The following is a 72,089-nucleotide window of genomic DNA, read 5'->3' as shown; positions in this document are numbered from 1 at the left end:
GTCCTGGCGACGGGGGTAGCATTCCACCCCTCTAGAGGGGACGACATGTTACTTTTGCTAAAACGTGGTTGATTTTTAAAAGAGCCTCAGATCCACAAAATGGATGCTTCTGCCACAGACACATGTCTGACCTCCTGCTGCTGACCGAAACTCAGCAGAGGAGGCCTGGACAAAGGCTTTCCTGTCACAGGGAGGTGTCACACCACCCCAGACAGGAGATAGTGGATTGTAGCAGGGAGGTTTGAAAGAAACCAGACAGTGCCTGGGGAGCACAAGGCTTCCCCTTGCATAATCCGGTCAAACCGGTTCTGGGGCATCCCAGCCCCAGCTCCAGTGTGACCTGGACAAAGGAAAGGGGGTGTAACCGCCCCCCTTCCTGGTCCCACCCATAGGGAGGGACCAAGCAGGAGATCCACCCCTCAGAATGGAATAAGAGTGGGAGCAGTGCCAATGCAACTCAGATCATCCTGAAGAAACATAGGAAACGAATTCTGGACCCTTCGACATTCTACTCAACATAGAAGACTGAAGAATCTCCCTTGTGGTCAAGGAGCGACCACCCTGTGCATACAGGCACCATCCAGCCCTCGACCCTTGCTTTGTTGCAGTTCCCGCCGGAACTCGAGCGACAGAGATTGACGAGATCAAGCTTGCCTGCCTTCTCCCAGCCCGATCCACAGTCCCTGCAGAGCTGAGACCCGTGGAGGCGACCGGAAGCGTGGGGCACGCCATCTTGAAAAGGCCACGAGACGCTGACCGTGCAGCCCACGAGTGACCTTCGAAGCTGTACACCGGGGTTTGAGAAGCCCCCACCCCGAGCTACACTTGCACCAAAGCTACTCCCTCCACACTCGACGAGTGCTGCGTGGGGCCCTTCTGCTTGTGTTGGCTCGACGCGTTGGCCCGGTCACTTGCCAGCTGGCTTGTGGCCCTTGTGCCGACGAAAACTTGAATACGACTTGCTTTTCTGGTTGCTCCAGATCTGCACCAGCTCCTGTAAAAAGGAGCCCCCACTCTGACCCTCCTGGTTTGAGTGAGAAGCAATCTCCTGGTTCCGCGTGGATTGCTTTTGCCAAGTGCTGTTTGCTGCAATCTTGAAGCCGACGGTGCTGACGGCGAGAGCCTGCGTGGGACAGATCGTGACCTGCTCCTGGACGTCGCAGATGCCCCGGAGCCCACGTGACAGTGGAGAGTATCCTCTCGACAACCATCTGATTGCGCCCGACATTGCCTGGTTCCGTCCTGGTTCCATCCTGGTCACTGCTGAGTGACCCAGACTCTGTCCCCTCTACTTTCAGATACATCTCGACTTCGATCCACCCTTGGATCACACCGGACACTTCTGCTTCCCTTCGCCTGCAGCTTCTTCAGCTCCAAGCACCAAGAGCCTGCGTGTCAAAACCCGACGCCACTTCGACCCTGTGCACCCACTTCCTGTGGGTGAGGTAACATTGCAACGCCGGTGTTCCTACACTGGTCCACACCTCTAGGGTCTGTGTCTTAAGTTTTGTTCCTCTAGGTTCAGCGGAAGTATCTTTAAACTCACTTTGTGTAACTTTTACGCACCATTGACATTGCAATGGTGCAAGCCGCACTTTCCGTGCTGCACCCGAATTCCGTGGGCTACTCCCGACTTCAGCATTGCTAGTCCTGACTGCTCCCAGCGATTCTCTAGGCCCTAGGCCTAACCACTGTTCGATTGGTATCTCTTATACCACTTTCTTAGTATATGGTTTGAGTGGCCACCCGCCCTCATCCATAATTGTGCAACTTTGTATGTTATACTGTGCTTTTGATTTAACGCTTGTGCCCCTTTCCTCATAAAGAGTACTGGGGATTAATTTAGAAATAAACACATATATTTTTATAATATATACTTGTGTGGTGTCCTTTCATTTGATTACAGGATTGTATGTGGTAAAACAGCTCGCTTAACACGACCTCTTAAGTTAAGCCTTTAAGTCTGCTTAGTCCATGCTACCACTAGGATAGCTTGTCTAACAAGGTTGACTTACAACCAGACATCTTTGGGGTTTGTTTGGACTGATACCAAGTGATTCCAGAATTGGAAACACTACATATCAGGCCAACTTCTCACATTGGTGTGCAGCGGTGCGGATTTGAGCTTGCTGTTTGTTTTACCATTGCAATCTTTATATCAAATTGAAAGATCACATCAAGTACCTTAGGTACATATAAATCAAAAGCTTAGCATATTAAGTTCTACTGAACTTAGTAGTTGTAGATTAAAGGGATTAGCACACCCTGACTACAACTCACTAGCAAGGTACAGTAGGAAAACACTTAGGGGGTCATTAGGATGGCGGACGGAAGTGCCTCCGCATACCCTGAGTATGCGGAACAGGCCTATTTTCCGTGCGCCCGTCGCGGACACTCCGTCCGCCAAATCAGGATACGAAATACGTGGCAAATTCCGTCCGCGGCGGTAGAACACGGTCCGCCGCACCACCACACCCAACCACGCAGCGGACGTAACCTTTCCAGAGACTCCGCCGTACGGACTGACGACTAGGACCGTCCTCCAAATCAAGATGGCGGAAAACACACATAAAAGCGCGGCGGATAAACAACCTGCCTGAACACGGCGGATGCTCCACAGCGACCATACCCACCACGAGCCGCACGCCGACATGGACCCTGCACTACAGGCTTACCCGATACTCTACGCGATCCAGTACGTCCTCGTCTTGGCCCACCATCGACGACGACGCAGGTAGGCACCTAAGCATTCGCTGTCTGGAGAGGAGTACCGGCCAGGGCGGTGACGTAGGGAGGGGGGAGTGACATGTCCCAAAATGCACAAATGCCTGTGTACGGCAACGCCTCCAAGGGCCGTGACCCAGGTAGGGGAGAGTGACACGTAGCACAACCAGGGCTCAAGTCGGGGTACCACGCGGGTGGACGGCGTCCCCCCACTAATTCAACAGGGAGCATGATAACTATAAACTGCAACTGAGTGGAGGCCGCCCCATGTGTCGTCACTTCCTGTCGTGATTTCAGCGTCACCCCACTTCTTGTTGCAGGACTTGGGTCCTGAGCAGAACCCACCGCCCCCAAGAAAATATCAATCCACACCAGCATCACACACGCAAGAATGACAAAGCACGACACATGAATCGCTATTTTATTTACGCAGATTCGGAGCAAAGTCACAGTCTAGAATGGAGCATGCCCATAGTGGACACCAGAGCAGGTACATCAGATGCAGTACATCAGTATGAGGATAGCAACAGGGCAGTGTGGACACCAGAGCAGGTACATCAGAGGCAGTACATCAGTATGAGGATAGCAACAGGGCAGCAACAGGGCAGTGTGGACACCAGAGCAGGTACATCAGAGGCAGTACATGAGAGGGGCCAAGTGCTCCAACAGTCCATTGCACTGAAAACGTCCATCAGAGGCAGTACATGAGAGGGCACAATGCAGTATCAGAACAGCAACAGGGCAGTGTGGACACCAGAGCAGGTACATCAGAGGCAGTACATCAGTATGAGGATAGCAACAGGGCAGCAACAGGGCAGTGTGGACACCAGAGCAGGTACATCAGAGGCAGTACATCAGTATGAGGATAGCAACAGGGCAGCAACAGGGCAGTGTGGACACCAGAGCAGGTACATCAGAGGCAGTACATGAGAGGGGCCAAGTGCTCCAACAGTCCATTGCACTGAAAACGTCCATCAGAGGCAGTACATGAGAGGGCACAATGCAGTATCAGAACAGCAACAGGGCAGTGTGGACACCAGAGCAGGTACATCAGAGGCAGTACATCAGTATGAGGATAGCAACAGGGCAGCAACAGGGCAGTGTGGACACCAGAGCAGGTACATCAGAGGCAGTACATCAGTATGAGGATAGCAACAGGGCAGCAACAGGGCAGTGTGGACACCAGAGCAGGTACATCAGAGGCAGTACATGAGAGGGGCCAAGTGCTCCAACAGTCCATTGCACTGAAAACGTCCATCAGAGGCAGTACATGAGAGGGCACAATGCAGTATCAGAACAGCAACAGGGCAGTGTGGACACCAGAGCAGGTACATCAGAGGCAGTACATCAGTATGAGGATAGCAACAGGGCAGCAACAGGGCAGTGTGGACACCAGAGCAGGTACATCAGAGGCAGTACATCAGTATGAGGATAGCAACAGGGCAGCAACAGGGCAGTGTGGACACCAGAGCAGGTACATCAGAGGCAGTACATGAGAGGGGCCAAGTGCTCCAACAGTCCATTGCACTGAAAACGTCCATCAGAGGCAGTACATGAGAGGGCACAATGCAGTATCAGAACAGCAACAGGGCAGTGTGGACACCAGAGCAGGTACATCAGAGGCAGTACATCAGTATGAGGATAGCAACAGGGCAGCAACAGGGCAGTGTGGACACCAGAGCAGGTACATCAGAGGCAGTACATCAGTATGAGGATAGCAACAGGGCAGCAACAGGGCAGTGTGGACACCAGAGCAGGTACATCAGAGGCAGTACATGAGAGGGGCCAAGTGCTCCAACAGTCCATTGCACTGAAAACGTCCATCAGAGGCAGTACATGAGAGGGCACAATGCAGTATCAGAACAGCAACAGGGCAGTGTGGACACCAGAGCAGGTACATCAGAGGCAGTACATCAGTATGAGGATAGCAACAGGGCAGCAACAGGGCAGTGTGGACACCAGAGCAGGTACATCAGAGGCAGTACATCAGTATGAGGATAGCAACAGGGCAGCAACAGGGCAGTGTGGACACCAGAGCAGGTACATCAGAGGCAGTACATGAGAGGGGCCAAGTGCTCCAACAGTCCATTGCACTGAAAACGTCCATCAGAGGCAGTACATGAGAGGGCACAATGCAGTATCAGAACAGCAACAGGGCAGTGTGGACACCAGAGCAGGTACATCAGAGGCAGTACATCAGTATGAGGATAGCAACAGGGCAGCAACAGGGCAGTGTGGACACCAGAGCAGGTACATCAGAGGCAGTACATCAGTATGAGGATAGCAACAGGGCAGCAACAGGGCAGTGTGGACACCAGAGCAGGTACATCAGAGGCAGTACATGAGAGGGGCCAAGTGCTCCAACAGTCCATTGCACTGAAAACGTCCATCAGAGGCAGTACATGAGAGGGCACAATGCAGTATCAGAACAGCAACAGGGCAGTGTGGACACCAGAGCAGGTACATCAGAGGCAGTACATCAGTATGAGGATAGCAACAGGGCAGCAACAGGGCAGTGTGGACACCAGAGCAGGTACATCAGAGGCAGTACATCAGTATGAGGATAGCAACAGGGCAGCAACAGGGCAGTGTGGACACCAGAGCAGGTACATCAGAGGCAGTACATGAGAGGGGCCAAGTGCTCCAACAGTCCATTGCACTGAAAACGTCCATCAGAGGCAGTACATGAGAGGGCACAATGCAGTATCAGAACAGCAACAGGGCAGTGTGGACACCAGAGCAGGTACATCAGAGGCAGTACATCAGTATGAGGATAGCAACAGGGCAGCAACAGGGCAGTGTGGACACCAGAGCAGGTACATCAGAGGCAGTACATCAGTATGAGGATAGCAACAGGGCAGCAACAGGGCAGTGTGGACACCAGAGCAGGTACATCAGAGGCAGTACATCAGTATGAGGATAGCAACAGGGCAGCAACAGGGCAGTGTGGACACCAGAGCAGGTACATCAGAGGCAGTACATGAGAGGGGCCAAGTGCTCCAACAGTCCATTGCACTGAAAACGTCCATCAGAGGCAGTACATGAGAGGGCACAATGCAGTATCAGAACAGCAACAGGGCAGTGTGGACACCAGAGCAGCTACATCACAGGGCACAGTACAGCAACTTACAGCACACTATCAGGTGGATTGCGTGAAGTACCCGCATCGGACACACTGGCAGCACCAGAAACCGGAGTGTGACACACAGCCACAGATGTAGTGACTGACACGTGAGCCACAGACCCAGATACACTGCCAGCACCTGATACAGGAGTGTGACACACCGACACAGCCCGAGTTACTGACACATGGCCTATAGACCCAGATACACTGCCAGCACCTGATACAGGAGTGTGACACACCGACACAGCCCGAGTTACTGACACATGGCCTATAGACCCAGATACACTGCCAGCACCTGATACAGGAGTGTGACACACCGACACAGCCCGAGTTACTGACACATGGCCTATAGACCCAGATACACTGCCAGCACCTGATACAGGAGTGTGACACACCGACACAGCCCGAGTTACTGACACATGGCCTATAGACCCAGATACACTGCCAGCACCTGATACAGGATTTGTCTCGACGGATACCCTGCCACTAACAGACACATGCGAGTCAACTGCACCAGCGCCACTGTGACCACTGAAATGATGAGCCACAGGACTGTATGGTCCAGGAGGCAGGGTGGCTCTGGGAGCGGGGGATAGTTGCAATTGGCCGATATCGGATTGGGCATGTGTCAATGCTGTGTGTCTACGCTTCTTTTGGACATGTGCCTGCACCATGGACAGGACAGGAACCACAAATCGACCGGACTGAGAAGCAATTTCACCCACCATGGGAGGTGCATGTGCTGGGGGGGGAATGGTCTCTGGGGACGTGCTGGAGCCTGCTTGTCGTTTGCTGTGTGGCTGCCTTGTGGCCTCTGCAACATGTGTCATGGGGGATGCCACGACAGGGTCCACCTGCATCCGTCCCTGACGGGCCATGATGGGAGTGGATGTAAGGGGTGACTCCACTGCTGAGTCTTCTGTATTCCGTTTGCCAGAAAACAGCTGTCTCAGAGCAACTATGGGTGATGTATGCCTGTCCCTGACAGCGCCACTATTCATGGGCGAGTCCTTGGGCCTTGGATGTTCCATTTCCGTAGGAGTACTGTACTCTGTGGACTTGCCCTGTTCCCTGGATGGTGCCCTCTTGCAGGCAGCAGACTTGTCGTCTGTGGTGTGCATATCAGCTGGACACCCCTTCTGCCCGTGTGTGTCCCTGCCCCTGGGACTGTCCGTGCTCCTCTTAGGTGCGTTTGTCTTGTGACTATTCTTGTCCCTGCCCTTGGGAGTGGCTCCTTCCTTCGTAGTCTCCCTGGCCTTGGGAGTGCCTACATCCTTCCTGCTTTCCCTGCCCTTGGGAGTGCCTACATCCTTCCTGCTTTCCCTGCCCTTGGGAGTGCCTACATCCTTCCTGCTTTCCCTGGCCTTGGGAGTGGCACCTTCCTTCGTAGTCTCCCTGCCCTTGGGAGTGCCTACATCCTTCCTGCTTTCCCTGGCCTTGGGAGTGCCTACATCCTTCCTGCTTTCCCTGGCCTTGGGAGTGGCACCTTCCTTCGTAGTCTCCCTGCCCTTGGGAGTGCCTACATCCTTCCTGCTTTCCCTGGCCTTGGGAGTGGCACCTTCCTTCGTAGTCTCCCTGCCCTTGGGAGTGCCTACATCCTTCCTGCTTTCCCTGCCCTTGGGAGTGGCACCTTCCTTCCTAGTGTCCCTGGTACTGGGAGTATGCGAGCCCTCAAGAGATGTATTCGTCTTCTCACTGTCCTCGTACAGGGTAGTGTTAATGGAAGCGGGAGTGAGTCTTGGCCTGGTAGTACCTTGTGTGTGGGATGGCTGTGCAGCATGTGTAGCCATTACACCCAACCCCTCTTTTGCCTCACGTGTGTGTACTCCACTATATCTGACGTTGCCCTTGTGAACAGAGTTACCTGACCTAGGGGATGGGGTCTGAGGCCTCCGTGCCTTGACGTGCTGGCTGACGCTGCTTCTAGTGCAATAACCTGTATTGGAGTCCTGGTCAGAAAATTCACTCCCCCCTGACACATCCAGAGTTGTAGATGGCGGAACAGAAGTACCACCCAGTCCGTGCGACTGTGCAATGGCAGACGACACACTGTTAGACAATGACTGCAGTGTCCTGTGTACACCAGCCAGATCACCATGCATACCTTCCATGAATGCCACCACCTGCCCCAACTTCCTATCGTGGTCTTGGAATGCATTAATCATATTTGTCTGGCCCACACACAGCTGTCGCAGCAGATCAACAGCCTCTGCACAAAGAGAATTTTGGGTCACCGAGGCTGGGGCAGCGGTGCCGACACCGAACGCCACTCTGCTCCCCCTACTCCTGCGTGCACGTACAGTACATGGTGCAGTTGCCGGCAGGGTGGGCCCTGTGTGCTGTGTCCCGACCGAAGGTGTTGGTTGCCCACTCCCAGTCTGTGACAACAGTGCTGACTCACCAACACTGTCGGAAGATGATGACGATGTTGTCTCCACATGCGAGTCCTCCGGGACGGTCCTGTCCCCCTCTCCGCCGCTGGCCCCTTCGGTGTCAGTCTGCGTGTGCGCGACGTCTGATCCGGATGCATTGCCTTCTGTAATCTCCGCCGTATGTGGCTGAGTGCCCTCTGCCAATGCTGAAAAGCACAGGAAATGGGTGTAAGTAATGGGCACACACACGTACAGTACTGCTGCGGAATCCCTAAAGCCACTGATGACACTGTCCATCGATCCCCCAACCTGCACACAGCCCACCCCAAGCAGTCATCCTCACAGGAATTGTGTGGCGTTGGCCGTAATACATGTACAGCATGCACACTGGGCATGAGGAACTACATCAGCACACAAGTGTTGGCAAGGGGTGACGGAGCACTACAGCATGTGCATGACAACTGAACAGCTTAGCAGGTGGCGGCTCAACATTCCGCATGTGCAAGTGCAAAGTTAACTGTGGCAATGTCACCAACATGCCATTGGAAATAGACTCACGATAGACGGAAGACCCTAATGTGTGTGCGCAACCATACATGCATTGCACTCACAAGCAACATACACTGACAGTAAGCTTACCGCCACATTGATGTTCATCCACACGCAACCGCTCGGACAGGTCAGGATGCGTCACAGCTATGATACGGTGCATGAGAGGGGTCATTGAGCGTCGGGCCAGACGTGCCGTCCGTGGAATCAGCCCTAGTGTCACTTCCGCTACATTCTTGCTCAGTCTGGAAATGTCGTCCCAGCGTTTGTGGCAGTGTGTATGTCGTCTATTGCACACCCCCGCTGCTCGTACTTCACGTGCAATGCTCCTCCACACGTCCTTGCGAAGGTGCAGCTTTACCTACCATGATGGGAGACAAAAGGGTGGAAGTCAGTGGACAGTTGGCCAGTCACACAGATAGGAGCAACACATTACTCTCAGCAGCCATGCACATATCGATTCTTTAGTTGGTCACACATCACACCGCCAAGTTTCCAGAGCCCAGGTGCCATTTGACACCTCATGCACTAGAACTTATCCCCCACTGCACTTACCGCCTGTCCGGGTGCGCCATACAGGCGTCCGTAGTTGCGGAGCACAGCGTCCACGAGGACATCCAGCTCCGCGGCGGTGAAGGGACGAGACCGGACCTCTTTGACTCTCGACATGGCAAGGTCACGGAGTATGGCACTAGAGCGGCAGTCGGTGGTCAGCTCCGCAGCAGCAGGTGGAGGTGATGGTCACAGGCAGCAGTCGGTGGTCAGCTCCGCAGCAGCAGGTGGAGGTGATGGTCACAGGCAGCAGTCGGTGGTCATCGTAGAAAGTTTGCTTTTGCACATCACACATATATAGGGCCCAGTGGCCATGTCAGTGGCATACGGCGCCAGCCATTGGTCCGCCGTGAGAGCGTGTTTGGAATTTGGCCAATGATTGGCCCTGGTGTTGCGGTGAACACCATACGGTACTTGCAATTGGCCAACCGTGGCCCATGTCCACACCTCCCATTGGCTGCACTTGCACAGACCGTCACGCTCACACACCGGCAACTGCACGTGCTAGAGACCGGGACGGATGCATCATTTGCAACAAAGTTGTAAGAGTGGCGCCACCATGGCGGGGCACGTATTCGGCGGGGGAGGTGGAGGCCAATACAGCCATAAGCTGATGTGCATGCACATGCCAGTTCATGACCCCCTTACAGTGACATTGCATCTGGCAGCCTACACCGGCCGGCCCAGCTCTACCCACTACCGCCGTGCCAGGCCTAGCCCTTGACCGCCGTTGCGGCCGGGCCAACTACCGCCGCTTCAGGCCCCCTCCACTACCGCCGTGCCAGACCTAGCCCTTGACCGCCGTGGCAGGGCCGCCAGGGCACGGCGGTAGTGGAGGGGGCCTGAAGCGGCGGTAGTTGGCCCGGCCGCAACGGCGGTCAAGGGCTAGGCCGTGCACGGCGGTAGTGGAGGGGGCCTGAAGCGGCGGGCGTTGGCGTGCAGACACCACATAGGGTGGTGTGTGCCTAGTGCAGCAGGCCTGTGGCAGGTGGGTCCGGATACTTTCCAGGTTTCTGAGGTACTCCAAAGAGTCACTGTCGGCTCCTCTTGGAGCGTGTGTCATGTGCTCCAACACTGCTCTCGGCCACTTCCTGCCTCGGACGGCCCCTCCGTCTTTGTGCCGGCACGGGGTCAGCTAGGGGCGCAGGCTGATTCGGTAACACATCCGCCGCCAGGGGCGCAGTCGGCGGTGGCGGTGTTGTGGCCGGTGCCGGTGTTTGAGGGGGGGGGGGGGGTGGTGTTGGCGGATGCCCTGGCGCTGAAAATGTCGACCAGTTGGCCAAGCCGCCTCTCGATGGCCCCCAACATGGCGGTGTTGTCCACAAAGTCCTGGTGGGCCCGGTCTGCATGTTCCTGGCTACGTGCATAGCCCGCCTCCACCCGGACTAGTGCTTCATGGCACTGTTGCACTGCAATCAGTGTTGTGTCCTCAGCCCTTCTTTCCGCCCTGCTCCTGCCTGCAGGATCTGCCCTTGCAGTGGTGGGTTGCCTGACTGTCTCCCTGCGTGGCTGGGATGGCGCTGGCCCAGCGTTGGCGGCGGGGTTGGGCAGGGCGGCAGGGGCAGAAGTGGTGGTAGTAGTGGTGGTGGTGGAGGTGGTGCTGGAGGCAGCTGTGCAGGTCCGAGTCGCCGGTGTTGTTGTGATGCCAGTGCCCGTAGTCGTTGTAGTTGCAGGTGTGACCTGCGTGCCAGAGGTCCCTGGCTGGCTGCTCGATCCGGCACCATCCTCTGCCCCGGAGTTGGCTGCACAATCGTCCCATGAGTGCTCGGAGTTTGGGGATGCTGGAGGCCTGGTGTCAATGGCGGCACTCAGATTGGGATCCCCTGCAAAAGAATAATGTGATGATGAGTAATGTTGCCTATACGTGTACATGTATTCATGGTTGAAATTCAGTCGGCATTGGCACACACCCCACCCACCACCGCCTCCCTCTCTATGGACATGGGGGCCTGTTGGAAGTAGGACTAGTGACCCCTCACACACCCCACCCACCACCACCTCCCTCTCTATGGACATGGGGGCCTGTTGGAAGTTGTAGTTCCGACCCCTCACACACCCCACCCACCACCACCTCCCTCTCTATGGACATGGGGGCCTGTTGGAAGTTGTAGTTCCGACCCCTCACACACCCCACCCACCACCACCACCCTCTCTATGGACATGGGGGCCTGTTGGAAGTAGGACTAGTGACCCCTCACACACCCCACCCACCACCACCTCCCTCTCTATGGACATGGGGGCCTGTTGGAAGTAGGACTAGTGACCCCTCACACACCCCACCCACCACCACCACCCTCTCTATGGACATGGGGGCCTGTTGGAAGTAGGACTAGTGACCCCTCACACACCCCACCCACCACCACCTCCCTCTCTATGGACATGGGGGCCTGTTGGAAGTTGTAGTTCCGACCCCTCACACACCCCACCCACCACCACCTCCCTCTCTATGGACATGGGGGCCTGTTGGAAGTTGTAGTTCCGACCCCTCACACACCCCACCCACCACCACCACCCTCTCTATGGACATGGGGGCCTGTTGGAAGTAGGACTAGTGACCCCTCACACACCCCACCCACCACCACTTCCCTCTCTATGGACATGGGGGCCTGTAGGAGTGCTTTGGAGGTTGGTGAGTATGTGGACTGCATGCAAGGCTGGGGTATGTGGGATGTGTCTTCAGAGTTGTGTGGCCCACACCGTGTTGTTGTGTTTGTGGTGGTTGGTTGGTACTTACCAGCCTCTTCTCCATCAGGAAGTCCATCGAGGGTGTCAGGGTGCAGGATGGTCAGCACCCTCTCCTCCCACTCGGTGTATGGTAGGGGCTCCGGGGGGGTTCCACCGCCGGTATGGTGGGCCCGGACGTAGTTCTTGGCTCTTATTGACTTCACCCGGGTCTTCAGGTCGTGCCACCGCCTCTGGATGTCTGCCTTGGTTCGCGGAACGCTCCCGGAGGCATTGACCCTGGTCACGATGCGGTCCCACAGGCTGTTCTTCCGAGCTATGCTCGTCTGCTGCACGAGGGACCCGAAGATGTGGGGTTCCACACGAAGGATCTCTTCCACCATTACCTTGAGCTCGGTGTCGGAGAATTTAGGATTTTTTTTGGGTGCCATGGTGCTCGGGGGGTGTGTTTGTGTGGAGTGTGGAGGTGCTGGTGTGTGCTGTTTGGGTGTGGTGTGGTGGGTGTTTGTGTGCAGGGTGTCTTTGGGTGTGGTGTGGTGGGTGTTTGTGTGCAGGGTGTGTTTGGGTGTGGGTTATGTGTCTGAATCAAATAGTTTGCTGTTTGTCAAGTCAAGTATTGTCTCCTGCTGTCAGCTATGCTGGGATGCAGAGGATTTCGGGAGTGGGTGGGAGTCAATTTATAGTCTGTGTGTTGGCCCTGTGTGAATGTTGATTGGCAGTCAGGTGATGGGCGGGTGTGTTGTCAGGTGTGGTCTATGCAGTTTTTGGGGGTGGGTAATTGTGTCTTGTGTTTGGTTTAGTTGTGTCAGGTGGGTTGTCGTCCATTTTGCTGTGTTTGGTGATGGATTCTGTCGGTATGTATGCCATTTGAATGACTGTAGGGATGTTGGACTTCCGCTGTGGAGCCCCGTTTCTCATTGCATTGCTACCGCCGCGGACGTTGATCGCGGTGATTACCGGGGTACTTGCGGAGTTATCCTAATTGCGGACACGGAATGTACGCAGGTATCGCGGGGGAGGTTGTTGTTCTCCTGGTCATGTGCGTACGCGGCGGTCGGTGTTTTGTGGGTTCCGTCCGCATGCCGCGGAATCAGCTGTACTTCGTCCGCCGCGGACGGGGATTGTTGTGCTCCGTCCGCCGCGGACGGCGTTTCGGTCACATTTTATCCTAATCGCTAATGCGGTTTTTCCGCGGCCAGGTCCGGAGTATCTTGACACCTTCCACGGCGGACGGAGCACGTTTCCGTCCGCCATCCTAATCGGCCCCTTAGTGTAGGTAAGTGCACCACTTACACCTCACTAGCAGTCATGTCTGATACAGGTGGAGCCTCAGGCTCTGCTCCTGTAGCAGTTGACCCTACCAAGGCAACTTCCAGATATGACAACCTTAGCCACAAAGACTTGGGTGCCTTGTGCACAGCAAGGGGGCTAAAGAAGGGCAGAAACCCTACCATTCCTTCCCTGATAGCCATCCTGAGAAAGGATGACTTAGATAAGGTGAGTCAGGCTCCCTTAGAGTCAGGAGAGGGACAGAATTCCCCTGAGAATGAGATTCTTCCAGAAGAAGAAGAGGAGGAGGAAGAGGAAGAGGAAGGCTCACATGTAGAAGAGCCTGAAGATCAGGATCAGAGGGTGACCCAGGTACAGGTTGGCAGGCTTAACCAGGCCAATCTAGACCTACATGGGGGTGGAGAGGGCCAGCACCTCCCCAGATCCCATAACCTAATTCTCCCAGGCAACAGAAGGGTGAGATCTCCATCAGGGGACTCTCATGTTTCTAGTGCCTCAAGAGAATCTCAAAGGGGAATGACTTCCCCCCAGAGGAAAGAGCATAGGGCCAGGATGAGGGCTGTCCAACTCCAGATAGAGAGGGAAGAGATAGCCTTGGCTCAAGCTAAACTTGCTTTAGCAAGAGAAAGAAAAATGTGTGGATTAGATTCCACTGGTGGCAGCAATATTCCTAAAGAGAAACCCAGGTCCTATGATAGTAGAAACCTGACAAAGATTGTGCCCCCATACAAGGAAGGGGATGACATCCACAAATGGATGACTGCTCTGGAGAGAGCCTGCATGGTACAGCAGGTTCCTGAGGAACAGTGGGCAGCAATCTTATGGTACTCCTTTTCAGAGAAAGGGAGAGATAGGCTCCTCACTGTCAGACATGAGGATGCCAACAATTACAAAGTCCTGAAGAGTGTTCTGATAGATGGGTTTGGCTTAACCACTGAGCAATACAGGTTAAAGTTCAGAGACACCCAGAAGACACAGACTCAGGACTGGACTGATTTTGTTGATTGTGCAACTAAGGCTCTGGAGGGTTGGCTAAATGGCAGCAAAGTACATGACTTCACAGGATTGTATAATTTGATTATGAGGGAGCAGATCCTAAGTAATTGTCAGAACCAGCTCTTACACCAGCACCTGGTGGACTCAGATTTGACCTCTCCCCAAGAATTGGGAAAGAGGGCAGATAAATGGGTCAGAACCAGGATTAGGCCTAAGAATCAGGACAGTAACCAGAAGAAGGAGTCTACCAAGCCTCAAGATAAGGGTGGGGATAAAAGTAAAGAAAAGACTTCCCCAGGGCCCCAAAACTCCAAGAATGGGGGTGGGTCCCAAGACACTTCATCAACTGAGAAAAAGCCTTATTGTCATGCCTGTAAACAGGTTGGGCATTACAAAACAGACAGCTGTTGTCCCAAGAATGGCAATAAAGAAAACATACCTCCAAAGCCAGCTCCAACACCTCCTGTTACTGTCAGCAGTAATCCCCCAGGAAGTGGGAGCACACCCAGGAATCTGGGTGGGTTTACTTTTGGAGCCCAGGAGGACCCTGGCCTATCCAGGTCCCCATCCCCAAATGATCTTGTTTATGAGACTGGCATGGGGTTTGCCAACTTCTCTGTTTGCCCAAATACCTTTAGCAAATATAGACAAGAACCCATCATCAATGGTTTGAAAGTTGAAGCCTTTAGAGACACAGGGGCTAGCATCACCATGGTGGCTGACTGTATAGTCCCCTCTAAGCAACTTTTACCAGGTGCCACATACCAGGTAACAAACATTGATGGTATCCAAACAAATCATCCCATGGCAGTAGTAAGTCTCAGCTGGGGAGGTGTCACTGGCCCAAAGAGAGTGGCAGTGTCACCAAACTTGCCTGTAGACTGCCTACTGGGTAATGATTTAGAAATTTCAGCCTGGGCTGAGGTTGAACAGGAAATCCATTCTAGAATGGTAAACTCCAATGGAAAGGTTAGTGGGGCTGTACTGGCTATAGCCCCAACCCAAGATGTCCTTCCTGAAAAGGTTGGTAGGGCTGAGCAACTCTCTGCCCCATCTTTAACAGAAGCTCTTCCAAAACAGAATAGCAAAGCTGTTATGATAATCCCAACATGGTTTTAGAAAGTGCCATAGCACTGAGTCTGCCCTTATAGAAATGGCCGACTCTGTGCGGTGGAAACTGGATGGGGGTTCCAGAGCGGTGCTGGTGCTGCTCGACTTGTCGGCAGCATTCGACACTGTCTCTCACCCCATCTTGATTGACCGTCTTCGGTCATGGGTATTCAGGGGAAGGCCCTGGAGTGGCTGACCTCTTTTTTGTCTAATCGCACCCAGGCAGTCTATACTCACCCTTTTACCTCTGTTAGCCGTACCCTGAAATGGGGTGTCCCTCAAGGCTCGGCTTTGAGCCCACTATTGTTCAATGTTTATTTTTCTCCTCTGGCTGAACTCATTGCAAGGTCGGGCATCATAGCTACTTCCTATGCAGATGATATTCAGCTGCTTTTCTCCTATGAGAGTGCCACACAAACTACTTTTGATCCTTTGAAGGATTGTCTGCGGGACATTTCAAAATGGATGGACCATAACTGCCTCCGCATGAATGCGGCGAAAACGGAGGTTCTCTTTTTCCATCAACCCTCCCCTCTTGATTCAACTCTCTGGTGGCCACAGGAACTCAGCCTTCCCCCTGTCCCTAAGGACTCTGTAAAAAATCTAGGGGTCAAGTGGGACTCTAATCTTTCTTTTAGTAACCAAATACAGACCGTTTCAGCCGCTTGTTTTTCCAAGATCAGGATGATTAGGAAATTCATCACCTATCTCCCTAGTGATACCAGGAAAACCATAGTCCAGGCATTGACTACATCTCACCTGGACTATGCGAACGGCCTGTATTTAGGGTTGCCCGCGGGCCTCCTACATCGGCTCCAGACAGTCCAGAATGCGGCTGTTCGGCTGGTCTGCGGGGTTTCCCTACGCACCCATATTTCGCCACATCGCAGAGCATTACATTGGCTTCCAATCCTTCAAAGAGCTGCATTCTAAGCCATGACCTTAGCCCATCGAGCAACTAGGGGTAGGGGATCGGCCTACCTCTCTGTTAGTATCCGTCCTTATTGTAACTCTCGGAACCTCCGTTCCAACTCCCAACATCTGCTTTCCATACCAAGATTCAGGAAAGCACGTTCTGGAGGTAAAACCTTCCAGGTTTGTGCCACAACTCTCTGGAACAAACTCCCGATCGCAATTAGGATGATCCAGGAAGAATTACCCTTTCGTAAGGCACTAAAAACTTTTCTCTTTTGTTAATTCCCCCAGGACTATCACTCTGCTTTCACTCAGAAGCGCCGGGACACCCCGTTGGGGTAGCTGCGCGCTATATAAATTACACAAATAAAAACAGCAGAAACCCAAACTGAGTCTCCTCCTGAAAAGGTTGGTGGGGCTGTGATGGCCACAGCCCAAACTCAAACAGATATGTGTGTTGTGAAGCCTGAAATGATGGATCACTGCACCCAAACTGAGAGCATGGAGGAGGAAGAGAAATCTCCCCCTCACCAGACATTAGGACAGGATCAGCCTCCTCAGGGAACTGATCTTACCCCTGATGAAGGAACTGCCCCAGAGGTTGTTAGGCCTGGCCTGACAGAGCCTCTGATGGCAGTGGACCCTTCTCAGGTGGGACCCAGTCTGGAGCAGGTAACCTGCCCCTCTCTACCTTGCCTCAGTCAGCCCAGGGCTGCAGAGGACAAGAAGGACAGTGAGACCCAGAGGGCCCCCTGTCAAATAAAGCACCCCCATCAACAGATTAGGGGCACCAAAACTAGTAGGCCTAGTAAGGTGAAAACGTTAAAAACTCCTGAGGGAGCCCCCTTAAAAACAGTTAGGGACCTCCCACAGATGGATTCTGTTGGGCACAGCCAAACCTGGGACCCACAGGGCCCAAACCTGAACTGTCCCTCCAGCAAGCCACACAGAGGGACCCAGCCTCCAGCTTTAGGTAGCCAGAGGTTGACCCTGAGAGCTCAGTGCAACTCAGTTGAAGAAAGAAAGGCACACATGGTGGAAGATAATTGGAGGAAGTTGAGCCCAAAATTAGTGGAGCCTCACTTCAATACTCCATATCCAAACCAGCCTTTAACTTTGCATAAACACACCCAAGGTAGTGATTCCCTATGGTGGAGACCCTCTAATACCCCTAGGGTGAGGGACTGCTTAGTGGACCATGAGACAGGGGGTACCCATGCTAGTGCAGGTACTTCCTTATATGGCCACTCAGGCAATATAGGCTTACCTGGCCAAGGATAGCCTTATCTCCTTTCGTTTGGGTTGGGGGGGTTGTGTAGGAAGGTGGCTACCTGACTATGGTTACCCCAGATTTTTGCCTTGTGTTTAGCTGGTTTTCGACTTAGTTGGCCTGGTTCCCTGCTAATCAGGGCCCCAGGCTATCTGCTCTCTCTGTAAAATGGATTCCATGTACCCTAGGTGCATAACTAGATTGGCTTGGGTCACCTTATCAGCCCCTGTACAGAGCACTATAGGTGCCCAAGGCATAGGTACATCCAAGGCCTACCAGGGGCTGCAGCATATCTTTTGCCACCCCTGGCTGGCTATCTAAAATTGACTCAACTGGCTGATCACTCAGCTGGGGCAAGGTGGTGTAATCACCCCTTGCTTAGATATAGTATGCCTATATCTAAACCTATCTGGACACATATAAACCTGTGAGCCACTCCTATGGCAGGCCTTAACAATCCTGAAGGCAGAGTGCGTGGTTTAATGTGAGATGGTGCTCTAGCATGAGCTGAGCCTGTCTGCAGCTGTCGGGACCAATTCCCTTAGCTGTTCCGGGATAATGCCAAACCATATACTATTAAGTGCATTATAATCCTCGCGGTTATATGTCAACTTTGGTTTGGCTTTATCAAAACATGTCGTGTAAGGTGTCATACGAATTGGAATACTACCCCCTCGCCAGTCATGGTGACGGGGGTAGCATTCCACCCCTCTAGAGGGGACGACATGTTACTTTTGCTAAAACGCGGTTGATTTTTAAAAGAGCCTCAGATCCACAAAATGGATGCTTCTGCCACAGACACATGTCTGACCTCCTGCTGCTGACCGAAACTCAGCAGAGGAGGCCTGGACAAAGGCTTTCCTGTCACAGGGAGGTGTCACACCACCCCAGACAGGAGATAGTGGATTGTAGCAGGGAGGTTTGAAAGAAACCAGACAGTGCCTGGGGAGCACAAGGCTTCCCCTTGCATAATCCGGTCAAACCGGTTCTGGGGCATCCCAGCCCCAGCTCCAGTGTGACCTGGACAAAGGAAAGGGGGTGTAACCGCCCCCCTTCCTGGTCCCACCCATAGGGAGGGACCAAGCAGGAGATCCACCCCTCATATTGGAATAAGAGTGGGAGCAGTGCCAATGCAACTCAGATCATCCTGAAGAAACATAAGAAACGAATTCTGGACCCTTCGACATTCTACTCAACATAGAAGACTGAAGAATCTCCCTTGTGGTCAAGGAGTGACCACCCTGTGCATACAGGCACCATCCAGCCCTCGACCCTTGCTTTGTTGCAGTTCCCGCCGGAACTCGAGCAACAGAGATCGACGAGATCAAGCTTGCCTGCCTTCTCCCAGCCCGAATCACAGTCCCTGCAGAGCTGAGACCCGTGGAGGCGACCGGAAGCGCGGGGCACGCCATCTTGAAAAGGCCACGAGACGCTGACCGTGCAGCCCACAAGTGACCCTCGAAGCTGTACACCGGGGTTTGAGAAGCCCCCACCCCGAGCTACACTTGCACCAAAGCTACCCCCTCCACACTCGACGAGTGCTGCGTGGGGCCCTTCTGCTTGTGTTGGCTTGATGCGTTGGCCCGGTCACTTGCCAGCTGGCTTGTGGCCCTTGTGCCAACGAAAACTTGAATATGACTTGCTTTTCTGATTGCTCCAGATCTGCACCAGCTCCTGTAAAAAGGAGCCCCCACTCTGACCCTCCTGGTTTGCGTGAGAAGCAATCTCCCGGTTCCGCGTGGATTGCTTTTGCCAAGTGCTGTTTGCTGCAATCTTGAAGCCGACGGTGCTGACAGCGAGAGCCTGCGTGGGACAGATCGTGACCTGCTCCTGGACGTCGCAGATGCCCCGGAGCCCACGTGACAGCGGAGAGAAGCCTCTCGAAAACCATCTGATTGCGCCCGACATTGCCTGGTTCCGTCCTGGTTCCATCCTGGTCACTGCTGAGTGACCCAGACTCTGTCCCCTCTGCTTTCAGATACATCTCGACTTCGATCCACCCTTGGATCACACCGGAAACTTCTGCTTCCCATCGCCTGCAGCTTCTTCAGCTCCAAGCACCAAGAGCCTGTGTGTCAAAACCTTACCCCACTTCGACCCTGTGCACCCACTTCCTGTGGGTGAGGTAACATTGCAACGCCGGTGTTCCTGCACTGGTCCACACCTCTAGGGTCTGTGTCTTAAGTTTTGTTCCTCTAGGTTCAGCGGAAGTATCTTTAAACTCACTTTGTGTAACTTTTACGCACCATTGACATTGCATTGGTGCAAGCCGCACTTTCCGTGCTGCACCCGAATTCCGTGGGCTACTCCCGACTTCAGCATTGCTAGTCCTGACTGCTCCCAGCGATTCTCTAGGCCCTAGGCCTAACCACTGTTCGATTGGTATCTCTTATACCACTTTCTTAGTATATGGTTTGAGTGGCCACCCGCCCTCATCCATAATTGTGCAACTTTGTATGTTATACTGTGCTTTTGATTTAACGCTTGTGCCCCTTTCCTCATAAAGAGTACTGGGGATTAATTTAGAAATAAACACATATATTTTTATAATATATACTTGTGTGGTGTCCTTTCATTTGATTACAGGATTGTATGTGGTAAAACAGCTCGCTTAACACGACCTCTTAAGTTAAGCCTTTAAGGCTGCTTAGTCCATGCTACCACTAGGATAGCTTGTCTAACAAGGTTGACTTACAACCAGACATCTTTGGGGTTTGTTTGGACTGATACCAAGTGATTCCAGAATTGGAAACACTACATATCAGGCCAACTTCTCACACTAGCAATAATAGAAAGAGGGTTAAATAACCCCAAATAGAGAACAGCGCTGAGACACTGGCACAGACATACAGTATAGTTAGTGACTTTCTGATGACTCTAGAGGTTGACAATGCTGAAATGCAAGTTAAGGTAGATACATATAAAACCCTAGTTAAAAATATAAATACTTTTTTTTCCAGAGTTCACAGAGGAAGGAGGATGACCAAGAACAAAACAAATGAGTGGTTTAACGAATACTGTAAATAAGCCCGCCAAGCATTGATGGAAGCAATTTAGTGCCTGAGAAATAGGATAGCCATTGAAAGGAAGGTTTAATGCACAAAATGAGGCCCACAGGAACTGGCACATAGGGCTTTGGCAAGATCTATAGTCGCAGCCCACATAAATAATAGTAGAGAATTCAGGCACCTAATCGTGAAAGGATTAAGATCTCAGATAGTGGAAGAAGATTTTCATGTTCTCCCACAGACCTGGTAGGATCACTTCACCAACTTATATGTAGGGCCAGTGGACAATGTTGTAGTGCCCATAGAGCCCTTTATCTCAGGGCCAGACAATGATTGTTTAACTTTTACTATAGATGAAACATTCAATGCAATTGTATCTATGCATAGGGGGAAAACCCCAGGATGAGATCTGATCCTGGGAGATCTCTATCTATCAGAACCCCAAAAATGGATTGTTATTCCCAATTGCACATATAACGCCACATTCAAAGGTGCAGAAATTCCAGATTCCTGGTTAGGTGCCATGGTTGCCCCCATTTAGAAAAAGAGAGATAAAAGTGACCTGGCAAATTACAGGCCTAAAAGCCTTATAGATATCGCCCAAAAAATATTCTGCTGTCAATTGTTGGGGAGAATTAATGATTGGATAAGGGAGGGGGATCTACTTTCTCCTCTGCAGGCAGGCTTCAGAGCGAAGGCAAGTACTGTAGCTCAAGAATTCTGTTTCCTCCTCATCCTATGGACATATGTAACAATTGGCAAGGGTGCCCTATATGTGGTATTTGTGGATCCCCGTGCTGTCTTAGATTTGGTGCCATGGGGGAAACTTTGGGTAGCTTTGGATAAACTTAGGATCCCAAATTATCACCCTCAAACCCTCAAGGGATTGCATACAAACAACTATGCCCAATTAGATGGAGGAAGGAAGGTGGGTTCACAAATCGGATAGGGGTGAGTTGTGGAGTAAGGGTGCATTCTTGCACCAACACTTTTTACACTTTACATAAATGGTATGATTTCTACATTAATAGATTGTAAGGGCGATCCACCCAAGCTTGCAGGCCAAGAGGTGCCTGCATTACTCTTTGCGGATGATACCCTGCTCATCTCACAAACGCCGATGGAGCTCCAAAGCTTAGTAGACAAGTTTGGGAGGGCCTGTATAGACCACGGATTGAAAATTAACACCAAAAAAACTAAATTCATGGCTTTCAACTGACCCAAGTCTTTTAAGCGTAACACAATGCTGGGCTCAACCAGACTAGAAGAGGTGAAACAATTTGATTACCTTGTGTTGTAGTTTATAAACACCCTATCTTGGTCACCACAACTAGTAAAGAGCCAGCTGTCATTGCAGAATGTGGGGATGGATCTAATCAAAAAGTTAAGGAAGTCAATTTATAGACCACTGACCCCCCGCAATTGAAGTATATCAAGCCAAGGGATTAGAGGCTGCACTCTATGGTGCAGAACTGTCGGGATATATTAAGGGGACTTACATAAAAAAAACTGAAAATATTTGTATTAGATCTGTTTTGGAGCTTCTTTGAAACACCCCACTAACACCAATACGCTTAGACTTGGGCATGAAGGGCGTTGCTCATGCAATTCACTTGCGGCTTTAATGTTTTAGATGCACATTTGGTCGAATAAGTCCCCATTGCCAATAATAGAGTCACTACAAGAAATATTATTGCTGGACACCAAAGGTAGTGTCCAATGGCTAACCCATATTAGCAAGGGTTGGGTAAACTTGGTATGAGTGACCTATGGCTATCCCCTGAAAACATTCCAAAAAATCTGTAAGTCTTCTCAAACAGAAATATTGTAGAGACATAAACAATTTTATTTCTAAATATAAAAGACAAGATGCCGCAAGAAGAATTCCTGGACTGATTTGAGCCACCGTTTGCAAGATCACTCTTTTTAAAATTCAGATTTGTCAACCTTCCAGTCAACAGCTTTGTTGGTTGCTGGAGGGGCACCGATGTCTCAACTAGTTGTCCTGGGTGCAAAGGTGCTCCCAAATAAGAAGTTCACTTTCTGTTTTTTTTGCCCCATGTATAACCAAGCAAGAAGGACTTGGTTAATCCCAATTTGTCGAATTTTGGCAGTCGGGCGCTTATTAGAGATTGTTAGAAACCGCGTAAAGCGACAGTACAGAATACCTCGTTTTTGGCTTGTCCAGATATTTATTGTATGCATGGACGGCTTGAAGTAGAATATTAAAAACACAGAACAACTAGGGTCAGGGGAGTGATCTTACCAAGAAGTATACTAGGCTCCTACCAATCAGTCTACACATTCCAGATGCACCATAATATGATTTTAGGCTGTGACGGCTCAATAATATACATTTTAACCATGATTATACTGAATATATTCAATTCCAAAATGATTCTTTACATGTTTTATAATCGTAAAAGCACTAGGCACTTAATAAATAATTTTAACCTGATGTTTTATGTATTCGTGAAGGAGATACCAATCTTAACTGCGATTTTACTCTATGTACTATTTTTTTTACATAGATTGTTTAGAGTTGTGTGATCACAAAGGCACGAAGCATTTTATTAACAAAGTGTCATGATCTATAACAAATATAGGGATATACAGTATGGCTCATAACTACGTATTAAGAAAGAGATAGTAGGAATTGTTTCAAGACTGAGGGACAAGTACAGGTGTTTAATTATAATCCAATCCCTTATCTACCAAAGAATATTGCTGTGCAACTTTTTCTTTCTTCCCTCCTCCAACAATCTGTCTGAAAATGTATTGCCTAAATGTATGTAAATGATGTGCTTTTATGGTTTTTATGATGAAAATGGAATAAAGAAAAACATCTCTCTAAATATCTGAATGACAATTGTGCACCAGAAATTTGAAATTTGAAACCAGGCTGCACTTCTTGGCTAAATTCAGGTCACGTGCTCAGCACAGGATTCTTGGCGGTTACAATGTATCCAGAGCTATTAGGAGTTGGTTGGGCTCAGACTTACTATGAGAAAATCTCCAAAGTATAACTCATTAGCGCTGTGTGCTGAGTGCTGTGGTTGTGCAGTGAAGGCAGTAAGAGAGGAGGGGATAATTTAGCTCAGAGCAATTATCACTCTTTGATGACTTGAGTGCTCAACTCGCAGGCTAAAGTGAAACTGAAAGCGCACTCACCCGCAGGGCTTCCAAAACCGTTCATCCTTCTGAGACAGATAAATTAAATGTGCATTATTATATTAGTAGGTTGGGTAGTAAAAACAACTAAGGGGTATATTATCAAGAATGGTGTTAAAATTATCGGCCGTTTAGCGGCAGAAAACTGCAGCTAAAGCGGCGATAACGGGCTTGATAATATGCCTTGGAGAATATGCCTTGGAGAATTTCAATAGAAGCCCATGTGCCCTCGGCCTGGTTGCCCCCACACTCCCCGCCTGCTGCCTGCCACCTACCTGCTGACGCCTTCACAGCCCGGCGCCCCAGCCACCGCAGGGCCGCCCACCTCGAACGCCGATCCAGCCCGGCGCCCCAGCCGCCACAGGGCCGCCGGACTCGATTTTCGCGCCGGTTTTTGCCGTGACCCCGCCCCCCCGCCTGCTGATAGGACAACGCACTCCCCGCCTCACAGCTGACCCGCCCTCACGGATCCCTTCTTAAGGGGACCCCGACCTCCATTCTGCAGCGACCACTGTGCCCTCGGCCTGGTTGCCCCCACGCTCCCCGCCTGCTGCCTGCCACCTACCTGCTGACGCCTTCCCAGCCCGGCGCCCCAGCCACCGCAGGGCCGCCCACCTCGAACGCCGATCCAGCCCGGCGCCCCAGCCGCCGCAGGGCCGCCAGACTCGATTTTCGTGCCGGTTTTTGCCGCGACCCCCCCCCCCCCCCCCGCCTGCTGATAGGACAAAGCGCTCCCCGCCTCACAGCTGACCCGCCCTCACGGATCCCTTCTTAAGGGGACCCCGACCTCCATTCTGCAGCGACCACTGTGCCCTCGGCCTGGTTGCCCCCACGCTCCCCGCCTGCTGCCTGCCACCTACCTGCTGACGCCTTCCCAGCCCGGCGCCCCAGCCACCGCAGGGCCGCCCACCTCGAACGCCGATCCAGCCCGGCGCCCCAGCCGCCGCAGGGCCGCCGGACTCGATTTTTGCGCCGGTTTTTGCCGCGACCCCGCCCCCCGCCTGCTGATAGGACAACGCGCTCCCCGCCACACAGCTGACCCGCCCTCACGGATCCCTTCTTATGACGCCCCCTCAGCGACCGCGCAGCGGACGCGCGCAGCGGGAGCGCCGACTGAGCGCCGAAGGTGCGCCCGTCCGCGCCTGGACCGCGCCCAGTGCCAGGACCCCTGGCCCCCGCAGCTCCCAGCCCACCAGCCGGACGTACGACGCCGCCACCCTCAACGCACTCAACGACGGACGAGTCCCGGGATGCTACCGTGCCACCCCGAGACGCTCCCACGGACCCTTCTGCTGTACTGCCTGCAAGTTCACCTGCATCCGGACCTGCATCGCACAAGCACCCGCCAAGACGAACACCAGCAGCAACCACCTCAAGTGCATCCTGCTCAACACCCGCTCAGTCCACAGACACGCCATCGAACTCTGGAACCTCATCGACACCACTGCTCCTGACGTTGCCTTCCTCACGGAGACCTGTATGAACGCCTCCTCAGCGCCCGACATCGCCATCGCCATCCCAGAGGGCTACAAGATCACCCGGAGGGACCGCACCGCCAACCAGACAGGAGGAGGCATCGCCATCATCCACAGGGACACCATCCGCATCACGACCGACACCGATGACATCCTGACTACCGCCGAACACCTACACTTCCAGATCCACACCGACCCGAAGACCACCCTCAGAGGCACCCTGATCTACCGACCCCCGGGACCATGCACCCAATTCAGCGAGGACATCGCCGACTTCGTCAGCCCGCATGCCCTCCCCTCCGCTGACTACATCCTCCTGGGGGACCTCAACTTCCACCTGGAGAACAACAACGACCGCAACACCACCACCCTGCTCGACAACCTCGCCAACCTCGGACTCAAGCAACTGGTGACCACCCCCACCCACCTCGCCGGACACACACTCGACGCCGTCTTCTCATCCAGCAAAGACATCGCCTTCAGCCACGCCACAGGACTCCACTGGACGGACCACAGCTGCGTCCACTTCACCTTCAGAAGAACAACGACCCACCACCACCAGCAACAGGTCGCCCGCAGAAGCTGGAGCAAGATCACAGCCGACCAGCTCGCCGCTTCCCTGAGCCAGCACCCTCCCGCCAGCTCAGCGAACCCCAGCCAGGCCGCCGACAACCTCACGAAGTGGATCAGCAACTGCGCGGACGAACTCGCCCCACTGAGGACCCCGCCCAGCAGACCCGGCAGCAAGAAGGCCCCGTGGTTCACCGACGAACTCAAGAGCTCCAAGAAGAACTGCCGAGCCCTCGAGAGAGCCTGGAGAAGGGAGCCAACACCGGACAACATGACCACCCTCAAGCTTGCCCCCCGGAAGCATCACCAACTGATCCGTGACACCAAGAAAACTGCATTCAAGGACCGGTTGGATAACAACGCACACAACAGCAAGGAACTCTTCAACATCGTGAAAGAGCTCTCCAACCTCAACGCCGGAAACAACGACATCACCCCATTGCAAGAACTCTGCAACTCCCTCGCCTCCTACTTCCACAACAAGATCGCGGACATACAAAACAGCTTCAACACCCAACCGACGAACGCCACGTCCAACTCGACCGAACCACCGCCCCCCACCACCACCCTCCGTGCCTGGACTCCGATCTGCACCGAAGAAACCGTCCGCATCATGAACTCCATCCACTCCGGATCTCCGACCGACCCCTGCCCTCACCACGTCTTCAACAAGGCCGACGCCGTCATCGCACCCCACCTGCGGGACGTCATCAACACCTCCTTCACCACCGCCACCTTCCCTGAGAGCTGGAAGCATGCCGAACTCAGCGCTCTACTCAAGAAACCAACAGCGGACCCCACCGAACTCAAGAATTACCGCCCCATCTCGCTGCTCCCGTTCCCAGCCAAAGTCATCGAGAAGACCATCAACAAGCAGCTGGCCGCCTTCCTCGAGATGAACGGATCCCTCGACCCCTCACAGTCTGGCTTCCGAGCCAACCACAGCACCGAGACCGCCCTCATCGCTGCCACCGATGACATCCGAACCCTGATGGACAACGGAGAAACAGCGGCCCTCATCCTACTAGACCTCTCCGCGGCCTTCGACACCGTCTGCCACCGCACCCTAGTGCAGCGCCTCAGCAACGTCGGAATCCAGGAGAAGGCGCTGGAATGGATCATCTCCTTCCTCGACGGAAGAACACAGAGAGTCCGTCTACCACCGTACAACTCAGAGGCCACCGAAGTCATCTGCGGCGTCCCTCAAGGATCCTCGCTGAGCCCAACCCTCTTCAACGTCTACATGAGCCCCCTCGCGGCCATCGCACGCCAACACAACCTCAACATCATCTCCTACGCCGACGATACCCAGCTGATCCTCTCCCTGACCAACAACCCCGCCGCCGCCAGAGCCAACCTTCACGAAGGAATGAAAGAGGTAGCCGAGTGGATGTCGACCAGCCGCCTGAAGTTGAACTCGGACAAGACGGAAGTCCTCATCCTGGGATCCTCGCCCTCCGCCTGGGACGACTCCTGGTGGCCCCCCGCCCTGGGCACCGCACCCAAACCGACAGACCACGCACGCAACCTGGGCTTCATCCTGGACTCCTCCCTCTCCATGACCAGACAAGTCAACGCCGTCTCCTCGTCGTGCTTCAACATCCTGCGCATGCTACGGAAGATCTTCCGGTGGATCCCCATCGAGACCAGGAAGACTGTCACCCAGGCACTCGTCACCAGCCGACTGGACTACGGCAACGCCCTCTACGCCGGAACCACCGCCAAGCTCCAGAAGAGACTCCAACGGATCCAGAACGCCTCAGCCAGACTCATCCTCGACATCCCACGACACAGCCACATTTCCGGACACCTAAGAGACCTGCACTGGCTCCCGGTCAACAAGAGAATCACCTTCCGTCTCCTTACCCACGCACACAAAGCTCTCCACGACCAAGGCCCGAGCTACCTCAACAACCGCATCAACTTCTACGCTCCCAAACGACACCTCCGATCAGCCAGTCACGCCCGCGCCGCCGTCCCCCGCATCCGAAGAGTGACAACGGGAGGAAGGTCCTTCTCCTACCTGGCCGCTAAGACCTAGAACTCCCTCCCGACCGACCTGCGCCTGACCCAAGACCACCTCGCCTTCAGGAAGAAGCTCAAGACCTGGCTGTTCGGGTAGCAGCAGCACCCCCCCCCCCCCCTCCCTAGCGCCTTGAGACCCTCCGGGTAAGTAGAGCGCTCTATAAATGCCTATGATTGATGTTCACACCAGAACATGGACTTCTATCGGAATTCTCAAGGGCATATTATCAAGCCCATTTTCGCCGCTTTCGCTGCAGTTTTCTGCCGCTAAACCGGCGATACTTTTTACCACCATTCTTGATAATATACCCCTAAAATGAGCAGTGCAGCAAAGCGAGGTATTAAGTGCTATATAAAAATCTCATTTTTATCACGTTTGCTGTGGATGATGAAGTGGATTATGCCACTATCTTGCAAAATTACATTCTATTACAAAGCCGCAGAACTAAAAAAAAACAGGTCATGGAAGTAAGTTGAAGCAAAAGCTTGCAGGGTAGCTCTCTGGATTGATCGTCCGCTGCGGAAATTTGGAGATCATTGTTTCGCACATCTGCATTCCCAAGTCATACTTTCATCCTTATAAGGTCGATTGTACAGTTGCACTGCAATACCCTAAATTATTTATAGGCTATTAAAAGTTTGATTTGTGGTGTGCAGTGTGCAAACCGGAGATATTATAGTCTCCCACAGAAGCGGTTATGCCATCACGCCTTTCCACTCGAGTTGACAGGCTTGGTGGGAACAGGCTGCCAGGAGTGCTTATTTTGTGGCAGGTGCAGCTGATGGACATATCTGCACTATATTCTTACCCATTCAAGATAGAGGGAGGTGGGAAGAGGTCAGTGACCTTGGAAGGTGAACTTCTATAGAAGGGCCTCAACTTACCGATGCAACCCATCTAAGATTGTCTGCAACCGCACACTGGCTCCCAAACCGTGTACGTCTGTTTGTGGCCCCCCGGGCAAATGTTTACATTGCACCGAGGTGCAGCGGTGCACAGATTAGGAACCCCTGTTGATAGATAGTAAGCTGCTAAACTCCCTACTTCCTTCCTGGTATCTCCCTCTGTGCATGAGATCCAATCTATAATCCCCAAAACACTACAGAATGTAGGCATGGTTAGGACACAGCAGCAGATCGATTAATTTTTCATACAAAGGATTTGCACAACTTCAGGTTTTTTTGTTTACAATTTAGTATAGCACAAACTCGACCCAAAGGTATCAGAGCGCTTTAAATGAGCACCAGTTGCATTACAGATGGACACATTCATTTTTAGGCACAGAGATTGAGTGATTTTCCCAGAATCACAGGATGTTTGAGCCTCCTGCCATACTCGATCCTGGTTCCCCAGCTTCAAAGTCAGCCACTCTAACCATTAAGCCTCATTTCCACATTTCAATGTCTTTTTAGCCCTTCTTGGCAAAATGTCCTGGCAGGTGTAAATGTAAATGTAAATGTACAGGAATTTATATAGCGCAAATCACCAACCAGTCTCTAAGCGCTTGCTTTGGGAACCCGTCCTGGTATTCCCCTGTGAGATAACGCCGGCAGGGTATCCACAAGGTGAAAGCCAGGCATCCCGCCGCGAGGGGCCGTTGTGGAGATTAAGCAAGCTATTGCCCAGAGTCGCAGAGTGTGAACCCGTGAATCGAGTAGGCACCGGAGCGAGAATTGTCGAGTCCATGGACATTTTAGGACTCAAGACCCCGCCGAGCCGGGAATTGAACCCTGGTCCCGGGCTGACCTCTGCTTCCAGGTCTGCCTCCTCTAACCAGTGAGCCACACTTCTCCACCATGTGACAGACCTATTTGCCGATGTTCATTCTTTAGTCCTTTGTGCACCCTGGACCTTGACATCTTACCTGCTGGCTTTAGCAGCAGTTCAGACAGCCTGGTGGGAGCTGTCCGCTCCCACCTCATGGCAGAGACTCTTCACAGGTGTAGAGATGATGGTCCTAGAGGTAATTGTTGGGGCAGGCCAGGCATTAGCACCCGCAGCAACACCAGCTCTGTGTTGACTGTCCTCTTGACCAGATACAGTGATATCATTGAGTGGCAGTTGCAGCCTCTGGGCTGATGTCTTCACAATGAGATCCTCTGGCACTTGCATCCTTTGGTCTGAATAAGGCATTTCACTTACAGTAATGGGTTCCTTTCTTACCATGCCAGCAGCTGCAGCATCTCCTCTCGGCCTGCTAAGTGCAATGAGTACATTTTCAGGAACAATTTACAAGAAAGCTTCAGAGTGGTGGGGTACTCATTCTTGACAGGGGTCGCTTCTGGCTTTACACTCTAAGATGAAGTCAGCTTTCTCTATGTGCTTTTTAAACTGGGACCATGTGTCTTCTCCTGCAAGGCCTGGCACCATTACCTCTCTCAGCAGGCAGTGAAGCAGCTTCTGGCATTTCATACAGATGCCCAGCTCCTCCAGCAGAAAGTGTAGACTTCAGGTTATGCCCCCTTGAGGTTAAGCACTGCCAAGCAGGCACCAGCACTGGTTGCACAGCTGCTGTTAAGGTACTCTGTACTCTGTGGAACATTCCCTTCTTTTGTCACAAAGAACTTTGAAATGAAACAAAGTGGGGTGGCTATTTCCCCCTTTTATACCCATCTTTAAGAAAGGCAATTTGGCTCTACTTACTAAAGTTGAGAACCCATTTGGGTTGGTTCTCTTTCAAATGTAATTTTCAGGCTAGTCTTTGGACACAGCCTTTGTGAATAGTGATGACTCTCACACCAGGTAGCCAATGAGGCTGGATCCAAGTCGATGTATCCAAAACATGGGGCCAATGAAGTGCACCTTGCTGTCATCAACTATCCTGAATGAGCAGCGAGAAACAGACGAAAAGGAAGACCCTACGTAGAAACGTCCTCACCTTGAACAACAGGGACTGCAGTCCTTCCATCCACCGTCTAACAAGTGGTAGTTCATAGGAAGAATTAAGCTGTCCTCTTCCTCCATCTTGTGCAATATTAAACCATGGATTGCAAAATGGATCTGGCTGGCCACATTACTCAGACGCACACAACACACATGTCCTGCTTCACATACATCATGCACATACACACACTTGATAAGGCCATGGGATGTCAGCAGCAAGTTCTGGGTGTCACATCACAGCAGAACATCACACTGACATAGGAAAAAGGTCTGCTCAAACTATAGATTCAAAACGTGATGCGCTGCCACCACTGCTCAATGTGATGCACCCATGGCATGAATATTAGTCCACGGCCTACTATAGAAATGCTCTTAGTCCACCCTTTAGCTCACTGGACAAGTCCTGCACCTCAAATAGTTAGAGAAAGCCAAGGCCTCTGCATGCACATGTTCTTAGCCTGATGCCAGGGTGAAAAGAAAACTCACAATACAAGTTTCACTTGCAGCGAGGCACTCAGGGCAGAGGCACATGCCCGTTCACTAAGAAGCACAACACCTGGCCTTTACTGTTTGTATTTGTGTACATTTGGGTATCAATGTCCACTGATATGTGCAAGTCAGTCTGCACATTTGAATTTGTGATCTTGATCGTTTGTGTGCTTCCTGCATGTGGTCCTGTGAAAGTTTACAATCTGATATCTTTGCTAATATTTAGGGTCAATGTATGTTGTTGTTCATTTATTTTTTATTTATTTTCATTGGGTATGGCTCTTGTTGGTGCAAGATCACTTGGGATCATCATCTTGAAAATGCAGAAAAAGGCAGATGGCAATAGAGAGGTCAAAAAAGCAGGTCTAAGAGGCTAGCAGCCAAAGGTCGTATTCAGATGGGAACTCTATACAGTTATTTTGCACGGTAAAGGATTGGCTCATGTATGAGATGGAGCAGAGGCAACTCTGATCTCCTAGGTCCATGGGCTATGTGGAATAGGAAAATCTTTAGACCCAATGGAAAATCTGATCTGATTCTCAGGTGCATTGTGAGAAGATTCCAGAGGGAAGGAGCCTTGGTAATCTAATGCTTGTGTCCAAAAACTGCCTTATCAATGGCCTTTAGACATGTTAGGTGTTCAGTTAGCTGACACAACTGGAATCCACTTATGAGTTAGGGAGGCATATGGAAGAATACCTCTTTTTTAGTTTGTCAATGCAAATTGAAGTTCCTTTAGTATCAGAAAATGCACTGTGGTTATTACTGGAGAGATGTGTCTTTAGAGTGTAAGGTCTAAAGTGGTAGCAGTAGACCAGCACAAATGTTATTGCTGTGATTGCAGAATGACCTCAACACTGTAAGGCTGAGTGCTAAGAAGGATGATGACTACGTACATCAGGAGTATATGGCAGATGTTGGACATGGCCTATTTTGCAGGGTTAGCCTCAAAGGTTTTGCCTTCTTCCTCCATTTTTTCTGACCTGTTTGTGTTGGTTTTAGGACTCTGTGAACTTTATCACTGCTAACCAGTGCTAATGTGCATACAGTCTTTTTCAAAATTGCACTGGTGATTGCCTTATCCATGATTGTGACATTTGATTTACTACTAAGTTCCGAGTAAAGTTCAATAGGTGCAGCCACAGCCTGTAAAACAAATGCTACTAGTGGGCCTGCGGCACTGACTGTGCTACCCACATGAGTAGCCCTGCAATCATGTCTCAGACCTGCCACCACAGTGTCTGTGAGTGCAGTTTAAAATGCCATTTGGACCTGGTAATTGCACCCACTTGCCGGGCCCAAATCTTCCCTTTTCCTACATGCAAGTCACCCCTACGGTAGACCCAAGACACCTCCATGGGCAGAGTGTAGTGTATTTGAAAGGTGGACATGTACTGTTGTGTTTTACATGTCCTTTTAATGAAATACTGCTAGTTTTGTTTTTTCACTATTGCAAGGACTATCTCACCTTTAGAAAGTAGACATTTTCTTACTTAACCATTCTGGGCCTCCGAATGTCTGGAGAATCCACGTCTGGGTGAGGATGACAGTTGGGCTCTTGTACATTCACTCTAGACAAACACACAAATGGAGCTGGGTTGTGCCTTGCATATCCTGATGGGCCACCACCAGGCTGATGGGCCTTCCTGAGCTAGAGTGGTGGGAGGAGTTGTCACTGACACCTGAAAAGGGCTGTGCCTATCCTCATAGAAAGCTACCTGTACCCCCCTGTACTGTGTCTAGAGTCAGGTCAGGGAAAGGCAGGGTCTTGTGCACTACAAAGGTGTTCCCGTGAAGCTTCCCATCGTCAAAGGCAGAAAGGGATATAAGTATTGGACCTCTAACGCACTCAAATCAGAACTCTACTGGACTGAAGGACATTCTGCCAGGAAGAAGTGTGGGATGCTGTACAAGGGACTGTTACTCTGCAAATTACTTTGCTGTGCTTGCTCTGCTTGCTGCTTCTGTCCTGGGAGTGAAAGGGCTTTTCTTTCTCAGTCTTGTTTCCAAGGTTCTCCAAGGGCTTGTGTGTGCTTGCCTCCTGTTAATGAGTCTCAGGGCCATCAAAGACTTCACCTACCACTTCCTGGGCTCTTCAGCTGAGAGTCCTGACTTCCCAAGTGGTACCAGATTCAATACCTGGGCCCATTGAATTGGAATCTGGTAAATTGAAGGACAAAATCCCCACATCGACTCCCAATGTCTGTTTTCATCAACGTATTGCTACAAACATCAATGCATTGCTGCAGCCAACGTCCATATAACCTTTGTATTTTTTTGTGGATTTAAGGTGTTTTTGATTTTACTTCCTAACTATAATGTCCCTGTAACCTTTGGTTTTTTTCAGTGAATGTCTATGGTTTTGTAGTTGTTCTATTGAGGTGTGAGTGGGTATATGAATGACTGTATGGGTGTGTGAGTGGGAGTGTGACTGGCCATATAGATGTGTGACTGGGTGTATGAGTGGCTGTATCTGTGTGAATGGGTGTGTGAGTGTTTGTATCAGTGTGCAAGTGAGTGAGTGAGTGAGTGGCTGTGTCTGTGTGTAACTGGGTGTGTGAGTGTCTTTGTCAGTGTGAGTGGGTGTGTGAATGGGTGTATCAATGTGTGAGTGGATGTGTGGCTGGCTGTATCGGTGCATGACTGAATGTGTGAGTGTCTGTATCAGTGTGCAAGTGTGTGTGTGAGTGGCTGCATCTGTGTATGTAGGTGTGTGACTGGTTGTATTGGTGTGTGAGGGGTGTGTGAGTGTCTATGTGGGTGTATGAGGGTGTGTGAGTGTCTGTATCAGTGTGTAAGTGGATGCGTGAATGGCTGTATCAGTGTGTGAGTGGGTGTGCGAGTGGCTGTATCAGTGTATGAGTGGGTGTGTAAATGGGTGCTCGACTCGGTGTGTTAATGTGTGTATGAGTGGATGTGTAAGTGGCTGTGTGAGAATATCAGTAGTGATTGTGAGTAGCCGTATCAGTGTGAGTGGCTGGGTGCGTGGCTGACCAGTATATGAGTGGGTGTGTAGCTGGCTGTATTGGAGTGTTGGTGAGTGTGTGAGTGTCTGTATCTGTGTGTAGCTGGGTGTGTGAGTGTCTGTGTCAGTGTGAGTGGGTGTGTGAATGGGTATATCAATGTGTGAGTGGGTGTGTGGCTCGCTGTATCGATGCAGAACTGTATGTGTGAGTGTCTGTATCAGTGTGCAAGTGAGTGTATGAGTGGCTGTATCTGGGTAAGTAGGTGTGACTGATTGTATTGGTGTGTGAGTGTCTATGAGGGTGTGTGAGTGTCTGTATCAGTGTTTAAGTGGATGCGTGAGTGGCTGTATCCGTGTGTGAGTGGGTGTCTGAGTGTGTAAATGGGTGTTTGATTTGGTGTGTGAATGTGTTTATGAGTGGGTGTGTAAGTGGCTATGTGGGGATATCAGTAGTGATGTGATTAGCTCTATAGCTCTGTTAGTAAGGATGTCAATTTCTAGTGGGTGTGTAAGTAGTTGTGTGACTCTGTATCTAAGTGACTGTGTAAATATATGAGTGAGTGTATCAGTTTGTCAGTAGCTGTATCAGTGTGAGTGGCTGTGTGAGTGCTGCACCAGTGTATGAGGGGGGTGTAACTGGCTGTATTGGAGTGTTGGTGACTGTGTAAGTGTCTGTGTGGGTGTGAGAGTGTGTATATGGGTGTGTCAGTGGGCATATAACTATATAAATGGGTGTATGAGTGGGATTAAAATAACATACTTGACACTTCTTGCTACACTTAAAGTTTACACAAGATCTGTTCAGAAATGTGGCCATGTGTTGCTTTGTGTAGCTTGTCTCAGCAGAAAAGTACATGTTACAACTCAAACTTTTACAATGCATGCCTTTACAATGCAGTTTTTACATCTCAACATCCATTACAACGCATGATTTTACAATGCATGCCATCACAACACATTTTTAGAAACTACACTTACAATGCATTCCATTGCAACGCATACCATTACAACGCACACAATTACAATGCATAATACTTTAAGGGCAACAGTAGTGTAAGTGTTAAATAGTGTAAGGATACAAATTACTATTCCCACTCCTGTGAGTGCAACAGTAGGGAAAGTGTTGGATAGTGTAGGGGTAATAATTACTAATCCCACTCCAGTGAGCGCAATAGTAGGTTAAGTGTTGGATAGTGTAGGGTTAAAGATTACTATTCCCACTCCAGTGAGTGCAACAGTAGAGTAAGGGTTGGATAGTGTAGCAGTAAAAATTATTATTTCCCATTACTTACCTTATAATACATTGTAATGGCATGCGTTGTAGTGGCATGCATTGTAGTGACATGCGTTGTAATTGCTGCGTTGTAATGGCATGTGATGTAAAGGATGTTGCATTGTAATGACTGCGTTGTAATGGTTGTTTCCCGTCTCAGCAATCTGTCAAAGGTCACACTTTTGCAGTCTGGTAATGTTAAATGAATAAAATGCTCTGAATCTATTTCTGTAGTCAATCTGTATGAGCAATCTTCACATTTATGGTTCTATGAATAAGTCCGCATAAGTCATCAATAGGTAGTTCATCGTCTTCTAAAACAGCAAACATCACCATTAAAAACTCCTGTGCATCCTCTTGAGTGTTTGGAGTAAAGTGTACAGATCCACTACAAATATCTACAAGGTCTTGAATATGTTTTAGTTCTGTTACTACTCAGACATTTCAACAAAAAACACAGTGCAGAACACAATGCCTTCTTTTGTTTCTGTTGAATTGCATCTATAACACCAGGTAATGCAAACAGTACGTATAGCACAACATCAGCATAGCAGTTAACACCAGAATAGTTAGACAACTGATAACCAACAATATCTCCGTCATTTCCAATTTTTTGTTTCTTAACAACTTCCTTCTTCTCTTTAATTTTCTTCTTTGCAACAATATTACTAGACTACTTTGAAAGTTGCTGCTAAGGACAGATAGAGCATTTTTCATTTTACGGTATCAGAGCACTTTCCAGGTACAACACGTTACTTACAGGTTAGGCACAGGAAAAACATAAGGATGGGGATGAGGAATTGACTGCATAAGGACAAAAGCCAGAATTAAATACAATAATCAGTACAGAGCAATAGTCAGCAAAGCGACATGTCAGCGATAAAGAGAGAAAAATGGCAATTGAATATGAGGGGAGATAAGATAGCAAAAAGGGGGAGAGAGAACCAGCAGAAAATTTGAAGGAGTAAGAGTTGGTACACAGAAAGGGCCAAGCAGTACAGGAAAATATGCACAGAAACAACAGCCATGACAAAAGGTGGCATGCAAGATAAAGGAGAGTTATTGGAGGAATTTGCTCATTAGGAAGGTTTGAGCTTCCTTTTTGAAGATTGACAGAGAAGGTATTCCTCTGATGTATGATAGTAGCAAGTTCCAGATTCTTGGTGCATCCCCAGGGAACGCTTGGTTATAAAAAAAAATTTGCGGAAGCGGGGTGGCTGGAGCACACGCTGGGTGGCTGGAGCACATGGTCTCTGGAGGGCCTGGAGTTTCTGAATCCCCCAGATACCATGAGTTTCTGGGCAAGATATGCTGGGGCATTCGTGTACAAGGCTTTGTGTGTGATACAGGCCAGCTTTAGCTGGATTCTGGCTTTAAGCGGAAGCCAGTTCAAGGCCTTCAGATGTGGTGAAATGTGGTCAAATTATTTTGAGCCAGATAAGAGTCTAGTTGCAGCATTGAGGCAAGCTTTCAGAGGGGCCGTGGAAGTCTTTGGTAGGCCAGACAGGGTAAAGCAGCCATATTCAATTTTGGAGATAAGTAACGCCTGAACTGCGTTTTTTAGGTCCACAGTTTCAAGGAAGGGTTTTAGCTTTCTCAAGTAGGTCAAGTAGAACCTGATAGTTTGGCCATCAAGTTGATGTGTTCACGCATTTTCAGGTTGCTGTCCGAGGTTATACTGAGAGACTCAACAGAATCCACTATGGTCGGTGTGCAGTTAAGTGCTGTGATCGAGTTAATCCATTCCAGGATGTCATTGGAGTTTTTAGGGTGGGAGGGGAGATGAGAAGGAACTCTGTTTTTTGGGTATTCAGTTTGAGCTGGTTGTTAGCGAGCCATTGAACAGTCAGTTTCAGGGTGTCATTCAGATAGGTAATCTCAAGAGAAGAGATTTTGATGCAGGTCTGAGTATCATTGGCATACATGTGGAAGAAGATGCTGGCCGTGCAAATAATTTCAGCTAAAGATTCAAGGTAGATATTGAAGAGGATACGGGACAGAGTAGAGCCTTAAGGGACACCAATTGATATCGGGGAGGGAGCAGATAGGTTGCTGTTGTCTAAGAATCCCTGGATGTGGTTCTGGAGGAAGGAACAAAACCATTTGATGACGGTACCTCTTAGGCCCATCCTGTGTTCATGGCGTTCAAGATGATTCTTGTGGTTGACTGTGTCAAATGCCGAGGAAAGATCCGGAAGGATCAAGAGACAAGTTTTGCCTCAGTCAAGGGCTTGGAGAGCATCATTTACGATGTGATAAATAGTAGTTTCAGTGCAATGCACAGGCCTGAACCCAGATTGGCATTCGTTAAGCAAGTTGAAATTAGCAATATGTTGGCTTAGTTTTAGCTGCACACATTTCTCCAGCACTTTAGCAAGAAGAGGAATATTGGAAATTGGTCTGAGGCTGCCTGGATTTGCAGGATTCAGAATGGGTTTTTTTAGAATGGGGATGACTTGCCTGGTTTTCAGGGAGTCAGGTATGGACCCTTGAAGAAGGGAAGCATTGATGATTGTATTCCAAATGGGAACGATGAGTAGGGAGGTCACTGCCAAGCCCAAGCAGTTGGAGGGGAGAGGGTCGTTGAAGTGGGTATTCGGTTTTAAGGAGGAAAGAATTTTTGAGATGAAATGGTTATCATATAGTTCGAAGATGGACCAGTGAGCTAGGTTTTTGGGTGTTGCCTAGGTGGGGGAAGAGAGGAGAGATGGTTCCCAGTGAAATGACGAGGGAAGTTTGAGGTGGCATTAAGTTCATTACCTAGTGAGTTAATTTTGGTTGTAAAGAAGGAGGAGAACTCATCACAGGTTATTAGGGATTTTGGCGTTTCTTTGGAAGACTTAGCTAACTTGTTAGATTGAAGTTTGTCTATCTCAAAGAGTTTGCGGGATCTGTTTTTGGCGGTTTCCAGTTCTGATCGGAAGAACTCTTTTTTAGATATGAGAATTTTCTTGTTGAAAGTATTTCTTGCCTGACGGAGAACTTTAAGTTGGGAGCCTGAGAGATGCTGTTTCCATTTTCTTTCTGTAAGTCGGAGAGCTGTCCTTTTGCTTTCGAGGGGTCTGATGAACCTGTGTTTTTTGTCTTTGATTTGGGACCTTTTTATCTTTAAAGGGGCCAGATCATCCATTATGTTGGACATAGTTGAGATGTAGTGCCCTCTGAGGTTGTTGACCTTAGATACATTTAGAAGGGGGAGTGCAGGTTGCTCTCACAGCGAGTAGTCAGCTTCTCCAAGTCAAGGTTCTTAGTGTCTCTGATCCAGCGTTTTGGTTTCACTGGTTGCCCTGGTCTTTTCATGCGGTAGTCAGGTCAGGTAGTCAATCACATGGATCAATTGAATTCGGCCTGACTGCCGATGCCTTAGCGATGATCCAATTCAATGTGATGCCTTTTGAGTGGGTTGGAATGGAGCAGGCCTGGGTGAGTGAATGGTCAGCGAAGAAGGCTTTGATAGTGTTGACCTGGGAATCATTGGGGTCTTTCCAATGCTGATTAAAGTCACAGAGGAAAATGTTATTGGAGGGGAGACCTTAGTGGTAATGATTTCCATGAGGAGATCCATGAATGTGTCCTTCTTGCCGGAGGTGGTAGAAGATGTGCAATTTGCATAACTGAGTAGTGTTGTAGCAAATGGAGAGAGCAAGATATTTGCAGGAATCCATGGGTCTGCATGGAGGTCTGTAAGAAAGAGGTCAGAGCTGTAGATGCAAGCAATGCCTCCCTCTTTTTTATTTGTCTACCAAGTTTAACAATGTCATACTTTGGCGGGATCAGAAAGCCAAGGAGAGGAGATGAAGTTTCATTGAGCCAAGACTCGGTTAGGATAGCTACATAGTTTTATGGCTTAGGATGAGGGCGGTGATGTCAGAAGCATATCTTGCAGTTGAACGGCAGTTAAGAAGGAGGCCAGAGAGTGGAGCCTCGGGACAAATGTTGTTAGAAGGGGAGGATATGTTATGTTATGTTAGTATGAATTTGTAGAGCGCACGTTCACCCCGGGGTTTCTTGGTGCTGTGTACCGCTGGGGAACCCGTCCTGGCTTTCCCTGTGAGATGATCCCTATTGGGCATCCCCAAGGTGAAGCCAGGCATCCCCGGCAGCGAGGGGGCCATTGTGGAGATTAAGCAAGCTATTGCCCAGAGTTGCAGCGTGGGACCCATGGTTAGAGAGGCACCGAGGCGAGATTTATCGAGCCCGCTGACATTGGTTCCGTACCCTGCCGCGTCGGGAATTGAACCCTGGTCCCGGGCCGATCTCTGCTTCTGGGTCTGCCACCTCTAACCGGTGAGCCACACTTCTCCACAGGGATAGAGATACTTGTGTTAAGTTGTAGCTGTTTACTTTTCAATTACAGAGAGATGATGGTCTATTGGTGTTAAATGACACAGTGGGAATCAGGTAATCAACAATCTTGCAGGTGGACGGGGGGCGCCAAGGGAGGTTATGTAGAATAATAGGAGGGCTAGAGTTTCCTCCTCCGAGAGGTAGTTGGGATGTTTAAATGGATACTGTCCTACATGGGTAGCTTAAAGACATCGTAATCAGTTGTATTCTTTTACACAACTTCGATCTGCATTTACAAGATGCAAACTAGACAATGTCCTAACACGAGACAAGGTTACATATAACATACCTTCTTTAAACACTGTACTGCCAGTATTATTAAATGCTGCATCTAAACTTAAACCTTTTGATTTATGAATCGCAATAGCATATGCTAGAGTAATTAGAAACTGTTGCTGTCTAACAGATACATCTTTCACATGCTGTAGATTTTCCAATTTGTTTTGCATTGTCAATCTGATCAAATGTAAGCACAAGGTAATCCACCTCATCACTATTAGGAAAATTAATAAAATTAACAACTTTACCCAAAGCACCATTAACCAAAACTTCTTCAACATTTACATTTTGGCACAAAATCTATCTGCAGTGTTTACATAAACTTGAACATTTCTCCAATCCTGCAGTTTGTGAAGCAAATTTCTCTAATTAATCTAGCTTTCCTTGTAACTTTTCATTTAGCAATACAGTGATACTTTGGTGTTCCATTTTATCTATTGCCTTCAGTTGCACAATTTCTTCATCTTCAATTCAAGCTATTCATCATTGAAAGATGCACACTCCTCCAGAGTAGGCATTAGACACAGAATATATTTACTTTCTTGTATAAAACTGAACATTAGTTCTGCCAATGTTTTCATTTTTGGATAACAAAATGTAAAGAGACTATTTCTAGAACACACCTTTCCTCTTTTGAAAAAATACTGCCTAATTAATTTTTTGTATTGGAAATGTAACCAAATATTCAAATTTCCAATGCCTCCCAAAGAATTCTTAGTTTCATCATGTAGCAGTGTTTTGAACACAGGCAGGCCCTTCACACTTCTAAGTTGCAGTAGATCTCAATTTTTTTTTCCGACAAATAGAACATCCTAATCCGTTCTCAAAACAGCTGGCACTCTAAAATGCATGACGGTTAGAATTAAATTTGAGGCCATGCTCAGCTCATCAATGATCAAAAGTTTCAACTTTTTAAACACTCTTGACACTTCATGACAAGCTTCACAGGATCACTTTTGTTATTTAGTTTTATTGCATTGTTACACAGGCAGCATCAGAAGAAAATGTAAAGTAATCTCTTCAATATTGTGTGCAGCTAGTCTAGTAAGTACGATAACCACACATGATAAATTACAGTCTGTAGTCTTCTGCAGAAAAGCAGTTAGAACTTGTATTAAGAAACCTTTACATGTCCCAGCTTGACCACTCACATACAACCGTATAGGCTTAAATGTTGAACATGCACTCTGTTTCTTGTCATGAAGCAATCCATGCTCAACTGTAAGTTTCACATCCATATATATGCCTATTGATATGCTTATCATTTAGTAGTCCAACTAAATCTCCCAAATAAATAGTTTCCTGTTGTGCTTGCTGCATTGCTGTCTCTACCTCATTCATTGCAATATCAGCCTCATTTTCTATGATTGGTTCTCCAAGTGGGTTTTGACTTTGAGGACCTGAACTTTGGCTGCTTTGTGAACTTTCCTTAGCTTCCTCAGCATCAATTATATCTTCCTGTTAAATTTCATCTTTCAACATCTACAAGTAGTTATGAAATACAGAGCACTCAATGCTATCCTTTGCAGCATTGAAAGAGTCTTCATAGCAGTTAAATTCTCCTAGTACTTCTCTTTTAGAATGCCAAGGTTTAAACAGCTGCAAGAGTGCCAAATAGAAAAGTTCTTTCAACTTAGTTTTCTAAGGTTAATTAGACTGACCTTGCTATGTCGTACCAAACACCCATTGCAACCAACTACTGCAAATTTGTCTTCATCTACGGTTCTGTGACATTGCTTCTATCTGTGAAGTACTGCAGTACTTCATATAGGAAGGCATTTTCTAGATGTACACTCCTTTTTGGATAGTAAGTATCCAACATGTTTGTTTTCACAATGCCTGTAGTATCTAGCTCAAACTCTGCAAGACATTCAATTTCTGCAAAAGATTTCAAAAGCAGGTTTTGACTTGGTGCTAGGCCTAGACTCACCCAAATAATTCCTTTCAACTTAGAATATAAACTAGCAGAACTCAACTGATCACAGTATTCATAGGATCCAATTTCCCTGTGAGAAAGCATCTACAATCTATAACTGTACAATTGTTTTGTTAGAGACGTTTCAGCAGAAATCTCTTTCCACATATGTTTAATCTCCGTCTTCTTATATTTGTTTATGTATTAAGTAAAATAACAAGCAACAGCTATAGAGTTGACTGCCACAAATTGAATATCTATTTCAGCATTTCACATTTCCAAAACCGCAAGATTATAGTTATTAATATATTTTGAAGCGTCTGTTCTTCTGAGGTTGTATGTGTTTTGGGGTGATTTACGAGTAAGTGTATGCCTGACTGCAGTCATAAAACTGCTCACTCATACTTTTGAAATAACAGGTCTTGGAAATCCAAAACAATATTTTATATAAAATGTTCCTTTTGCTCTGTATCTCCGCTGACAGTACTTTCCACATCTATGTGATTGGAAATGCAGTACTTACATCTTTAGGCCTTTTCATAAAATTATTTTGGAAGCAACATCAAATATTCTCCTGTTTGAAAGAAATAGTAGACTTATCTGTGTCTGTTCCAATATTTAGGTGCTTCTTTTACCCACTACAGCATGTGAATAGGAGGAGCACCTCTTGCTGGATACTCTTTTCACCAAAAGATGTTGCAACTGAAGGACAGCATACCTTGAAATCTGTGGTTAAAATACCTACTAACATTTTTAGGATCGAAAGAGCAAAGTTCTCCTGGTGTCTTCAATTCTATGCATTTAATGTTAGAGTTTGCTTCTCATAAAAAGTCATGTAAATCATCCTGTGCATACTTCACTAAACATTTTGCAACATACACTTCCGCTCAACATGACAATGATACCAATACTCATTGATCCAAACGTTGGCATGTCATCAAATTTATCACATTTTAATCCAGCTTCTCATCTTTTCCTGCATTTTGTCAACAACGTCTTTTAAAGACATATTTTGTAAATGAACTCCTGTTTTTGGAATATGGTTAACAGCATATGACAGTCCAGACAAATCACTTTCAAATAAGAGATAGAATACATATGGAATACTTTGTCACAAACTGGGATCCTCTGAATATAATCTTGTTGACCTATACTCAGCTGCAGGTACTTGCAAAGGGCAATCATTATACCGTCCACCCACTTAAGTTGGAAATAGTTGAGGAAAATATTGAGCTTCTAAATATTTCTCCCACACACTCATTGGAGCTCCCTTTGCTTGTTTCATCTGATACAGTTCAATAGCATCACCATTAACCTTTTTTGAATGCATTGGATGGATACTATATGGGCCTGAAGACAACCATGTTATCGGCACCACTTGATGGTATGGGTTCTAATATGGTTTTTTGGCAAGATATGAACATCTAGAGATGGAAAGTATGTGATAACATACCACACTAGCCAAGGACTAATAATGAATCGTTTGGACTATGGAAACGCTTTGGTGTCCTCAATCAATGAATGCCTTCTCACTCTGCTTCGGACTATACAGAACACCGGGTTTAGGCTGGTTCTCAATCTTCCGCCCAGATCCCCTTCGGCCCCCAGCCTAAGATCTCTACACTGGCTTCCTATCAGAAAGCGGATTCAATTTAAAATACACTGTCTAATACATAAAAACATGTAAGGTATCGTCCCGCCATATTGGTCCAAAAAACTATGCTTTTACCAGCCCGGTAGGCCCCTTAGATCTAGTAACAAATCATTACTCACACCTCTCAGAATTTGCGCCGTCAGAAGCGGAGGAAGTTCCTTTTCCTTTCTTGCCCACACTTTTTGGAACAAACTTCCTAGAAATCTACGCACAATCACTGATCACAACGGCTTTCGCAAGAAGCTAAAAACATGGCTATTTGACAACTAATCAAGCAATTTCTCAGAGCTGTCTGCAAGCACCATGAGACTTTCGAGTGATATGCGTGCTGTACAAATATCCCTGATTTAATTTGATCTTGATTTGATTTGCCTTTTGTGTGTTACCAGTCCACTTCTTAAATACTTTGATATAAATGGGAATTTTTACCTAATTTTTATTTTTGTGAATTGTATTATTAAAACTTACAATTACAGTTAATGTGATTATATAAATTGATAATAATTATAATAGAAATTATGTTTATATTAAGTACACCACGTAAGATGTATAAATGTTTAAGAGCTGATGGTGAATCACTGTGCAGCATCATAAAGAACACTGAAACAAGCACAATCCTGTACCTCTAATCCCAAGTGTATATTTAATTTATGGTCAAATGTCTAACAGGGATATGCTGACAAGCCTGCAGGACTATTCATCATGGAAAACTTTTTTAGAGGCAGCCCAAGTAAGGAATCGCATCCCACTGTTAGACATTGGAAGAAATATGGAAAGCAACATGGTACCCCAAGTATTTTAGCATAGGAAGTACAGTAGCCTGTTTACTATGAAGAAAGATTTACAGACTATTAGGCAAAAAGCTGAAACAAGTGTCAGTGATGATGCTGGAATGTGAGTAAATGCTAAAGAAGAAGAACATCATACAAGTCAAACATCATGAAAGCAGACAAAGCACTATTTGGTTGAATCATTGTGACAGCACATAATTTTGGAACCTTCAAGTGGTGGATGTACTCTCTCATCTCTTAGGACCTTTAACAAGGGCTTTAGCAACTCCAGATGGTCTGTTGCAAAAGATAAACAAAGCTGTTTTAGCAACATACTTGCAGAAAAACGTTACCCCTGCTGAGAAAATACCTTGAAATTTAGCCACAATGATTGATGGTATGGTTCTTGTTCAGAGAGTTGAAGGAGAGGAATCAAACTTTGTTGAGGTGGCTATGTCTGTCTTGTCCATGGCTTTGCCAGAATTAAATTGGAGTCAAAGAATCAATGTTGTGTTTGATACGTACAATGAGGAAAAAGGACACTTCACAGGAAAATCAGAAGACTTTGTGGCAGCACACTAACAACGAGTAAAGGTGTAAATCTACAAATCAATCAGTTAAGGTGGAAATACAAACAGGAAGTATGGACTGCAAGGAAATTGCATTAAAAAACATTTGGCTGAAGCCACAGCAGACCTGTAAATCAAATAATAACAAGAAGTTCCGGGCAGAAATAAACAATATAGCAAATGGCTCCTTCCGTCACCACAGTGCAAACATCTTTGAGGCAGATTGGATAGCCCATTTGAGCCAAGCCAAAAATTATGTAGCTAGGGACAAACATCGGTTTGCCCAGTACCAATCGAAAAGCAACCATGTAGACATTTTCTCAGAGGGTAACTGGATTGGAATTACCCAAGTTGAAACAGTTCTAAACAAACTTAGATCCAGTGGAGCCCTGGGCCAAATGGCTTGCCAAATGATCTTTTTAATCACGCCTTTCAATCAAACAGAATGCCAGCATCATGGAGAGGCAGAGTTCTGCACCCAATATTCAAAGCTGTCATCAGATCAGACCCGGCAAACTACATAATAATTGCTATTATTGATGTAGAAGCCAAAGTATATGCGTGAAACCTCCTTATCAACCTCAAAGAATGGGTCTCTTCCAGTAAGATCCTTCCAATTTCACAAACAGGTTTCAGACCCACAACAAGCAACAATGTGTAACCTCCTGGGCCTGAATCTCCTTGTTGCAAAAGCGCAGGGAAAGTCCATCAAACTGTACACGTGTTTCGTCAACCTGAAAGCGGTGTTCAACATGGTACCTATAGATCTCCTAAGGCAAAAGGTGGAAAAAGTGGGGCATGATGCCTCGGCTACTAAGAGCTATAATCAATTTGTACTCATCCACCGGGTCCAGATAAAATTATGAAATGGAAAAAGAACCACAGCAAGTATACCAATGCACAAAGACCTAAAACAAGAGTATGTGCTTGCCCCCAGCCTATTTAACATATTTACAGCAGATCTAGATAAAAGGCTTACAGAAGTTCAAAGTGACTCTCCAAAGCTAGCACACTGCCAAGTCAGAAGTTTGCAGTAGCAGATGATATTGTCCTATGCAGCCAGACCCCCAGTAGGCCTACATCCCCTAATTACGAAGCTGTTGGAATATACAGAGGAGCTTGGCCTATCTTTAAATTATAACAAAATCAATGTTATTTGTTTCTCTGCTAACACCGGGCCGCATAGAAAAAAACTTGACCAAGCTTTACTCGATCTCAACTTACACGAAGCCTGGAACACAAGTTAAAGCTTCCCTGCATTAAAAAAATGAGCAAACAGTTCTGCAAAAACTGAAAGTTTGGCTATTAGACAAAGCTGCCCTGGCAAAGAAAAAACACGGCTTGATGGTTTTAAATATGCTTATTTTGCACACAATCTTCAATTATGTGTCGTCTACAAAGGGCACAGTGTAGATGTACATCTGTCATCTGGCAACAACTCGTACATGGTAAAAAAAAAATGTTCATGTTTTGACACACTTTGTGCCAAACTGTTAAAGATTGCGCTACCTTTTAAGTGCTCTTTACGTTGATTTGCACACCAACCTCTCAGCAGATAAAAATTAAAAAGAACAAAACAAAACAAAAAAGGGGACTTAGATAATGTAAATGACATTGTAAATGAGTTAGATTCTTATCTGTTATTAACTTGCACATAGTTCACTTTCCTTTCTGTTTTTAGATCTACATTCCAGATTGGTTCTAAGAACTGTTTCCAATAAATAGTAAGGACTCAGAGCCACTATAAGGAAGAGATGTCTTCTGAATGATCCACAGATCCCTAGTCCAATTGTTAGAGGGTGGAAGTTGGGAAAACATGAGGGAAAAGAGCAACTGGTAGTGGACTGGATGCATTCCCAGTCTTTGGTTCCATACAAACTATTTCTTGAAACAAGTGTATAAACTGTATCAGTATTGTTTCATAAACATTTAGATGTCAAAGTTGCTCTTAAATTTCAACCACCTCTAACTTGTTGTGTATTACTCTGGCAGGCATTTTGTTGTCCCTAATTTGTCATAGCAAAACTTGAAGAAGATCTGGCGTGTTGACAAATTAAATTGTTATTCCACAAAAAAATACATTGCAAATTCTAGCCACTTTCCTTTGTTTTCTTCTTCAGTTTTCAAAGACACATCAACATCTTGAATTTGGCCTCTGTAGTGGGGGTGCAAACATCAAATACAAACATAGTTTAGTTTTTCTGTAGAAACTGCATTAACTTTGAGTTTCCTTGTCAGTACTAATATCTGTGTTTTGTTCCTCTACACCTAAGCATACCCAATTCCTCATTTTGGCCAGACTGCACTTCAAGACCAAAAGAAGTTGAATGAATATCTTCACAAACTTTTTCAACCTCTGATACTGTACCATACAGAAGTTCTTTATCCATTTCTCTTAAAAAAACAATGCAGGACCTTTGCAATGTAAAGTCTTATAACTAAATGTTGCATCTTTGAAAGATGAACAGCCAAATCGAAAATGATCAAAAGTACTTTGGTACACTTTCCTGGATAGACACACCAATTCGGATCAGTACTAGGCATATGCGTCCTTTCTCCTTTGAAAATTAGGCAAAAATTAATTTTATTAATAAACCCATTGTTTGGGTGTCTTTTTGTCATAGACAACACTGTTTTATCCGGTGTTCTAATTCTGTTTAGTATCAAAATAAATAGTTTGCTCTTCAGAGCAAACACTTTTTCAACCACAATCTCAACATATTGTTTTTGCTTTAATTCTGCCCTTCTCTTCTTATACTGCTTCATCTTTTGTACCAAATTCTGTATTACCCTACCTCTAACCTTTCTTATTTCTTGAAAGTGTTTCTGCCTCCTTGTTAATATAGGTGTTTTTATTAAAAAAATAACTTTTAATTGAACTTACTGCTTCTTCGTTCTGAGCCAATTATAAACCTCACTTTTTATTTATAAAATTTTCCACATTTTCCTTTTTCCCATTTACGGCCACATGCATCAACCTATTTAGGTAGTGCAAACGGTGCGAATCGGTAGATTTGGCCGTTTGCGATTCCTAAATAAGTTTTTGGGATGCATCATGCATTTTTGTGAAATTCGCTATTTTTAGCGATTTCCAAAAATGCGATTGCTTTTAAGGAATCGCAAATTTGCGATTCCTTAAAAGCAATGCATGATTGTTTTTAAAATTGCGAATTCGCAATTAGGGGGTGCAAATTACCACGAGGGTGAACCTCGTGGTAATTTGTGCAAAAGTATTAAAATGCTCAAATTTGCATTTTAAACACTGTCATGTTACAGGCACACATGTCCTTAGGACATGTGTGTGTGAAACATGCACTTTAAAATACATTTCAGGGGTGCAGGGGGGGTCCTTCGGACCCCCCCTGCACCCATGGAATGCATTAACATTTTGCGAATCGCTGATTGAAATTCGCAAAATGTCAATGCCTTCCCATTTATTCCTATGGACCTTTTGGCCCATAGGAATAAATGGGAATTTCGAAATTGCAAATTAGAATTCGCATAATATTTGCGATTCGGTAAAAATTGCGATTTTTACCGAATCGCAAATATTATGCCATTAAAATCATGCATCCCATTTTGCGATTCCTTATTTGCGATTCCCTAAAAATCGCAAATAAGGAATCGCAAAACCTTGCAATGATGCATGTGGCCGATACTGTTTTAACAAACTCCTTAGTACTCTTAACAGCAACTCCTTTTTTTCCGATACGTTCACCATATAAAATGCTTTTTTACTCTCACTTTCAAGCAGATTGGTCCGTTTCCTGTTTTCTTCTCCTTTCTGTCTTTTTTAGCATTATAAATCCTCCTTTTAAACAGAAGTAGATATCTGAAAAGCAATACATACTAGTTTCAAGTTTTTATTATTATGTTTTGGCTCTCGTTGAGGGCCACATAAAAGACATACCATCAATACAAGTAATAATACATCAAACATATTTCATCTATATACAATATTTCTAGTACATATGTCGATCAAGTCCAAAGAAAAAAAATCATTCATTAAGTAAGCACAAAGAGCAGCTGGCACAATAAATAAATAACATTAATAAATATCTAAAAAACTTTTGAAAAATTTAAAAATGAAGAAGCAGAACACTTCATTTGGAGGGCAATATAAAAATTGCATAAAAATATTTAGAGTAGATATACCTAAGCGGAGACAGATAGGTTTTAGCCATTTAAGGCGCAAAGTGCGAAGTGCAGGGCAGACCAACAGAACGTGCATGCGGTCCTGTATACTAGTATTACAAAAATTGCAAATATTGGATGAACCGTGCCATTTAGAGAGAAGTACATTTAATGGCAATAGATCGTACCGAAGAAGGAACCAGAATCTTCTGATGCCATGAGGTAAGTTCCATAAAACATAATTTACTGCTTTTTTGGCAACATATGAGTTAAGGAGAAGATCACAACCCCCTTTTCCTTGTAATATGTTTTTATCGGTTAGAAGGCATAGTTCCCATGATGCCTGTTTTAGCAGGTTTTTTAGTTGTACTGGAGAGTACTGGAACAGAGTATCTTCCTCCAACCTCAGAATAGTCACCGCTTTTCTGAAGTTCTTTACAAGTAATGAAAACTCTTTAAAGTTGCCTAATAATTCACTCTTCAGCAGTGCCCTCATTGTCCCCGGTTCCGCTCTGGCTAGAGAGGCCACCCAACGTACCAGGGCACAGAGCCCCTGTACCCAGCTACCCCTTAGCCCAAACTCAAGTCTGCATGCTGCTAAAGGGCAGTTAGAATTTAGGGATGCGAGGGATCTCAGAAGTTTCCCTTCGGTTTTATTGCAGAAATCCCATAGCTTTATATCTATGAGTTCAATGCCATAAATAAGGGTAGCAGGAATCTTAGCCTTATATACTTCAAGCAAAGAGGCAAAATGTCTTTTGCCAGTTGCTGAGTAGAGTGTTTTAAGGCCATTGCCATGTGCTATAGCCTTGCGTGCACAGTATTCGATGTGAGGCCTCTCGCTCGTGTTAGCCGCGATGATTTTCCCCAAAAAGGTGTAAGTTTTAACGACCTCCAATTTTTGACCACCGATTTGCCAGCCGAAGTTTTCCGAGCGGCACTTCCTTCTCCCCCCTATACACATAATTTTGCTTTTGGTGATGTTAATTTTCATAGAGTGGGAGACTGCAAAAGCATTAAGGGCTTGCAACCTATTTGCCAAACCTTTCGGTGTCAAATCAAGGAGGAGGATGTCATCAGCGTACATCAAGCATGAAACAGAGGCCCCCCCTATCACTGGAGCAATGCCCTCACAAGCCGCCACCACGGTAGGCAAATCCTGCGTGTATAGGGAGAACAAAAGGGGCGCTAGGAGACAGCCTTGCTTTAAACCATTAAGGGAAGAGATACGATCCGAAAGACCTCTTTCCCCCCCCTGCAGCACCCTACACCATGTTTCCGTATGTAATGAGCGGACAAGCTCCAGCAAGTACGGGGGTACTCCAAGAAAAGATAATTTTCTCCACAGCGTTCCACGATCCACTCTGTCGAACGCTGTGGAGAAATCAATGAAGGCTGCATAAACAAATCCCCGTCTTACTTTCGTATACTTGTCAGCTATTACGTGCAGGGCGGTTAAATTATCTAGCGTGCCATGTTCCTTACGGAATCCCGTTTGTTCGCGTGGTAAGATGTTGTTCTCGTCGACCCAGTCGGAAAGTAGCCTTAAGAGACATTTTGCAAAAATCTTGCCGACTGAGTCGAGGAGCGCAATCAGGCGGTAATTACTAGGGACTTCCCTTGCACCCTTCTTAAAGATGGGTATCAGAATACTACCCCTCCAAGATGCTGGAACCCTTTTTGTCTCAAAACAGGATTTAAATAGAGGGTAGAGAATTTTACTCCAGAGTAAAGGCTCCTGCTTGAGAACAGTCATGGGGAGTTCGTCCGGTCCCATTGCACCGGACGAACGCATATTTTTTATGGCCGCTACTATTGTTTCCTCTGTGGGATAGATAATTTCACCATCAGAGGTTACATCAGGGAAATTAGTATCCTCTATAATACCATTCCCCCCGTAGAGTTCCCAAATGTAGGAAGACCAAACATCTTCGGCAATAGGGATAGAGCAAGGGATTACTCTGTTGCCACATTCCTTCCCAATTATAGACCAGAATTCACGGATCTTGCCATGCACTACAGCTTCCCTTAGGTTAATCCATACTAGGTCTTCCTTCTCCTTTTTTATTGTCGCCTTCAATCTAACTCTCTTCCTTTTTAACCTAGATATTTCTTTTTCCCGTTCCCCGTTTCTGTTTAGAAACTGGGCGCGTACTAGTTTATTTATCTCTTTATTTAATGTTCTCAGAGCACTGGGGATATATACCCGCTTTAAAGGACACCTAGCTTTATTAATATCTAAAATAATGTCCCGCATAAATTTTTCGAAGCTGGATATTTCTAAACCATGCCAAGCATTCAGGTCTGCCACGGTTTTGCACAAACTGTCATGCACCCTAGCAATTGCAGATGGATTCCAGTAGCATCTACCAGAGGAAGCATGAAAGTCCGTAACTTCACCGTTAAGAGACCATGATGCCGTACTAGGCGGTATTAAAGAAATAGTCAGGATAAGTATATTATGATCACTCAGCATCGTAGGAACTAATATAAGATCCAAGATGCGCGGGAATATATCATAATCAGATATCGCATAATCAATTATAGAGGGCTTGCCATGGGAATTATGCGTAAATTTTGCAGGTACATCGGAGGGGAATCTCCCATTTAAAATAAGCCCCTCGACTATCGATAATTCCTCAAGGAGAAGTTTCCCTCTTTTGCCAGTTGTAATTTTATCTGGGAAAACAGATTGTGGTATGAAAAACGCCTCTTCTTTTGCTCTGTTTCTAAAAAGATTCATACTAGAGTTAGATATTTTACAATTTAGGTCGCCTACTAATAAGACTTGTGGGGCGGGGGTTCTATTTTTAATGAGGCCAATATATTGAAATACCTGCTTCAACACACGATTAAAACGCTCTCCGGGAGGAATATAAACATTTATAATAACAACAGACGTCTTCATGGGCAGTGTGGGAAGGTTTGCTATAGATATAGCCTGGAAGAGGTTACTAGGGTCAATGTACTGAGCAAATTTCCAATTCACTTTGTTAGATAACAGGCAAGCGATTCCTCCTTTAGCGTGACCTTTCTTGGAAGCAACAGCCGGGACTTCCAACACAAAATAGTCATTTCTGACATCAAGTTTACTAGTGCACCAGGTTTCTTGGATACAAATTACGTTTGCACCCAACGCAAATAAAAACTCCAGTTTCTCTGGGCTGTTGTATATCCCGGCTGCGTTCCATGAAATAATTTTCAATTGGTTATTAAAGATGCTGAAATAATTTAGGATTATCTGTAGATTTAGCTGCTAAAGCACTGTGCAACCAATTCCATCGATTAGAATCCTCTAACAAAGAGGAATTCTTGGTCAATGGGAGTGGTTTTATCTGGGACACTAAGCGTTTCCCTTTTGCTACCCAGACCTTTAAATCTTTAAAGGATGAACCCATCCCAGTTTGTTTATCATCTTTTTGGGGCATCCTATAAGACACATCTTTATAACCAAAGTTCATTATAGGAAGGACATCAATGCCTGTACATTGGAAGCACTCTGCCTGTTGCAAGACCAAATTTACAATTATTTTTGAGTAAAATTTCACCCTAATACTTGACACAGTTTTCCCCCCCAACAGAGAGACTAGCTCAATGTCCCTTGATTGGATGAGCTGTAACTTATCTATTTCACCAAAACGTTTTAGTAACCATGATCTGTTTAAAGGTAAATCATTATCAAATAGCGGCAAAAAGTCCAACACATTAGTGTCCACATAAGATAAAACTTCTTTTTGCTCATGGGGAGCATTTGGCGGCTCCTGTCCCCCCACTATAATAGTGAAAGGAGAAGCCAGTGGGTTAAGACCCCCGAATTTCAGTTGATTAACATTCCCTGGATTCAGTTCAGGGGGAGATCTTAAACCCATCCCTGCTTCTTGTATTGGGACCTCCCCAATCGTAGGTAGAGAGATTAACGGAGTCTCAAGAGTATGGGAACTAAGACTCATTTCCACAGCCACCTCTGCTTTTGATGTAATAAATTCAATGGCACTACTTTCCCCATCACTCAGATGTAAAGAGTCTTGAAAAATGATTCGCCTCTGTCTTTTCTTCTTATGCTTTCTCACCGGTTTCCTTTTAATTCCTTTGTGTTTTTTATGTTTTCCATTTTTTTCCCTAACTTCTAGGTTAACCTCGGTAGTTGATTTTTTATTTTCCGCACAAAAGATAGGAAACAGATCTTGTGGTACCTGGCAGTCCAGTTTGGGCATACTTCCCTCTTCCAACTCTAGATCCCCCTTCATAGTGCACTTAGTTGCAGTAGTTTCGGTGGTTACAGGCGGGCCTTTAACACTATTATCAGGATCTACCAAAGGTATTGGAGCTGGGACCTTCGAATTTTCTGTACATACCTCAGTTTCCCCCTTTTTCAAGATAATGACTTGCGGGAGGAGTGGGGTGATCTTTTTCTCCGGCGCTTTTTGAACTAAATGTTCCAAGATTTGTGTAACGGAATTCAAGATGCAGTCCGAGCTACCAACAAATTTCCCCAGGAGAAACAGAATAGAGGCTAGCAGGTGTTCCAAAGCAATAAGGGACTCCGATACTGGTTTATCTACTGCCCCGACTGTAGGGCAGCTGCCAGACGAATTAAGAATTGGACTCCTAGAAGTACTTAATAAGTCAGACATTTCATGTTTGCCAACAGAGGGGGTACTACTGTAGAGATGGAGCCCAGATGGAGTCGCCCTTCCCGGAAGTTTATTAGTTTTTGGAACATCCGGGCTGTCAGGTTTCACATAGCGGCCACAAAGTTCAAGGTCAATGGAAAGTGGTAATGAAACCTGCCCATTCATACTGTTCAAAGAGGACTCCAAGGGAGGGACGGGGATTTTAACTAAATCGCCTTTAGGCAGAGTTGCAGGAAAATCAATAGCCCCGCCCTCCTCAAAATGTACGATACTAAGAGAGTCAGTGGGTATCGTCTGTACTGGATCAGATGTTATAGGCAGAGCATTGCTATGTACAACATTAGTATAAGCCTCTTGGTTTGTTTGGGCCATGTTATCTTTTCCACCGGTCATTAGGAGTTTGTCCCCCGGTTTTTCCCATAGTTCAAATAGCTGACATTGACCCTTTAGCAGCGGGTTACTCACTGATTTATTTCTCAGGGGATTAGATTTTGTTTTGGCACAGGTTCTTCCACCCACCATTCTGCCAGAACGGAGCTTTTTAGTCATCTTTTTCGATTAAAGCTTCCCACACCTACGACGTATGTAGGAATGAATATTCCAAGTTTGAGAGTGAATAATAAAATAACTTAGCTACACACAAATGTGATTAAAATTACAATAGTACGGCCAGCGTTCTTGTACAAACGTAGGAAATCACTTCTCTTGGACCGACGACAAGATAGAATTGGAGTACAGAGAAAACGTTAAAATAACGGGGCCCAGCCCAGCCTACCTCGGCCACTGAGGGCCACAGAGGGCCCGCCCTTTGCCCGGGCTTAGCCCGGCGCCGCCCGCGCGCGTTCCGCGGTGCGCGTACCTCAGGCGCTAATGAAGGCAGGTGAGGGGGGGCGTGTCCGGTACAGTTCGTGTTACCAGAGGCTTCTGGTCAATGTGGTTTCTTTAGACCCAGCGGTCAATAGGCAGTTCCTGGCGAGTGTTTCCCGCGAAGCGGGAAACGCGAGCAGTAGTGTCAATCAAGCGCTGCCAAATGCGCTAACAGATGAAAAGCGCTGGGGCGGCTTCGGCGCTTTTTCTTCTCGGCTCGCTCTGCTGCTTCAAGAACCCTGCTTCGTTTAGCACAATCACAGCCAACAGGAAAAAAGATCTCCACACCTCAGCGCACCTCAGGCGCTAATGAAGGCAGGTGAGGGGGGGCGTGTCCGGTACAGTTCGTGTTACCAGAGGCTTCTGGTCAATGTGGTTTCTTTAGACCCAGCGGTCAATAGGCAGTTCCTGGCGAGTGTTTCCCGCGAAGCGGGAAACGCGAGCAGTAGTGTCAATCAAGCGCTGCCAAATGCGCTAACAGATGAAAAGCGCTGGGGCGGCTTCGGCGCTTTTTCTTCTCGGCTCGCTCTGCTGCTTCAAGAACCCTGCTTCGTTTAGCACAATCACAGCCAACAGGAAAAAAGATCTCCACACCTCAGCGCACCTCAGGCGCTAATGAAGGCAGGTGAGGGGGGGCGTGTCCGGTACAGTTCGTGTTACCAGAGGCTTCTGGTCAATGTGGTTTCTTTAGACCCAGCGGTCAATAGGCAGTTCCTGGCGAGTGTTTCCCGCGAAGCGGGAAACGCGAGCAGTAGTGTCAATCAAGCGCTGCCAAATGCGCTAACAGATGAAAAGCGCTGGGGCGGCTTCGGCGCTTTTTCTTCTCGGCTCGCTCTGCTGCTTCAAGAACCCTGCTTCGTTTAGCACAATCACAGCCAACAGGAAAAAAGATCTCCACACCTCAGCGCACCTCAGGCGCTAATGAAGGCAGGTGAGGGGGGGCGTGTCCGGTACAGTTCGTGTTACCAGAGGCTTCTGGTCAATGTGGTTTCTTTAGACCCAGCGGTCAATAGGCAGTTCCTGGCGAGTGTTTCCCGCGAAGCGGGAAACGCGAGCAGTAGTGTCAATCAAGCGCTGCCAAATGCGCTAACAGATGAAAAGCGCTGGGGCGGCTTCGGCGCTTTTTCTTCTCGGCTCGCTCTGCTGCTTCAAGAACCCTGCTTCGTTTAGCACAATCACAGCCAACAGGAAAAAAGATCTCCACACCTCAGCGCACCTCAGGCGCTAATGAAGGCAGGTGAGGGGGGGCGTGTCCGGTACAGTTCGTGTTACCAGAGGCTTCTGGTCAATGTGGTTTCTTTAGACCCAGCGGTCAATAGGCAGTTCCTGGCGAGTGTTTCCCGCGAAGCGGGAAACGCGAGCAGTAGTGTCAATCAAGCGCTGCCAAATGCGCTAACAGATGAAAAGCGCTGGGGCGGCTTCGGCGCTTTTTCTTCTCGGCTCGCTCTGCTGCTTCAAGAACCCTGCTTCGTTTAGCACAATCACAGCCAACAGGAATACTATTAAATTACATAGTATAAGCAAGTGAGTAACTAGATAAGTGATTATGTCAGTGTGCAAGACACTGTGTACGTGTCTCAATATGGGTGAATAAATGGGACTATAAGTAGCTGTAAGCGAAGGTGACTGTGAGTGACTGTGAGTGGTTGCGTACATATGCGAGTGACTGTATCAGTGTCTCTGTGCATGTGCCACTGCATTTGTAAGTAGCTGTCAGGGTGTGCGACAAGGTGTGTTAGTGACTTTATGGGTGGGTAAATGGGCATTTAAGTGGCTCTATGAATTGCTACTGACTATGTTAATGAGTGTTTGGGTGTACAACTGTTTTTCAAAGTTGCTCTGTTACTAGTGCATATATAAGTGCTGTGCGGGTGTTGTGCAAGTGCCTCTGTCGCTATCTGACAGGGTGTGTGAATGGCTGTATAGTTTTCTAAATAGGTATCTGGGTGTCTGTATGGGTAGGTGACAGAGTGTATACCTGGGTGTATGGGTGTTGTAAAAATCTGGGCTTTTGTTGCAGTTACCCCACCCCACGTTTTGGCTCTTTTTTAGCCACTGATGCTGAGTTTTGACTCTGACCAGACCTTAGTAACAGCACACCTTCCCTAAAATAAGGTGTTGTCTAATTGTGCTACAATTGGCAAGGGATATTTGCACCCCTGTAAGTTTCCTAGTAAATGGTACTCGCGGTTCCTAAGGCAGAGGTTCTAAAGAAGGTACTAAGGGCTGCAGAAGGTTCCTACCACCCTAAGGGACCCACATACACATTCCACACAGATTGCCATTGCAAAATGCTTGATATGGTGCAAACCATGAGTGAAAACATCACATGGTACAATCCTGTGTGTCATGCCAAAGACATTACATCTAATATATGTCACCTCTGCAGCAGGCCTTTGAGCCCCAAGGCAGGGTGCATTATATTTTATATGAAGACATATCTGTATGAGCAGATATGCCCCTGTGATGTCTAGTTCAATTACGATATATTGCAAGTGAGCAGGGAAGCCATCTAAAGGTCTGTACTGGGCACTGGGAAAAACGTGATCCCCAGTTGCATATTGGCTTCACTGAAACATATGGTGTTTGGAATCAAACACCTCGTATTAGTAAACCCACATCGATTACATTGATGGATTCAAGATCCAAGTCTCCAAGAAAACCAGAGTCCCGCTGATGATTTACCAATTGCCTGAAGAAACTCCCTTGGAGTAGAAGAGAAACTCCCCTGCAGCTGCAGGCACCAAAGACACAAGGTGTGGTCCACTGAGTTGTCGCTCCTCCGCCAGTCCGACGCAGGAGCTACCCAGGAAGAAGACCCTGTGCTCGTGAAGGTCAGATCTGTCCACCCACAATGTGAGAGGATACGAGGACCAACTGGAGTTGCCCAGGACCAATACCCGAGGTAATAGACCCTTTCCAGTAGCCAAGGCTAGGTGTGCCCTTTCCAAACACTAATGCAGAGAAAACAGGACTTGCACATCAAGGGACTTCAAGGACAGTGAGAGCCATATTGAGAGTGGCCCAGCTGTCCTGTTTGCCCCTCTTCTGCAAAACAGAGACCAAGGCATAAGTCTGTGACCACTGTCACCTGATGTCTCAAGGCACTTGTGCACCTGCACTCCAGAGCTCAAATCTAAGGGAGGTGATTGTGCCATGTGCCATGCTTGTGTTTGCCCAGACTAGATTTCCTGGCTTAGCCTGCAGCCTCTCTCTGCAGGTCCTCTTCAACAGCATGAGACTCAAGCACCAGATCCAACATCAAAAGACACCACTGCAGCCAAGCCCCACAGCTCGAGGAGAAGGGAACCAAGGGTGACCCTGTGTGATTGAGGATCCCAAGGGTTGAGCCCCCTGTGGGTTCTCCTGGACTGGTCCCCCTGTCCCTACTTGCAGCCTCTTTTGTAAAAGGACAGTTTTCCATTAAAGTGAATAGGACACCCACGCTTTGACACACCTCTGTACCTAGATCCCCAAGAGGTTTCCAGCGCGACCTGTTGGTGTGGCCTTCGACTTTGTCCCATTCTCACTTTACGTCCTAAGGAATAGTCCCATAAGTCGCTGCTAAGTGCCCAAATGCAATACATGTTTTTCCATCATAGGATAATTTACTGATCCCGAAATTACACTGTGTCCATTTTTAAAACTGTAAAAATTCATAATTTGAAAAGTACCAATAATCTTGGTATCCACGTTATATAAAGGTATGTGTTATTTTTATAAATTGGTGTCAGGTTTCTTTATGGAGTGTGTGTCTCACTTACTGCTTTTGTGTGTGCAGTAAATGCTTAGCACTACCATCTGATATCCCTAACTGCTCGTCCACACTACCACAGAAGAGATAATTTGGGGAGTAATTTGTGCCTCTGTAATTTCTTTGGGGTTTGCCTGGACTCTTCACACAGTGTACTTCTTTTTGGTCCACTATATAAAGAGCCAGCTTCCTACAAGTGTGTAGGTGCATGTGTAACTCACTGTCTCAGTGCTGGGCACTTGAATAGTTGTATTGTGTGACTGGGTGTGACAGTCATTGTCCATTTGTCTTGACTGTATGTCCTGTTAAGAAAAATTTATTATTTTCTTCCCCCTCCCTTATGCTCCGCCCTGTGTGTGTCTACACCAGGGCGTTTTGCAAGCAGACCCGATGATGAAGCATGTCACATACTTCAGTATGTGAGTGAGGGCAGTTTTTTCAAATAGAGGAATTTGCCCTATTGGGGCTTCCTTTGTTTGGTCATATCATTTTGTTGATATAAATCACTCTATACACCCCTCTTGTGCATACTACTTATTTTCCTGGGGGTCTGGGGTGGTAGAGTATAAATGTTCTTGACCCTCACCCCTCTTTTGTGTTTATACATATGACAGTATGTGTATGGGTGAGTGATTGATTATGTAAATGGTTGTGTTGGTGAGTAAATGGGTGTGTGAATATTTTTATGGGTGAGTGACTGAGTGTATCAATCACTGTCTGCATACATGTGCCTGTCTGGGTGTGTCGCTGGATGTATAAGTAGCTCTCTGGGTGTCCGACAAGGTGCATTTGTGAATATATAAGTTTTTGCACGGGTATATAACTTGCTCTATGGATTGGTAGCTGACTGTGTTAATGGGTGTTTGGGTGTGCAATTGTTTGTGCAAGTGGCTCTATTACTATATTAAATGTTGGGTGGGTATGTCTGTGGATATAGAAGTGCCTCTCTCGCTCTCTGCCAAGGTGTGTGACTGACTCAGTTCTATTCTAAATTGGTATATAACTAGCTCTATGGGTGGGTGACTAAGTGTGTAACTGAGTGTATGGTTGTGTAAGTGCTTGTGTAACTCACTGTCTGACTACTGGGACATGAATAGCGGTATTGATGTGTGACTGGTTGTGGCAGTGCCTGTATGGATGTGTGAATGATTATGTAAGTAGATGTATAGGTGAGTAAAGTGGGTTTGTCACTAAGTATTAATAACTGTGTGGCTTGTGGAAGTTGAACATTTTTATGTATATTTAGCTTCATAATAACATACAAAATGTGCTTCAATGTTAACATAGGAAATGCGTGTCCATTTAGTAGTTAGATAAAATGCATTTTTACTAAACGTGCTACACAGAAATGCTGTCGAATTTTTCCTGCAGAAGGCTCCCATTTCTGTTGTTCTTTCACCACTAAAAATTATTCTTATACTTTACTGTCACTTTATTAACAATCAATGGTAATATTTAAATGCTTGGAAAACAAGTAGGAGAGTAAGGAATTGCGTCCGTAGTCGTCGGACGGGGAATACTCCTGATTCCCTGGGTCAAGGTATGAAAGAACAAAATGAAGGAGTACTACCCGATGAGGGTAAATGAAGGCTTTTGTTTAAACAGAAGGAAATATTATTCCTTTGTTAGGAAACCCCTCACTCACCACCTGGTGGTGACTTGCTTCATCATCGGGGCCCACCCAAGTGGCCTAGCGTCACTTGGGTGTGCTTCAACACCTGCAACTGCAGTGGAGCTGGTAGTGAGATGTGGGGTGCAAACAAAAATGTGTAAGTGTTAAAAATGTCCTGGTAGTCTTTTATTTGGGATTTAATAAAAAAGTAACTGGACAAAGGTTAAAAATCAAAGTTGAGATAGTAGTAGGGAAGTTACGGCCTACTTATCTCTGTTTTATGTGATGGTCGACATGTTTCTACCATAAGGGGAAAATCCCCGGTATTCCTCAGGACCAAAACAAGGAAGTGGGTGGTATGTGCCCCCTAAAAGACACACCCAGCCCTAAATCCTTGGGCATCAGAAGAAAAAATAAACTTCTGGAACGCACACCTAAAGTGTAGGGTGCTGTAAAACCTGTGGAAAGGAAAAAATGAATAAAATAATTACTATCCTGTTACGTAGTGCAGTGATGAAGTGCAGGATACATGCAATTATTCTGGTATTCCACAGTGGTGGTTGACACAGTGCCTTCATCGGTGTAGAGCGTGTCTACAGGTGCTGTGCAAACGTGCTCTTAACTTAGGAAAGAAATATCTATTGGATAAGGTCTGTTTCTAAGCCTTAGTGCGTGCTAAGGAATATGTACATGCTGGCGTCGCAGACTGGAGTGCACTGAATTGGAGTGCTCATATAATGTACCGCTGTGAATTATTCTTGGTGCCAGCTAAGTAGTGGTTAATCGTTTATTATAGAACCTGTTCAGAGTTCGTGGTCAACACATAGTGACAAACTAGACTAACAAACATCAACAACATTGAATAGTTCACAACAGTATTACAAGGCAGAGAGATGGAACAATGCTTACAATGCTGGTGCTCGGATCGAGCTGCATCAGGCAGGGGCAGGGCGCTATGCCGAACACAACATATTCTAGAGAGAAAAAGGTATGTTGTTGGTAAAGGGGTAACTACCCAGTTAGGCGTTAGAAGGGAGGACTCCGTAGTTTGTGTCCTGCTGGAGGGAAGGAAAAGATAGACTTACAGTTTGTACGGGCGGGATCAGGCGGGTCACCTACTTCGCCGTGCTCGCTGCTTGGAAGTAATGCAGCAGTGAGGGCGTGGCGCCTATAAGCGTGTAATCGCTTCCGGCGCCGGCCGCGGCAATACGGGAACCCAGGGGGATCAAACGTAGCCATGGAAACCCAGCGATGCTGCGCATGCGCAGAAGAGTGGAAGACAAGGGCCTGTCAGCGTGTTAGACGCCCGTCGTCCAAGAGTGCGTGATCCTACTTGGGACAACAGTTGCCAAGGGAACTGCGCGGCGCTGCGCCTGCGCAATGAAAATGTGAACACAGGCAGGTGGGAGGAAAAACTATTACCGCCCGATGCTTAGTGTTTGTAATATTAATCAGAACGATCTTAGATGGGAAGAGCTAAAAAAGAGGGACTGGAACATTGGTCAGCAGGGTGAGGGATTAAGCTGTTTGTTAAATGTAGATGCCATCTGTGGTATCTACGGAATACGCAACCACGCTAAATAGCTGGGATATATATATGGGAGAGGGGTGAGGCGAAAGCATGATGAGCCTTCAGTCTTGTAAGGGGCGTATGTGGGCTATATGCTGAAGACATGGGGGACTAGGAGTAGTATAAATAGTACTACAGCTATAGGATTAATTCAGGAAAAGGGTGCAATGATGCATATCCTCTGTAGGAGGAATCATACTTTATGAAAATTTTCGTGGGTACAGTCAGGTTGGCTGGAAAGGGAATCATCTCAGTACAGAATTCCATGGGATATTGTCATTGAGCCCATGGATGTGAGTGGAAAGTCTATATATCCATCTCTGTTCCTTTTCAAATAGGCGGGCCTGGATGTTGGGGCCCGCTTGTAGCTGTTCGATGACCGTCCACTTCATATCGTTAGTAGTATGGTGGGCCGTGAGGAAATGGTCTGTGAGTTTCGTCATGTTTTTCTTACATCTTATCGTACTTCTGTGTTCACAGATTCGTTGTTTGATTTTTCGCGTTGTCATCCCGACATATGGTTTACCACAGGTGCAGGTGATAAGATAAACTACATTGGAGCTATTACAATTAGTATGGGATCTCTGCTCCCATGTCTTTCCTGGTTCCAAATTGATAGTCTTGGTATTTTCAGTGAGGTGACATACACTGCAATCCCCACAGCGTGAATGTCCAGTGACTGGTGGTAGTCCCCATATCTGGGTCAATGTTGGTTCGTTAGTATTTTGATTGTTTTTGGGTCTGGTGTTCACCAAGGTATTTTTTAGACTGTTCGCTTTTTTGTATGAGAAGAGTGGTTTTTCCCATTGGAATGAGCCAGAGTTGATAATGGACCAGTGTTTCCTTATACTTTTACTCACTTCATTGGAGATGACATTGTAGGTCGTCACACATGTCAAAGGTATATTCTCAGTGCCTTTTACATTTTCCTCTAGGAGTGCTTGACGTGGTTGATTTCTTGCCCGTTGGCGGCATTTTTTGGTGATTTTGGTGGGATATCCACGTTGGGACAATTTAGTGGAAAGGTCATCCGCTTGCTCCCTGAAATCCTGGAGACTGGTACAGTTCCTTCGCAGTCTAAGGTACTGGCCATAGGGGAGGTTCTCCCGCAGGGGTCGGGGATGAAAGCTTTCGAACCTTAGGAGGTTATTCTTAGCCGTGGATTGATCCAAGCGATAAAAGTTGTTAACAAGAGATGTTAACAACTTTTATCGCTTGGATCAATGCACGGGACCAACATCTACACTTTACCCACAGCATAGACAAAGAAAAAATGATCTTCTTAGACATTGAAATCCAAAAACATCAGGACATTCTGGTCACCAAGACATATTTCAAGCCCACGGCTAAGAATAACCTCCTAAGGTTCGAAAGCTTTCATATCCCACCAAAATCACCAAAAAATGCCGCCAACGGGCAAGAAATCAACCACGTCAAGCACTCCTAGAGGAAAATGTAAAAGGCACTGAGAATATACCTTTGACATGTGTGACGACCTACAATGTCATCTCCAATGAAGTGAGTAAAAGTATAAGGAAACACTGGTCCATTATCAACTCTGGCTCATTCCAATGGGAAAAACCACTCTTCTCATACAAAAAAGCGAACAGTCTAAAAAATACCTTGGTGAACACCAGACCCAAAAACAATCAAAATACTAACGAACCAACATTGACCCAGATATGGGGACTACCACCAGTCACTGGACATTCACGCTGTGGGGATTGCAGTATATGTCACCTCACTGAAAATACCAAGACTATCAATTTGGAACCAGGAAAGACATGGGAGCAGAGATCCCATACTAATTGTAATAGCTCCAATGTAGTTTATCTTATCACCTGCACCTGTGGTAAACCATATGTCGGGATGACAACGCGAAAAATCAAACAACGAATCTGTGAACACAGAAGTACGATAAGATGTAAGAAAAACATGACGAAACTCACAGACCATTTCCTCACGGCCCACCATACTACTAACGATATGAAGTGGACGGTCATCGAACAGCTACAAGCGGGCCCCAACATCCAGGCCCGCCTATTTGAAAAGGAACAGAGATGGATATATAGACTTTCCACTCACATCCATGGGCTCAATGACAATATCCCATGGAATTCTGTACTGAGATGATTCCCTTTCCAGCCAACCTGACTGTACCCACGAAAATTTTCATAAAGTATGATTCCTCCTACAGAGAATATGCATCATTGCACCCTTTTCCTGAATTAATCCTATAGCTGTAGTACTATTTATACTACTCCTAGTCCCCCATGTCTTCAGCATATAGCCCACATACGCCCCTTACAAGACTGAAGGCTCATCATGCTTTCGCCTCACCCCTCTCCCATATATATATCCCAGCTATTTAGCGTGGTTGCGTATTCCGTAGATACCACAGATGGCATCTACATTTAACAAACAGCTTAATCCCTCACCCTGCTGACCAATGTTCCAGTCCCTCTTTTTTAGCTCTTCCCATCTAAGATCGTTCTGATTAATATTACAAACACTAAGCATCGGGCGGTAATAGTTTTTCCTCCCACCTGCCTGTGTTCACATTTTCATTGCGCAGGCGCAGCGCCGCGCAGTTCCCTTGGCAACTGTTGTCCCAAGTAGGATCACGCACTCTTGGACGACGGGCGTCTAACACGCTGACAGGCCCTTGTCTTCCACTCTTCTGCGCATGCGCAGCATCGCTGGGTTTCCATGGCTACGTTTGATCCCCCTGGGTTCCCGTATTGCCGCGGCCGGCGCCGGAAGCGATTACACGCTTATAGGCGCCACGCCCTCACTGCTGCATTACTTCCAAGCAGCGAGCACGGCGAAGTAGGTGACCCGCCTGATCCCGCCCGTACAAACTGTAAGTCTATCTTTTCCTTCCCTCCAGCAGGACACAAACTACGGAGTCCTCCCTTCTAACGCCTAACTGGGTAGTTACCCCTTTACCAACAACATACCTTTTTCTCTCTAGAATATGTTGTGTTCGGCATAGCGCCCTGCCCCTGCCTGATGCAGCTCGATCCGAGCACCAGCATTGTAAGCATTGTTCCATCTCTCTGCCTTGTAATACTGTTGTGAACTATTCAATGTTGTTGATGTTTGTTAGTCTAGTTTGTCACTATGTGTTGACCACGAACTCTGAACAGGTTCTATAATAAACGATTAACCACTACTTAGCTGGCACCAAGAATAATTCACAGCGGTACATTATATGAGCACTCCAATTCAGTGCACTCCAGTCTGCGACGCCAGCATGTACATATTCCTTAGCACGCACTAAGGCTTAGAAACAGACCTTATCCAATAGATATTTCTTTCCTAAGTTAAGAGCACGTTTGCACAGCACCTGTAGACACGCTCTACACCGATGAAGGCACTGTGTCAACCACCACTGTGGAATACCAGAATAATTGCATGTATCCTGCACTTCATCACTGCACTACGTAACAGGATAGTAATTATTTTATTCATTTTTTCCTTTCCACAGGTTTTACAGCACCCTACACTTTAGGTGTGCGTTCCAGAAGTTTATTTTTTCTTCTGATGCCCAAGGATTTAGGGCTGGGTGTGTCTTTTAGGGGGCACATACCACCCACTTCCTTGTTTTGGTCCTGAGGAATACCGGGGATTTTCCCCTTATGGTAGAAACATGTCGACCATCACATAAAACAGAGATAAGTAGGCCGTAACTTCCCTACTACTATCTCAACTTTGATTTTTAACCTTTGTCCAGTTACTTTTTTATTAAATCCCAAATAAAAGACTACCAGGACATTTTTAACACTTACACATTTTTGTTTGCACCCCACATCTCACTACCAGCTCCACTGCAGTTGCAGGTGTTGAAGCACACCCAAGTGACGCTAGGCCACTTGGGTGGGCCCCGATGATGAAGCAAGTCACCACCAGGTGGTGAGTGAGGGGTTTCCTAACAAAGGAATAATATTTCCTTCTGTTTAAACAAAAGCCTTCATTTACCCTCATCGGGTAGTACTCCTTCATTTTGTTCTTTCATATATTTAAATGCTGACTGAATGTTAACATTGAACAGCAGAACTTGACACCTTCGTAAAATGTGGTTTTTGCTGCAAAATGTATTTCTTTTCATGTCACACCATACGATTCAATTGCGTTAATATAGTTTTCTCTGCCACATGCTTAAATAGTTGTATTGTGTGACTGGGTGTGACAGTCATTGTATAGGTGTGTGATTGACTATGGAAGTGAATCTACAGGTGAGTACATGGGTGTGTGAATGCTTTTATGGGGGTGCAACCTACGTGTATCAATTACTGCCTGGCTATTTATGCCTCTGTGGGTATGTCACTGGAAGTGAACGTAGCTGTCTGGGTGTGTTAGTGACTGTAAGGGTGTCTAAATGGCTATATAGCTGCTCTATAGATTGGTAACTGACTGTATCAATTGCTGTTTGGGGTGGAACAATTTGTGCAAGTGGCTTAGTTACTAAAGTATGCATAAGTGCTGTGTCAGTGTGTGAATGTATGTGTAAGTACCTTTGTAGCTGCCTGACAGGGTCAGTAAGTGAGTCTGGTTTTCCAACTAGGTATGTGACTGGCTTTATGCCTGGATGACTGGGTGTATATATAACTGGATGTATGGGGTGTAAGTGTGTGTAAATTACTGTCTGAATACTGGTACATGAATAATTATGCACTTTTTTCTTAACAGGACATACAGTCCAGACAAATGGACATAAACGACATGTAACATAAATCTTGGTGAAAGTAGTGTAAACTCCAAGTGATCACCACTGAAAAAGTGCGACGAAAGGTGCAGTTAGGAAAAGTGGTTTAAAACTGATTAAGGGTGTCAACCATAACACAACCTTTATTAAGCATTTCTTGACACCCCTAACAGGATTAAAAAGAAAGAAGAGGATGGGAAAATGCCACTACGAGATAATTAGGAATCTCAAGGCTACCCTCCTACCACTGCCAGAGTCAACATGTTTTGACCGCTCTGTGTGTGCCCAAGGGGTCACTCAGGTCTTCTTCAGGACCACCGCATTCAGTGTCTCTCTGGGTTTTTCCGTATTTTGGATAATAATACCCTTGCGGTGAGGTAGGTCCACTGGATCCGTACACCTCCCGTAGTGAGTGTGGAGACAGTCCCTCAAGTGCGGGAAAACATTTACGAGTTTATAATAGTTACAAACTCTAAATGGTGTCCGGTGAGGGGGACGCCAAGGAACACAATTGTTCCGCAGGCGAGACCCGGTTATGTCACCTACAGCCTGTGGCACCGCGCAGTGTCACGGGCTGTAGATGATATAACCGGGTGTCAAGAAAAGCTTAATAAAGGTTGTGTTCTGGTTGACACCCTTAATCAGTTTTAAATCACTTTTCCTAACTGCACCTTTCGTCGCACTTTTTCAGTGGTGATCACTTGGAGTTTACACTACTTTCACCAAGATTTATGTTACATGTCGTTTATGTCCATTTGTCTTGACTGTATGTCCTGTTAAGAAAAATGTATTATTTTCTTCCCCCTCCCTTATGCTCCGCCCTGTGTGTGGCTACACCAGGGCGTTTTGCAAGCAGACCCGATGATGGAGCATGTCACATACTTCGGTATGTAAGTGAGGGCAGTTTTTTCAAATAGAGGAATTTGCCCTATTGGGGCTTCCTTTGTTTGGTCATATCATTTTGTTGATATAAATCACTCTATACACCCCTCTTGTGCATACTACTTATTTTCCAGGGGGTCTGGGGTAGTAGAGTATAAATGTTTTTGACCCTCACCCCTCTTTTGGGTTTATACATGAATAATTATATCAGTGTGATAATGGATGTGACAGTATGTGTATGGGTGAGTGATTGATTATGTAAATGGTTGTGTAGGTGAGTAAATGGGTGTGTAAATATTTTTATGGGTGAGTGACTGAGTGTATTAATCACTGTCTGCATACATGTGCCTGTCTGGGTGTGTCGCTGGATGTATAAGTAGCTCTCTGGGTGTCCGACAAGGTGCATTTGTGAATATATAAGTTTTTGCACGGGTATATAACTTGCTCTATGGATTGGTAGCTGACTGTGTTAATGGGTGTTTGGGTGTGCAATTGTTTGTGCAAGTGGCTCTATTACTATAATAAATGTTGGGTGGGTATGTCTGTGGATATAGAAGTGCTTTTCTCGCTCTCTGCCAAGGTGTGGGACTAACTCAGATCTATTCTAAATTGGTATATAACTAGCTCTATGGGTGGGTGACTGAGTGTGTAACTGAGTGTATGGTTGTGCAAGTGCTTGTGTAACTCACTGTCTGACTACTGGGACATGAATAGCGGTATTGATGTGTGACTGGTTGTGGCAGTGCCTGTATGGATGTGTGAATGATTATGTAAGTAGATGTATAGGTGAGTAAAGTGGGTTTGTCACTGAGTATGAATAAATGTGTGGCTTGTGGAAGTTGAACATTTTTATGTATATTTAGCTTCATAATAACATACAAAATGTGCTTTAATGTTAACATAGGAAATGCGTGTCCATTTAGTAGTTAGATAAAATGCATTTTTACTAAACGTGCTACACAGAAATGCCGTCTAATTTTTCCTGCAGAAGGCTCCCATTTCTGTTGTTCTTTCACCACTAAAAATTATTCTTATACTTTACTGTCACTTTATTAACAATCAATGGTTATATTTAAATGCTGACTGAACGTTAACATTGAACAGCAGAACTTGACACCTTCGTAAAATGTGGTTTTTGCTGCAAAATGTATTTCTTTTCATGTCACACCATACGATTTCATTGCGTTAATATAGTTTTCTCTGCCACATGCTTAAAATGAACAAATATTTATTGCTGAATGAAATGCTAGATATTAATGTTTCATTTCATAGAGTAGACCATTGTTACACGATGGGACACTGAACAGCTGACAGAGTAGGCTTTCTGAAGGTTCTCATGAGACCTTCCTAGATTTATCTTTTGAAACATTTTGTAGCCGCTTTCAAAAAGCAACATGTCGACACTGAAGTTTACCATGTAAATTGAGGAAGAAGATGACAGACCATCAGAAGTTCCTTTCCCATTGCCCACAGATGACTCATCATTCTGAGCTTGCAATATGTTTTGTGCACCTCTATATAGTACGTGCTCCGAACTAGAAAGCCAACATATTCTGTGCACACTTCCCTGCCATGCCCCTTAGCACTTTACTCTACTACTCTCCTATCGTTAAGCTGATCACAGCCACTTCTGTGATTATTTCCTTCTACCCATTTTTACGGTTGTTAAAGCAAATGTTAGGCAACTCTGCCTAGTTTCTAGAACTACTTTTTGTGGGAAGTTTGATCTTTCATAGATATTAACCTTCTGCAAAATTTACATGTTCTTTTCCAAAGGAACTCTTTATGGATTCTTACTAGGGTAGGTTAGGTCCTTTAGATTAAGATAGGGCCAAATTATTTTATGGAACACACTGTTATTTTGTGCTGTCTCTAATAACTATGTTTTAAATATTTCTGTAAACAGATTTATCTGACTAATCTGAATAAAGAACACAAATGTGAACTAATCTATTTAATGAGAAATAAAGCTTTTAAAACTTCCTCAAACTACTGAGGTTCCGTGACAATTGAATGTGATGTTTCCGACTCGCACGAATATGGTCGAGTCTGGTATCTACGAACCGCAAATGACGAGTTTAGTGGGTGTGCGCAGTTTCGCTGTGCTAAACTAAACCGTTCGTTTGTTTCGTGGGTTTATACATCTGTACCCACGGGTTCCATCTTAGATATGGCATCCATTTTGGTTCTTGCCCTCAAGTAGCCAGCGAACGGACGCTGTACGCTTCGCGACCCTGGGATTCCCAAGACTCTTGCGGAAGACACGTTTCTTTTGAAAGTGTCTTTATGATGAGGGGGATGATACTGTAAGGCAGATGGCCCCGCTCGAGGCTCATCTTGCCGTGCCGGTCTGTTGTCTCAGCCGTGCATCTCATTAGGCACGTCTCTTTGATGCCTGTAGCTCGTGTTTCCCGATACCACCCCTTTTTCACCCTTCCCAATCTCCCCACTGTTTCTGCCTTCCTCTGCACCTGTCCTTGTTCCTTCTTCGATCTGTTTACTGCCGATTGGAATGTACTAATGGTGGGAAGATGGGTTTTTACAGTTGGGAACCACCAAATGTTTCTGTACTTATGTTCCGGACCTTGAATGCATCAAAGCAACCCCTCTCGGGGATAATTATGGGAACCAAGTTGTAAACCTTTGTGTACCATGTTAATCTATGAGAGAAACGTGTACCAAAAGGAGCGATCCACAGCAGCAACTTGAAGCAGTCTCTCAGAACCTACACCCGTTGTACTTCTCGTGATTTCTGTGTTCCCTGCAGTAAATAAACCTCGAATCTTTGACGCCGAAGGAAGTGTCCTGTGTCTCTGTCATTTGTACGCCGGAACAGGTTACCCACGAAGGTTTCAGGTGTTGTCCCCTGGCACCGCTGGGTCTTAAATAACCCAGTCCTTCAGTTGGCGCCCAACGTGGGGCTGCATCAGTGGTACCGGTCCAAGCCCGACGATCGTGAGGAACTTCGTGTGAAATCTCCGAGGGAAGGTGCACTCCGCTTCATCGATCCTGTTGTCGAAACAAGTGGCCCGACGACTTTTCCCGCGAAGATTCCCGCCTCCTGACGGCTGCGACGGACTGCTGCCCTGACTGTAGACCTGTTTTGGCGCCTGGCGTAGACCTTGGTATAGCGAGACGATTGACGGGCCTTCCTGGTGACGCCATTGATCTTTGAGTTAAGTATTTGTGGGTCGCTCCCATAGTCCTTGGTTGTGGTTGCTTAGTTGTTGCATGGTTCCATTGCATTTGTGGTTCTTAGTACTTGGTTCTTTGTTGTGTTGTTTGACGTCTGCAGTCGCCAAAACCCGAGGGTTTTTGCTCTTTGCTGGGACTTGGTAAATCCCGTAACCCTTGAAGTTTGTGAAACTCGGCTAGTGTGCAAGATGCCTGGTCGTAGTACTTTGTTCAGTTGTTTCAGACGTTGTGGTACGGATTCCCGACTGGAGGACTTGTGTCCGATACCTCCGGTTGGAACTCCAACTTACGAACTTTACAGTAAGCATGGATTAGGTCCTATTACCTTTAATGAATATTGGATTCGTTATACTAAAAAAGATGGTGTCCTTAGTTGGCCACCTCATGGTAGTTTCGAGACCCCAATTTTAGATAACCTTGAGGCAACATTGTTTAGGAAAAAGTCAAGGCCGGCCATGTTTGATTTAAGAACAACAAATAACTGTGGGTCTAAAAGTGAGCTCAAAGCATGCTAAGTGTTGCTGGCTATGTGTCTGCTACTATTATGACGATAGAAGACAGACTGGACAGTTAACCACTGTGAAAAATGTCCATCAGTTACGCGATTTTGGGCACCCAGTACATCATTTAGTCTACTCCACAGTAGTTTCACCACCACTCTATCTCCATAGATATATATTGGGGATACGGAGTGATGGGTGGATGTCTGGTAGATTAAGTTTATTTGTAACTGTGAGCAGTGCACAAAAAATGAGTGTGAAGAAAATTATAAGTGTAAGATTGGATGGTGCATACAATTATTACTTTATTCTGGAGTCATGCACCTCCAAAGTTAAAAACAATAGTGCAAAAAAGTCAGGTGGTTCAAACAAATACCTTCTGACTGGGCTATCTGGTCGACATGTTTCTGCGGTTACTGGTCAGTTATACCATCCGCTTCCTCAGGACCCATAAACTTAATTGCTACTGCTAAACTAGTGATATATGAAAAACAGGACATTTGTGAACGAAAAAAAGTGTCACCTGTACACTTCCATTTTTCTCCTGTGAGTGTCCGTTTATGACACAGCCAGCGAATCCACATGTAATGAAAACACAAACAATCATAGCACTTATGTTAGTTCAGGCTATACAAACATTATTGTTCAAATATTATAATACTGCATCTGGGTCAAATGACCCTAGTGTGTATAACATTGTCAGCGTAATCAATGTCTCACCTTAATTTTTAAGGGAAATGGCCTCACCTCACCTGGCAAACAGCTCAGGAAAATGAAGCACCGCTCTATAGTGCAGAGAAATATACAAAAGTCAGTGTTAAAAGCCAGTGCCTGGCAGGTACAGAGTCACCGCCTATAGGATGCCTGACAGCACCCAGTAGGGGTCAGTTGTCTTATCATTATTCAAAAATATGGCATATTTTTTTAATCATTCGGAATAGATCGCCATGAGGTGTCTATCGTTACCACCTAAAGGATGCCATGCAGCACCCCCATAGGGGTTAGTTGTCTTATCAGTATTCACGATTATGGCATATTTTAAAACATTCGGCATTCAAGAACTTGTTAGATCGCCATGAGGTGTCCCTCGTTAACACAACGTAGTGCTTATGTACCAAAAGATGATGATATGGCCGTAAGCACCAAGTGCATTCATGCATTAATGGTCTATAATCATTGACACAGACAGATACAGTCTGTTTACCCCAGTTTAGTCGCGCTGTGTCTTCAAGCGCATTCTAACCATTTACACAAG

This window comes from Lissotriton vulgaris, chromosome 12 (genome assembly GCF_964263255.1).
Source record: "Lissotriton vulgaris chromosome 12, aLisVul1.2, whole genome shotgun sequence".
In the NCBI taxonomy this organism is placed as follows: domain Eukaryota; kingdom Metazoa; phylum Chordata; class Amphibia; order Caudata; family Salamandridae; genus Lissotriton; species Lissotriton vulgaris.
This window is presented reverse-complemented; position numbering follows the sequence as displayed.